The sequence below is a fragment of the Lacerta agilis genome, chromosome 13, assembly GCF_009819535.1.
Source record: "Lacerta agilis isolate rLacAgi1 chromosome 13, rLacAgi1.pri, whole genome shotgun sequence".
Lineage (NCBI taxonomy): Eukaryota > Metazoa > Chordata > Lepidosauria > Squamata > Lacertidae > Lacerta > Lacerta agilis.
In genome coordinates this window covers 39,003,438-39,059,931 of record NC_046324.1, presented here as the reverse complement: position 1 = coordinate 39,059,931, position 56,494 = coordinate 39,003,438, and the positions used below count along the sequence as shown (strand labels likewise).

The 56,494-nt window shown below is 46.0% G+C and overlaps 1 protein-coding gene across 2 annotated transcripts; it reads left to right on the top strand.

Annotated features, from left to right (window-relative positions):
- Window positions 1–28,020: 28,020 nt before the first annotated feature.
- GPRC5B (G protein-coupled receptor class C group 5 member B) lies at window positions 28,021–51,313 on the top strand. 2 transcript variants are annotated; one of them, XM_033167246.1, is made up of 4 exons: window positions 28,021–28,373; window positions 38,994–40,011; window positions 48,678–48,790; window positions 51,070–51,313. In XM_033167246.1, the coding sequence occupies exons 2-4, from the start codon at window positions 39,003–39,005 to the stop codon at window positions 51,112–51,114; spliced, it is 1,167 nt and encodes a 388-aa protein (XP_033023137.1). In that variant the 5' UTR covers window positions 28,021–28,373; window positions 38,994–39,002; the 3' UTR covers window positions 51,115–51,313. The 2 variants fall into 2 exon arrangements, with proteins under 2 accessions (XP_033023137.1, XP_033023136.1); XM_033167245.1 differs by having other exon boundaries at window positions 28,367–28,398.
- The last annotated feature ends 5,181 nt before the right edge of the window (window positions 51,314–56,494 follow it).

Genomic DNA, 56,494 nt, shown 5'->3' with positions numbered 1-56,494 from the left:
CAACAAATACCATTCGACACAAGAATAATAGCAGAATAATAGCAGTAATTAAAACTTGCAAAAGGCGGCAGCAGCAAATTAAACATTCCACTAGACAAGGGTTGCCATATTTCAAAAAGTAAAAACCAGGACACCCCAAAAATTGTTGAGCTTTCTTTAGGAAGACCCCCCCCCCCCAAAAAAAATTGTTCAGCTTTTTTTTTTAAGGAAACCTCAAAGTTTTGGGTCATTTTTATAAAAAGTGATTTATCAATTGACTCGCCTAACATCCAGGACAAAGTGCTGCCTCCCCCCCCCCATGTCAATTATGCCTTTGAAATCCTGATAATGTATAGCAGCCCTAAACTAGAGAGCTGATCAAATATTGAGGAAGGGCTGTGGTCCTGAACTACATGGGCTAGTGGTCTGATTGAATGCAGTGCAACTTCCTATATTCCTATTAAAAGTTGGCTTGAATTTATATAAATGGTCCTTTGTTGTTGTTCAGTCGTTTAGTTGTGTCCGACTCTTCGTGATCCCATTGACCAGAGCATGCCAGGCACTCCTGTCTTCCACTGCCTCCCGGAGTTTCGTCAAATTCATGTTGGTTGCTTCTATAACACTGTCCAACCATCTTGTCCTCTGTCGTCCCCTTCTCCTTGTGCCCTCCATCTTTCCCAACACCAGGGTCTTTTCCAGAGAGTCTTTTCTTCTCATGAGGTAGCCAAAGTATTGGAGCCTCAGCTTCAGGATCTGTCCTTCCAGTGAGCACTCAGAGTTCATTTCCTTCAGAATGGAAATGTTTGATCTTTTTGCAGTCTCCTCCAGCACCATAATTCAAAAGCATCAATTCTTCAGCGATCAGCCTTCTTTATGGTCCAGCTCTCACTTCCATACATCACTATTGGGAAAACTATAGCTTTAATTATATGGATCTTTGTCGACAAGGTGATGTCTCTGCTTTTTAAGATGCTGTCTAGGTTTATTATTACTTTTCTCCCAAGAAGCAGGCATCTTTTAATTTCGTGACTGCTGTCACCATCTGCCATGATCATGGAGCTCAAGAAGGTAAAATCTGTCACTGCCTCCATTTCTTCCCCTTCTGTTTGCCAGGAGGTGATGGGACCAGTGGCCATGATTTTAGTTTAGTTTTTGTTTTTATGTTGAGCAGACCATATTTTGCGCTCTCCTCTTTCACCCTCATTAAGAGGTTCTTCAATTCCTCCTCACTTTCTGCCATCAAGGTTGTGTCATCAGCATATCTGAGGGTGTTGGTATTTCTTCCGGCAATCTTAATACCGGTTTGGGATTCATCCAGTCCAGCCTTTCGCATGATGTATTCTGCATATAAGTTGAATAAGCAGGGAGACAATATACAGCCTTGCCGTACTCCTTTCCCAATTTTGAACCAATCAGTTGTTCCATACCCAGTTCTAACTGTTGCTTAGCAATGGTCCTTAGCAATCAATTAAAGCAGGAGTGAGGAATCTGTGGCCCTCACGATGCTGTCCCAAAGAAGATGACTAAGCTATTAATGTACATGGCCACAGCAGCTAGAATACTATATGCATAGAAATGGAAAGAAAAGCAGGTTCCGAGTAATGGACTACACAGGTTTTGAAAGTAATGGACTATGCAGAAATGACAAAAATCAAGAGATCAAAATTATGAACTTTTCATGGAAGAATGGAGGCGTTTCACAGACCATTAAAAAAAAAATACTAAAGTCGAATGAAATTGCGGGCAAGATTTGAGATAAAAGCAGCAGAAGAAAAACGATAAAATAATTGTAGTAGAGAAACTTTTTGTAATGTAATGCAGTAGACAAGGTTTGAGTAAAAACACTGAAGAAATGGGGGTGGGAAGTCAATTTATGAAGCAATGTACCTGTTTGATATGGAAATTATTGTGAACATGTTTGATTTTAAAAAAAAAAATTACAAAAAAATTGCTGTTGGACTACAATTCCCATCATCCCTGGCTGGCTTGGCCAATGCTGGTGAGAGCTGGCTTTCAACAACATCTGAAGGGAGATGTTCAAGGAGAAGAGCCCAGCAAGTGGGGATTCCACCATCTTGGCACCAATACCAAAGAAGACCCTCATTCCCACAACTGCCCACCTGTTCTCATGTTATGGGTAGAACAGAGAACAGGGCATCCGAGGTCAACTTTGAAGGCCTGGAAGGTTCATATGGGAGCAGCTGGTTTCTAAGGAAACCCAGCACTCAGCTGCTTCAGTCTTTCAAGATTGAGCCTGGAAATAAATGAGTGACTGATGTCGATGGAATAGGATTTGCAGCCTCTGGAACAAAAACTGCTGCTTTCTCATCGCTACAACTACACCACCCATCACTTAGAGCACAAAACCCAGATCAGACCCAAAGTGGGGAGCAGGGTTGAGTGGCACTGAGGGGGGAGCTCAGTGGGTACAGACTCTTAAATCTCAGGATCGTGGGTTCATGTCCCACGCTGGACAAAAGGTTCCTGCATTGCAGGGAGTTGTACAAGATGAGCCTCATGGTCACTTCCAACACTATGATTCTATGAAACGATGTATTTTGTGATCTGTCCTGAATCGATTTCAGGGGGCGACCCCCCCTGTGTTCTGCTATTAGGGAAGAAAAATCTCTATTCCTACGTTGTGCGTTATTTTATGAAACTTCATCTATATCCCTCCAGCTGGGTTAAAAAAAAAAGAAAAAAAGAATTGAACCCAAAAGGCCCAGACATGCTAGCCTTTCCTCTCTCTGAATCATCTTCCAGGCCATAAGGATGACAAAACAACTGGGCGCAGGGTTAATTATCCAGCCTCCTTTTGGCTGCTGCGCTTCTTTGCCTGGCTTCCAAACAGCAGCAGGATAACTTGATCCCTTTCAGAAGATGGGCTCTCGCTGTGCCAATGAGGATCTGCAATTAGCTGCATTTATTGGTTTCATCTGTCTCCAAAGCCCGGGGGGGGGAGGGCAGGGCGGGGAGCTGGCTGTCAAAACAGCTCCAGCTGTTTTAATAAAGCTTCAACTCCCCGTCTAAAGGTTAGGCCCCTTCGTAACCTGCACTCGGAAGGTTCAGGTGGCTTGGCTTTGAGAGCTCTTCTCTCGGCAGCCTCTTTGCGATGCCATCTCTGTGAAGTTGAATGCCAGAAGGGGGGAGCGAGGCTGTCGGAAGAGCTGGCTTCTGTGCGAAGAGGGCTTTCTCGCCAATTTGCACTCGGAATTTCTGGAGCTCACTTGAAAGGCACAAGCTGTTTCCAGAGGTCAGCCAGAATGCCACATAATCATCACTCTGCCATCTATCTATCTATCTGCCTGCCTGCCTGTCTCGGAATACTAGAATCTAGGTCCATTTATTTATTTACTTACTTATTGTGTTTATACTCTACCTTTTTCTCCAGTGTGGTGCAGTGGTTAAGAGCGGTAGACTTGTAATCTGGTGAACCGGGTTCGCTTCCCCGCTCCTCCACATGCAGCTGCTGGGTGACCTTGGGCTAGTCACACTTCTTTGAAGTCTCTCAGCCCCACTCACCTCACAGAGTGTTTGTTGTGGGGGAGGAAGGGAAAGGAGAATGTTAGCCGCTTTGAAACTCCTTCGGGTAGCGATAAAGCGGGATATCAATTCCAAACTCTTCTTCTTCTTCAAGGAGCTCAAGATGGTGTCCATGGTGCTCCCCCTCCTCATTTAATCCTCACAACAACCCTGTGAGGTAGGTAAGGCTGAGAGGCAGTGATTGGCCCAGCAAGCTTTGTGACTGGGTGGGTATTTGAACTCAAGTCTTCTGTTGGAGGATTTGGGGGAAGACAAAAGAAAGTACTTCTACATGCAGTACATCGTTAAGCTTTGGAATTCGCTCCCAGAGGTGGCAGTGATGGCCGCCAACTCTCACGCTCTTAATAGAGGATTGGACAAATCAGTGCTTTTTTTTTCTTTAAAAAATGTTTAGGGGTACTTTCATTTTGACTCAAGAAAATCACCATTTCATAGTTCAAATCAGGAAAAATAAAATACAGTAAATGGACAAAAGTACAACGAACATGCATTACCTCATATTAAACAGCTGGCAGTAACTTCCACATTGGTGTCCGTCGCCAGATGTCGCTAGTAATCTTCCTACTCATATTGAAATAGTGCCCCTTAATGAGACCAAACTTTCATCAGTAAAATACCAAACATCCACATTCCACACTGCTTCACACATTAAACGCTCGCTTCAGTCTGAGATTCAGGAAACACCGGGAAATGAAATGAGGCCGCCATCAGGGTAGCAACAGAACTGAAGATTCACCGTGCTAGAGAAGAAACTTTTTTTTAAAAAAAGTTTCTTCTCCCATTAGAGTCACAAAATGTTTAGGGGTATGCATACTCCTGCATCCCTCAAGGAAAAAAGCACTGGGACAAATTCATGGAAGATCAGGTTATTAGTGGCTACTAGCCAGGATGGTTATGCTCTGCCTTCATTGTCAGAGGGACTATGTCTCTGAATACCAACTTCTGGGCATCACAAGTGGGGAGACCATTGTTGCATTCAGGTCCTGCTGGTAAGGTTTTCACATAGGGCTCTCAAATTAGTTTGTTTGAAATTAATTTCATCCGCTAAGTGTGTACCAAAATCATTAAATTAGCATTTATTTTTAAACGCTGAGAAACATGGTTAGTATTTCCCCTGACTTCTCCTACATGTGAAGACAGGCTCCAGCCGATTGAGCTGACGAGACGAATAGTAGGCCCAGCGGACAACAAGATGGCAGTTTCTTCACATGCTGCAGAGGGAAGCGAGGAGCAGATGGGGCTCGTCCACCTGGGAAGGTTGCCCATCTAGGAGAAGGAAAACTCTCCACTGCCTTGTGGGATATCTTCAGGAGAAGAAAAGGCCAAGGAGTTAAACCCTACAAAAATCTGGAGTGGAGTCCCTAAGCTGGTTGGATGGTGCCTTGTATGACTTCTTCTGCCAACTTCTGTTGCCCAGCTAGTGCCAAACGTATTGCTCTGCTATCCTTTGGACCACATTAGAGAGGCCAAGAGAGTGGGGGTCTTGCCTTCTGGGCAGCCCAGGACCTCCATGCACTCTGCCCTGGCTTGTGTCCCAGAGAGGTCCCTTTGGTGCTTCTAACATGGTGGTTTGACTTCACCAGTGTGGTGTAGTGGTTAAGAGCGGTAGACTCGTAATCTGGGGAACCGGGTTCGCGTCTCCACTCCTCCACATGCAGCTGCTGGATGACCTTGGGCTAGTCACACTTCTTTGAAGTCTCTCAGCCCCACTCACCTCACAGAGTGTTTGTTGTGGGGGAGGAAGGGAAAGGAGAATGTTAGCCGCTTTGAGACTCCTTCGGGTAGTGATAAAGCGGGATATCAAATCCAAACTCTTCTTCTTCTTCTTCTTCACCACTGGAGGCACGCTCCATTGTCTCTCGAGTCAGACGGATACCAACATTATAGTTAATAACTCATAACACATATTTAAAAGGAAAAAAATTACACATTTTAAAACTATATTAAGAAATATTAGAAATCATGTTAGCAAATTAGCCACATCAAAAATATATAATTGTTAAGAGAAGGGTTGGGGGAAACGGTACTGAAATATGAAATTACGATGGGCATGCAAAGCTCACGTGTCGATTCTCCTGCGTATTCGCGTTGCTGGGTCTGAGCTGGCAATTCAAATTCAAGTCCAATATTTAGAGTTTGTGCCACCTCTTCCTCCTGACGAGTTTCCTCCATGTCTCCATCTTCATCAGATGATCTGACTTGTCTTTCATCCCGAGCATTGGGGAACAAGAGCTATCCAATAGGGAGCTCCAGCATTGCAGCTCAGAGCTGGGAGAACTGAGGGCTGGTGCTTCATAAAAGATTCGTCAGGCCTGCCAGCGACTTCAAAAAGGTGCCTTTGAGCTCTTTCGCTGGCTGCATCAAACACACAGCTTAAGTGACAGATGAATGGATATTTCTTCTCCCCTAGCCTTGAAGGACCATTACCTCTGCCTTCGTACTGCTGGAAATATTGGAGTCTGCTCACTCCAGCGTCCTGATGAGGTTATTTTGCCCAGCAATTAGTGAGTCAGATGCCCTTCTTTTAGCCTGATCAATGTGTTGTGATCTCGGATCCATTCAACGCCAGCCTGTCAGACACTCTTGATATGTTTGCTAACAAAAAGGACATGGCAGTTAATGAAGCTTGTAATGATGCACACGAACCATCTTGCATTTAAAAAAAATATAAAAAACTTGGAGGGCATTTTAACTTGGGAACGTGGACGGGGAACCTGTGGCCCTCCGGATGTTGTCGGACTACGACTCCCATCACCTGCCACAGGTTCCCCATTCATACCCTAGGAGTTCTTTCCCCTCCTTTTTAGCATTTATTTATTTTATTTTTAAAATAAATCTCACACGTGGACAGAGGCAGGCAACATAAATTAAAAGAATGACTCACTACCGCAGCATAACCATTAATGATTCCTTAGCTGCAGGGGGTTGGACTTGATGACCCTTTGAGTCCCTTCCAACTCTACAATTCTATGATTTCTTGCCCTGGTCTCCATGAGATTATTCAAGATCTTTCTGGCAGCAAAAGCTGTTTGACAGTGGACCAGACTCCCTCACTGGAGGTTTTTAAGCAGAGGCTGGAGGGCCATCTGTCATGGATGCTTTAGCTCAGATTCCTGCATTGCAGGGGCTTGGACTAGATGACTCTGGGGGTCCCTTTGAACACTACAATTCTTTGATTCTACTCTGGAGGTAATGCAGCCTTCAAAATGTGGGGGGGGGGGGAATGCTTGCTGTTGCCTCATTGAATCAGAGGAACAGGGTGCCTATACGGTGGTTATATGACAATAAGCACTCATCCTGATTTACTGGCAGGGTGTTCATAGGTCTCATCATTAATCATTTGTCTATCGCGCTCTTTTCATTTCCCTGACATTTTCCTAACCACAAAAAGTCACTGGCTTTGTGTGTGTGTGTGTGTGTGTGTGTGTGTGTGTGTGTGTGTGTTTAAGTGGATTGTTGCCCTAGAGCAGGAGAGGGAGACCTCAGGCCCAGGGACCAAATGTGGCCCTCAAGGCCTCTTTGTCTGGTCCTCAGGTCACACACCCTCCCCAGTTCCAACCCCTGTTGACCTCGCTTTGTCCCTTCCTTGCATGTTTCCACCTGGCTTGGGATGGGCCCTTGAAATACATGGCCTCTTGCTTGCCGGCATGAGGGACAGAGTGGGCTGTGCATCTGGGCAGGAACCAGCCTGCTGTTCAAAGGTCAGATTTGTTGCTCCACCCACTTTTGCCCCAGGCCCCGCCCACTGCAGGTATCTGGTCCCAGAAGGGAATGAGGCCTTGGGACTGAAAAGGGTTCCACACCCTTGTACTGGGGTGGCAGAGCCCTTGAATCCACTCTGTTTGCAGGAACATAAATTTCCGGGATGCACTTGACTCCCCCCCCCCCATGAGACAGTGGTGTTTGTGGAGGTGCCCTTAGCATTGCGGGGGGTTGAGCTAGTTGACCCTTGGGGTCCCTTCCAACTCTACAATTCTATGCAGTAACCAGGTGCCCTCAAGGCAGGGGGTAGGGGTAGCAGTTTTTCGGCATCATTCAACCTGCGCATTTTCCTCTCTCTGTTTGCAACCAGCTAAGCCACCTCCTTTGAGAGTTCCAATCATGTCTCTTTTGCCTCCTGGCACATCCTCTTCTATATTCGCAACCACCTGTAGGAAGGATTCTACAATCTCGGGAATGGATGGGCCAAGTGCAAAGAGACCCAGGAGGGAATCTGAAGCACCTGCTGTCATTCATGTCTCCTCCGCCCCTCATTAGCACAACAAACCAGCATGATGATTCCTCATGTTCAGGGCTCTGTCACTCAGCCTGCTTGCAAAATTACCGGCATTGTGAGAAGCAGTGATTTAAAGGCAGCCTACTGTCAATTTAACTTTGTTTGTCCTCCTTGTTAGGGGGGGGGGCTAAACCAGCAGATGCACACGTCATTTCATTGTCAACAAGGGTAGAAATCCTCCGTTTGTGTGACACAGCGTTCTTCAACCAGATGTCGCCGGACTACGACTTACATCATCCCCAGCCTCCTTAGTCAATGGTAATGGGCGATGGGAGTTGTAGTCCAACGACATCAGGAGATCTGATGGTGTTGCAGTTGAGGATGATGATCACAACAATCGGTGCTATTTTCTAGGGGGAAAAAGAGGTGCCAGAACTCACCATGAACACCTACTGTATTCCCTCGTTCTTCTAGAATGGAAACGTCGCCCACCTGAGAGGGGCTGGAACTGAGTTCCCCCTGAAGAAAAGCCCTAACAACAATTATATTTGATACCTGCTCCTTCCAGAAGATCCTAGGGCAAAATACAGTGATATGAAACTCAGCATTAAAAACAGTTTGAAACAAATTACAGTCATAGCTAGAGTGGGGCCTAAAAATAAATAACTCATGTGTAAGAGATGTATCTTCAGCATACAATGAAAGCTGTAAAATGAACACACCCTGAACTCCTGAGGGAGATGGAACTACTACTACTATTACTACTACTACTACTATTAACACTACTACCATTATACCACCCTTCATTTGTAGATTAAAGCCCTAAACGGCCTCGGTCCTGTATACCTGAAGGAGCATCTCCACCCCCATCGTTCACCCCAGACACTGAGATCCAGCGCTGAGGGCCTTCTGGCGGTTCCCTCACTGCAAGAAGCAAAGCTACAGGGAACCAGGCAGAGGGCCTTCTCGGTAGTGGCGCCCGCCCTGTGGAACACCCTCCCATCAGAGGTCAAAGAGATAAATAACTATCTGACATTCAGAAAATACCTGAAGGCAGGTATTTGTTGTTGTTGTTGTTGTTATAGATCTCAGGACAGTTCACAACAATAGAATACAAGATTAAAAAAAAAAAAACCACAAAGTACATAATAAAATTAAAACCAACCAATAACCCCTTCACCGCCCCCCGTCGAATCATACTTCAACATTCATCTCTCACTGCAGTTACCTTGGAGGGAAGCCATAACCCTGTCCTCACTGTCACCGTGTGCCCACCAGGTTGACTTTTTCAGATGGTAAGTTCAGTTCTCCACATTTCCACATTGACTTTTTTTTTTAAGTCCCCATGAAAATTTGTCAGCGTTTTAGTGTGAGTTGCTCCTAACTGTATGCATGTTTTTTTACAAAGCAATTTCTCCTAACAGAGTGCATTTTTGTATGTTTTTCACTGCTGTATGCATGCATGTTTGTTTGTTTGTTACAATTACAGTGGTACCTTGCGTTAAGAACTTAATTTGTTCTGGAGGTCCGTTCCTAACCTGAAACTGTTCTTAACCTGAGATACTACTTTAGCTAATGGGGCCTCCCATTGCTGCCGCGTGATTTCTGTTCTTATCCTGAAGCAAAGTTCTTAACCCGAGGTACTATTTCTGGGTTAGCGGAGTCTGTAACCTGAAGCGTCTGTAACCCAACGTACCACTGTATATATCACTTTTATCTTCCAATGAGTGATGTAGATGGTTCTCCTCCTCCCCATTTCACTCTCACAAGTGAGGTAGGTTAAGCTAAGAGATGACAGCGGACCCCAGGTCATGCTGTTTTGTTGCTGAGTGTGGATTCGAATCCTGACACTCTAACCATTACGCCACACTTCCCTCTAGGATATGCATTGTTGTACACATCGCTTGGCTGAAGAATTTTGTTGTGAAATTTGGAGAAGCTTGAACGTCGAGGGATGGCTGTGACCCAGTTCGCATATTGCTTCGGAGTGTGTGTGCCTTAGGTAGGTTCTCCTTCAAGTGTGAGCTGGATCAAACTTCTCCCTCATCGCTTCCCCACAGCAGATAAATTGAACAGGTGGAAGCTGCCAAACTGGCATGCCGTGCCCACGGATGGATGGAATGGTGGAGAACAGAGGGCACCTGCGCAGAACCAACAACGAGGGTCTCCAACAAGTTTCGCTTCTCAGAAGGATGAGCTAGAACTTCTCTCCTACAGGGAGCCAGCTTCACAGCCCATTTTAGGTCCGTAGCGCCATCTAGTGTTTCCTATCCTCCAGCAAGACCCCAGAAAAAGCCAGCCATGCTTTCCAGATGTGGTGCCCACGTTGGTCTGCTGCAAAAAAAATAAAAAAAAATAGCGAGGAGTCTTGTGGCAGCCTTTAACGGCCAACGTCTTTATAGTGAAATAAGCTTTCATCAGACCCACATGAAGGAGTTCCAAAGAATATGTGCTGCCACACTTACGGTCCACAAACAATAATACTTTGGAGGTCCCGGGCCTCAAGGAGGTTAGACTGGCCTTGACCAGGGGCAGAGCCTTTTCAGCCCTGGCCCCAGTCTGGTGGAACGCTCTGTCGTGATAGACCAGGGCCCTGTGGGATTTGTACATCTTTCCACAGGGCCTGCAAGATGGAGCTGTTCCGCCAGGCCTTTGGTCTGGGCCCAGTCTGACCCCCTTCTTTCTATGGGACCCTGTATGTAAGTGGCCTCTTTGGCTATTTCTATTGGCCCATATGGGACCAGCATAAGTGGCAGGGCCTGGGGAACTTTTAATTCCTTACCCCTACGGTTATGATTCATGGGTTGCCACTTAATTTTATTTTGATTTTAAATGTGATTCGAATTGTATTTTAAACTAATCTTTTGATTTTGTGTTTTTAATGTATTATTTATTTGGTCAAAACAAAATAAAATAAAAAATTCCTTCCAGTAGCACCTTAGAGACCAACTAAGTTTGTTCTTGGTATGAGCTTTCGTGTGCATGCACACTTCTTCAGATATGATATATATATTCTTCAGATATATATTTGGTGTTAGCCTCCCTGAGCCCGGTCTCAGCCAGGGTATAAATAAAATTTATTATTATTATTATTATTATTATTATTATTATTATTATTATTATTAAAAGATCAATTCCTTGCAAGCATGAAACAAACATTTTTTAAAATGTTTTAAATAATCATTATTATTTTATTAATATTAATATTATTTTATTAATATAACATATGAATAGCACAGCTTTCTTACTGGAATTTTAAACAGGTGTTGAGAACAAGGAGATTTCACTGATGCATTTTATACTGTACACAATGTTACATTCAAAGTACTTCAAAATACAGTGAAGCAAAAAAAAAAATTGTTCCCAGCATGTTCTTTCTAGCTCTATAGCACTGAATAAATTTTATCCATTTTGTTATAAATGTATCTTGCCCCTGTTCACTACTTTTACGCCATAAAGAAACGGTTAGTTCTGCCATTGTTGAAAATTCAGCTTCTTCTGCAACCTCTCCCATATCCCAAGGGAGGTCTTTGTTATCCTTCCACTGGCAAGCTAAAAAGATCTTCCTGTTCAGACAGGCCTTTGGAAATGAATGCGCAGACAATGCTGATGACTGGGCTGCTGTCGGGGCAAACTGCATTTTAATTCATAGACTCATAGAACTATAGAGTTGGAAGGGATCCCAGGGGTCATCTCATCCAACCCCCTGCAATGTAGGAATCTCTTTTTTAAAAATAATAATAATTTTTATTGTTTTAATACATAACTACTACAAAATAAAAAGATTAATTCACATATAATCATTCATATTTTCCGCCTTTCTGGCTTTCATAGCCATGACTTCCACATGGCTTTCAAATTTCTATCTTTTTAATCTATACATCTTTAATCTATCATTGCATAAACTATCATATACATAATGATCACTGTAAAATCCAAAATTACAATAATATTTCTTCATTTATCTACAAAGCTTCTTGAAGCAATGTAGGAATCACGTCGCGCGGTCCCCCATCCATTCTGAAACCATACCAGAAGCTGCTTAGTTTTGCAATGTGCTGGCAGGTTTTTTTTAAAAAAATAATAATTAATAATAATTTAAGGTATAGGAGGTTCTCAGTTGTTCATTTTAGATACGTCGCGGTGTGTTTTCATTATGGCTCTTAACTAGTTTGCTTTTATTGTTCTGTATTTTACCACTGATGTTTTTAAATGTTGTCCTGGGAAGTGTGAGTTTACCTTTCGCAGAGCTACAGTTCCCAGCACCCTCTGCAAACGACAGTTCTCAGGATCCTCAAGTGGAAGCCATGTGATGTGAATTTGACCTAAAAAACACACACACACACATTCTGATGCTTGAGTGTCTCGTTAACACCAGATGGCGCTATGGAAGCACAAAACAGAAGGTGAATCCAGTTCGCTGCAAAACACACATATACACACACCCCAGCTCTGCTTGGAATCTGGGGCAGGTCAGATCTGAGCAGTGGAGAGAGAGAATTTGAACCCCTGCCGCCATGCCTGAGTGCCACACTTTAAGAAGAACGTAGATAAATTAAAATGGGTTCAGGAGAGGCCAGTGAGGACAGTCAGGGGGATGGAAAACAAGTCCTGTCATGGGGCAAGAAACTCTGTCTCTGGGGTGAGGGCTAACGTGGCCCCCCCAGTCCTCTCTCTCTGGCCCTCAGGACTCACCCCAGGCCACATCCCTCACTCACATTGTTTTGCACTCTCCTTTGATGTCCCCCCACCCCGCCTGGAATATGCCCATCAACTCTTTTTATTTATTTTTCTCTTGCATTTTTATCCCATCTTTTTCTCCAAAGAGCTCAAGGTGGCTCCCCCTCTCATTTAATCCCCACAAGAACCCTGTGAGGTAGATTGGGCTGAGAGGCAGTGACTGGCCCGAGGTCACCCAGTGAACGTCATGGCTAAGTGGGGGGATTTGAACCCCGGTCTCCCAGGTCCGAGTCTAACCACTACGCCATGTTGGCTCTCAGCTAACTCTTGACAATGCATCTTACTGGTCTGGGTGGATGCCAAAGAAGGATGTGTTCATGGTGTGTAGAAGCTATCCTGCCACACAAAGGTAAGTTTTGCATTGTTGCTCAGTAAACTTTAACCTCCGGCCCCTCCCAGCTCGGTCATGTGGCCCTCAGAAGGTTGCTTGAAAGAGAATGTGGCCTTCAGGCTGAGAAAGCCCCACCCACCCCTGTTCTAGGACAAGGGTGAGAAACCAATAGCCTTCCAGATGTTTGTTGAACTACAATGCCCATCGTCCCTGATCATCGGTGATGCTCGCTGGGGCTGATGGGAGTTGTAGTCCAGCAACATCTGAAGGGCCGCAGATTCCCCATCTCTGCAAGGAACATCTTCCCACCCAGGAGAGCAATGTACAACCAGTATCCGAAACACAACATGTTCAGTAGTGATGGTTGAGTTATTTCTGTAGCACTCTGTTTGTAGCGCTCCCTTGAGAGCCAGTGTGGTGTGGTGGTTAAGAGTGGTAGACTCGTAATCTGGGGAACCGGGTTCGTGTCTCCACTCCTCCACATGCAGCTGCTGGGTGACCTTGGGCTAGTCACACTTCTCTGAAGTCTCTCAGCCCCACTCACCTCACAGAGTGTTTGTTGTTGGGGAGGAAGGCAAAGGAGAATGTTAGCCACTTTGAGACTCCTTCGGGTAGTGAAAAGCGGGATATCAAATCCAAACTCTTCTTCTTCTTCTTCTTCTTCTTCTTCTTCTTCTTCTTCTTCCCTTCCCCCTCTCTTTAAGCTGAACTATACTTTGCTTCCTCCCCGCTCCCAAACTTCGTCATCTGTATCACATTTGACTTAAGCATTATTATTATTTGATGCAATGGGCCGTGCCAAGGAAGCCCTTACATAACTGCAGTCACCTCGGGCACATGTCTCAGAACACATGGCTGCCTCAGCTCTCTGTCAGTTGCAATATTTCACGCAAGGCTGCTCTCCATCCCTCTCTTGAAATATTAGAACAAACAAATATGGAGCTCAGATGGGTCACAGAATCACAGAATTGTAGAGTTGGAAGGGACCCCCAAGGGTCATCTAGCCCTACCCCCTTGCAATGCAGGAGTCACAGCGAAAGAATCCCTGGCCATCCAACCTCCATTTAAAAACCTCTGGTAAAAGGGAGTCCACCATCTTCTGAGGGAGTCCGTCTCTCTGTCGAACAGCTCTTAGTGTCGGAAAATTCTTCCTAATGTTTAGTCGGAATCGCCTGCCTTGTAATTTGAATCCATTGGTTCGGGTCCTGCCCTTTGGAGCAGCGGGGGGGGGGGGACTTGCTCCATCTCCCATGGGATAGCCCTTCGGATATTTGAAGGTGGCTATCGGATCTCCTCTCTTCTCCAGCCTGAATATACTGAGCTCCCTCAAACGTTCCTCATAAGGCTTGGTTTCCAGACCCTTGATCCTCTTGGTCACCATCCTCTGCACATTTTCCAACTTGTCAATATCCTTCTTAAACTCTGGTGCCCAGAACTGGACACAGTATTCCAGGTATGGTCTGGCCAAGACAGAATAGAGTGGTACTATTACTTCCCTTGATTAGGACACTATACGGTCATACCTTGGATCCTGAACACCTTGCGACTTGAACGTTTTGGCTCCTGAACACCACAGACGCGGAAGTGAGTGTTCCGGTTTGTGAACGTTCTTTGGAAGCCCAACATGGCTTCTGTGGCTTCCGATTGAGTGTGGGGAGCTCCTGCAGACAACTGGAAGCCATGCCTTAGTTGTCAAATGTTTTTGAAAACTGAACGGACTTCCAGAATGGATTCCGTTCAACAACCAAGGTATGACTGTACTTCTGTTGATGCAGACTAGAGTGACATTAGCTTTCACACCACTGCATCAAACTTTTGACTCATGTTGAGCTTGTGGTCTGCTAAGAACCCATGGATCCCTTTCACATATATTCAACTACCCCTCATTCTTTATTTGTGCATCTGGTTATTCCTTCCTCAGTACAAAACCTTGCATTTGGAAATTGATTTTGTTAGGTCAATAAGGGTAAGTAAGGGTGGCAGAGATCTCAGCTGATTTGCACGAGAGGTGAGGGGCCATTTTCTTTTGTTTCTTTTTATTGGATTTTTCTAAGCTAAAATTGTAAACAATAAGACATGATAACAAAGAAAGAAAGAAACACACCATTTTCCCTGCCCTCCCACCTCCCTAGTCCTCAGTGGTACAGTCAGATTACAACAAATCAGCTAAGAATTCTTGTACTTACTGGTTTCATTTCTTTGTGCATTGAGTCTCGGTGGAGCTTCATTACCCTGTCGCAGTGATGCTATTGGATGGGGCCATTTTCAGCTTGAGGGCCACACCCCCTTCTGGGAAACCCCACCCTTGAGGCCACATGCCAGCAGTGGGCGGGGCCTGAGGCAAAAGTGGGTGGGGCAACGAATGTGATTTATTATTATTATTATTATTATTATTTTAAAAAACTTTGTACAGTAACTTTATGGATTAAATTAATGTCCCTTGCCCTCCCCACATGAAAGGTAGTCATGTTAATTCAGGAAAAAAAACCACATTGATCATGGGATAAACTGTTGTGGGCCACTTGATCAGACGCACATATTTTGTTAGTCTACAGGTATGCAAGACTTCCTGTTGATTTCTCTCTTTGACGATGTATTAATTCACAACTCAGTATAGGAACATTGCTGAAGTTCAACAACACTGCATGACAAAGCTAGAATTTCTGTGTGGGAGCCAAAGACTAACTGAACTGCTCTGGTGTCTGAAAAGCAATATACCTTTAGTTTAGAAAAGCGTTTGTAATTCGCTTATTACATTATGCCATACACTTACAGCTGCTGAAACAAGGTAGCTTCCCAGTGAAAACAGTAGAGTGTTAAATAATAAATGATAATAAAACATTGAATATTAAAACAAAACATCCATTCAAAGTATAAGAATATATTATGTATTTTGTGTTTTTATACTGAATTTTTATGTTGTGAACAGCACTGAGATCTACGGGTGAACAGTGGTATATAAATTTAATAAATATAACAACAACAAAGTTTTTATTCACATACTCCTCTGTGTCTTTCATTCAGACAAGCAAGAGGCGTCATCGGAGTTCAAGAACGCATTCCCAGCCAGATAGAAACATCCAAAGGGGGTATGAAGCAGGGCTGGTGTGGGTCATGGTCTGGGGAGAAGGGCTGTGGCAAGGGGGAGGGGGTGTAGGTGTAGGGAGAGGCCTGAGGGCTGGACAGAGAGGCTGCAGGGATACATCTCGATTCCCGGGCCTGCAGCTCCCCAGCCCTTCTCTACCCAATAAGCTGATGGGAAATAAATCCTTTTTGAGGCTTGCTGACCCAAAATGGGTTAGAGACAGCAAAGCTGGAAGATTAGACAACTGCTGCTTCGCCCCCACTTTGCCCAAGGTCAAATCCTTCCTGCGTTCGCTGTTCAGGGAAGGGGGGAGGGAAATCCCAGCGACCAAATTGACACCACTCAAAGAAATTAACGACGACTTTTTAAAGGCAGGGGGCTGAAGGAGGATTACTAACCATCCTTATCTGCTTATATTGAAACGCACGCCGTTTTTGAAATAATAATTGCCAGTCTTTAAAGCTGAGTGTGTGTCCCATGCCAGCAAACGGTCTAGCTTGCATTCCTATGTCTCGTTGTCATTTAGTCGCTTTACTCGTGGTTAACAAGCAGAATCAAAGAAGCTGCTGGAGGCAAGAAGGCTATCTTAAAAAAAAACCTGCCCAAATAAAAAGAACCTCAGGTAGACCCTAGTGCTCAAACGAGGGTTGGCTGGAAGAGGAAGTCCTTATATATACACCTTCCTGCCCAGCAGGAGACAATGGCCAGGCTAGGTAGGTGGAGCCAGCTTAGATCTGGAAGGTTCTTCTCCCAACGGTTACAGTTACACAGGTCACCATGTGAGACAGTGGCCACAGAATCATAGAATCATAGAGTTGGAAGAGACCCCAAGGGCCATCCAGTCCAACCCCCTGCCAAGCAGGAAACACCATCAAAGCATTCCTGACAGATGGCTGTCGCGCCTCTGCTTAAAGACCTCCAAAGAAGGAGACTCCACCACACTCCTTGGTAGCAAATTCCACTGCCGAACAGCTCCCACTGTCAGGAAGTTCTTCCTAATGTTTAGGTTGAATCTTCTTTCTTGTAGTTTGAATCCATTGCCCCGTGTCCGCGTCTCTGGAGCAGCAGAAAACAACCTTTCACCCTCACCTTTCAGCCAGCAGTTTCTAACAGCGGCAGAGCTCACCAGATCACACACACACACACACACACACACACACACACACACCGCAAGCAAGCTGCAGGCTAGACATTTCCTTGCTGCTGAAGCAACGTTTGAGCCTGGTGGTGTGTGAGTCTCTGTGCCCTGAATTCCTGTTGGAGCTGTCCATGGTTCTGCTTGGAACCAGAATTGTGGCTCTGGCCTCGAGTCTGGCTTTGCCCCTCCTGCTTAGCCTTGGACTGCCATCTGGATGCAACCACCGCTGGAAGAGAGCAACAAGATCCATCAAAAGATCCTCAGAGAGAAAAATGCCATCCAGTGCCAAAGCTAGCAAGCCCGTTTCTCATTTTAACAACCAGCCTTTAAAAAAAAAAAAAAAACCAGGCCAGCGTGCCAGCCATTTTTAATACCTGCACAGACAATTTAAAGTGTCTCCCTGGCTTCGAAAGCCTCTTAAATTTACAAGCAGGCTGTAAAATCCTTCCAGCTGAAAGCATTTGCTCACACCGATGGACGCACAAGCAATAGCTTTATTTCTGCCTCTGCCCATTCTCCCGGAGTGCGTTAGGTTTATGGATGGCGCCAACATAGACTTCCAGGGGAAAGGCCGATCAAGACATAGACAATTAAATGAGATGTATAAGGAAGACAACAAGAAAGGGTTTAGCTATACAGTTTCTAGATTTCAAAAAGAGGTTGTAGAAGAAGATGTGAAGTTATTGAAGAAAGCTTACAGTATTCTGTTAGAATGGGAAACGAAAGATGAAGAGGTTAAATCGGCAATGATTAAATGGGCACAAGATATAGGACATAATATACAGTTTGAGGATTGGGGAAAGATATGGAAAGTAAATTTGAAATTTACAGATTGTTCTGTGTTGAAGGAAAATTATATGAAGATGATGCATAGATGGTACATTACACCAGTAAAAATGTATAAAACTGGGTCAAATATATGTTGGAAATGTAAAGAAAAAGAAGGGACTTTTTATCATATGTGGCGGGAATGCAGAGAAGTCAAAAATATTGGGAAATGATATATAATGAATTGGAAAAAATGTTTAAAATGACATTTGTTAAAAAGCCGGAAGCATTTCTATTAGGGGTTTTAGGTCAAGATTTGCCAAAGAAAATAAAGAATTTATTCATGTATGGAAGAAGGAGGAAATTCCAACGAAGGAACAATGGCAAGAAAAGCTGATGAACTATGCGGAACTGGCAAAACTAACATACAAACTACGCGAGAAGGACAACCGTGACTTTAAGGAAGAATGGGAATTTTTTTACAAATTATCTAAAAAGACAACAAAGAGATTTGGATTCATTGGCCGGCTTTGAATAAACATACACAATTTTTATTAGTAGAATATGAATGGACATGGAAATGATATGTACAATTTTATAACATGCAGAAACAATATGAATTGGGTGGGAGAGGGAGGGGAGGAGGGAAAGGGGGTAAAATGTAATTGGTTGTAGTACAGTATTGATTTAAATTTTTCTCAATAAAAATATTTGGGGAGGGGCGACATAAGCAGGGCATTAAAATCAGGAGGAGACAATGTTGTACCCTCCAGATGCTCTCCCATCAGGCCCAGCCAGCATGGTGAAAGGTCACAGATGATGGGGATTCTAATCCATCAATAGCAGGAGGGGGCCCGGTTGACTACTCCTAAATTAAAGGATGCTAAAGACCCCTTACATCAGATCTGCAGTGAAAACCCAGTAACACCTATATGTAAATGGAGTTCCCTTCTTAGATGGCCGCTGCAGCCAGAATTTTAGAGGCAAAAGACTGGAGTCAGAAAGCAAACTTTCAGCTATGCAAGAAGAGTTTTCGAAAATGGGGAGTGCTCAACACTTTACAGCAGAATCCCATGCAGAACTGAGCCCCAAGAGGCCGGCTGCAATCCTTTACTCCAGGGGTGCAGCCCTGTGACTCTCCTGATGGATTGCAACTAGCCACAATGGCTGTGTTCTGCCTCAAGTTGGAGGCAGTAATGCTTCTGAATGAGTGCTCTTGTGCTCAGGACAGGTCCTGCTTGTGGGTTTCCTGCAGGCATCTGGTTGGCCACTGTGAGAACAGGATGCTGCACTTGGTGGGCCATTGGGCCTAATCCAGCAGGCTCTTCTTATGTTCTTCAACAAGAATCCTAGGACCGGAGGTGACATCCTCTCTCTGTCAACAAACTATGTTTGGGTCAAAGAAAGGAGGAAAGACTTGGGCAAACACAGCAACAGCTGGACTTATTTTATAATTATAAAATCACAGGGCAGTGATAGCAAAGAGGTGGAGCAGTAGGGTTGGGAGACCCGAGGAGTAGGTAGAGGGTCCTTCGCTGGGCTCTGGGTGATGTTCATCAGTGCTGCCTCCTTTTATTTATTAAAGACCACACAGCCTTATGATTTTACACCCACCCCACCACCAAAATCTACAGATTAAATGCGCTCTCATCTTAACATCCCCCTCCAGTGTGGTGTAGAGCCAGTGTGGTGTAGTGGTTAAGAGCAGTAGACTCATAATCTGGTGAACCGGGTTCGCGTCTCCGCTCCTCCACATGCAGCTGCTGGGTGACCTTGGGCTAGTCACACTTCTCTGAAGTCTCTTAGCCCCACTCACCTCACAGAGTGTTTGTTGTGGGGGAGGAAGGGAAAGGAGAATGTTAGCCGCTTTGAGACTCCTTTGGGTAGTGAAAAACGGGATATCAAATCCAAACTCTTCTTCTTCTTCTTCTTCTTCTTCTTCTTCTTCTTCTTCTTCTTCTTCTTCTCCTCCATCTCAACCCTAAGTACTGTCTGATTCCTGATGCTCCACTTCAATCAGCAGGATCCTTGGATGAGGTAATTCTGGCTGTTCATGCCCCTGAGATTCATTTCACCTTCACAAGTATGGCAGACCTCACCCTGTGAAACTCCCTGCTCATAAACATTTGGCAGGGACCATCCCTCCCTCCCTTCAGACATTTTCTGAAAACTACATTGATTAAGCAGGTATTTGCACTGTGAAGTTTCTCTTTTTAATCAAATGGTATTTAATGTTTTATTGATGTTTATAAGGATGTTTAATGGATTTTTTTCCTGACTTTATTCTTGCATGTTGTATACCGCACTGAAATATATTTTTACTGAAAGCGTGGAGTATAAATACCTAAATATAGAAATAAACTGATGTTGCAGAAAATATCAGATTACTACTACTACTACTACTACTACTACTACTACTACACCTTGGAACAGTTTGCAATGCCTGTTGGCTTTGAATTCACTCATCCTCTTCCTACATCAGCCAAGGAAAACTCATTTAGCCCTGTCACTATTCATTCTTCAGAACCATCAGATGCTCCATTGCTATGGAAACGGGATGCCACGTGGAAGAAGAAAACAAATGTGGCAGTCTCTCTATCTCTCTCTCTCAAGGAAGTTTCTCTGAACGCAACTTCAAAACTAGCAGAAGTTAAGAGAAGTTATTTTTTTGGATGGAGATTTTACAGGTGCTAGGGTTGCTGCAAATATTGGGAGTGATCTGCCAGGAAATGAGTGAATCTATTGAAATAGAGTTTCTCAAGACCCACCCCCACCCCTGCTTTTCCAGGATTCCTGGTCCTTTCCACAGTGCTTTTTACTGGAGAATGTCCCTGGGGTTAGGACTTCACCTTATGGCCTAGCAACCATTCCAATGTAACGTTTTGAACCTGCAAAGTTGATTTTTGTTAAGGTTCCTTAGGAGGCGTGGGGAAGCTGTTTCAGACTGAGGACCACATTCCCTCAAGGACAACAACGGGGGGGGGGGACATATGCCACTGTGGAGCAGATCTAGAGGCAAAAAGTGGGTGTGGCCAGCGGCAAAAGTAGGAGCAATGGATGTAAGTCTTACCTTTGTACAATAGGTTGCATTCCATCCAGGGATGGGGAACAGGTGGTCCTCCAGATGTTGCTGGACTACAGCTCCCATATTCTCTGATCACTGTCCATGTGGACTGGGACTGAGAGTCCAACAACAGCTGGAGGTTAGATATATGGCATCAGGTGTAGGGCAAGTGTATAGGCCAAATGGGGAGGTCTAATGGGCTTCATACGGCCAGCACACCAGAGGTTCCCCTACATCAGGGGACAGTACTACACCAGGCCATTGGCCATGCTTGCTAGGGCTGATGGGAGCTGTACCTGCAGTTCAGCAACATCTGGAGGACCAAAGGGTTTCCATCTCTGAGTGGAATGTAGCCTACACCTGGTGTTTTGCTTGCGTAGATCCATAACAACCTTTCTGCCTCAGCCTTCCTTCTACAGTTCCTCACCACCACCTCTATTCAATACCAAGAGCTGAAAACATTTTATCAACTTTGAGATTTCACTGTTTGATGAAGGGCGGGTTATTTTTGAGATCATCCTCCGCAACTTTTTTCCAGTGCAGAAAATTTCTGTATGTCCCTCCCCGCCCTCTCTCTCTCTGTGTCTGTCTTTCTGGGGAAAGACAGCTGAAAAGCTATATACCTACTTTCCCCATTTCAAGCCCCCACCCCAATGCCATTGCACCACAACTCCCATCACCAACTGATCTTTGGCCATGATGGCTGGGACTGATGAGAGTTGGGACTCCAACAAGTTCTGGAGGGCACCAGGTTGCAGAAGAATGTTATATACCTTATATAGCTTAAGAGCTTCCTCTAGATCTCTGCTCAAAGACCCTTTGATACAGGGGTAGCCAATATGGTGTTCTCTCCAGATGTAGCAGAACCACGTCTCCCATCAACCCCCATCAGCAGGGCCAACAGCAAAGGCTGAGAGGAGCTGTAGTATGACAAGATATGGAGGTCACCATGTTGCCTATCTCTGCTTTGACACTAGAAATTTGGTGGACAATGACCTGGAACAGGGCCTTTGAGGGGAGGTCCATTCTGTTCCTGCCCCGATAGGTTTTAGGCCAGGGATGGGGAACTTTCAAGATGTTGTTTCACTCCAGCTCCCCCCGGCCCCAGCCAATGAGACCAATGGTCAGGGATAATGGTTCACAAAAATACAGTGGTACCTCGAGTTACAGACGCTTCATGTTACAGACTCTGCTAGCCCAGAAATAGTACCTCGGGTTAAGAACTTTGCTTCAGGATGAGAACAGAAATTGTGCAGGCAGCGGCAACGGGAGGCCCCATTAGCTAAAGTGCTACCTCAGGTTAAGAACAGTTTCAGGTTAAGAACAGACCTCCAGAATGAATTAAGCTCTTAACCTGAGGTACCACCGTATAAGCAAAGGATTCCATCTTCTTTCTAACTCCCAGTGGACACAAACTCTTCACACAGAATGCACTTACATGCCATCAGCTTATGAGGAGAGCTATTTCTAATACAAATGTCTCTCTTACAACAGGAGCGGTTCAAGCTCTTATGGAAAGCAACAGGCTGCTAATGAATGGAAAGCCCTGAGTGAGGCCCAGGCCTCTTTCAGGCTACAGTCTGTCTCTCTCGCTTAGGCATTTCAGAGACAAAAGAGGAAGACGCCACTGGAGCCTTGCTTACCAGCAGTGGCGGAGCTTCATGCTCCGGCACCGGGGGGGCGGGAAGCAGGTGGGGGCAGGGCATGCCGAGATGGAACCCTATTGGGATCCCGCTGCACCCCGTCCCCCCTTCCTACGCCAGTGCTTACCAGGGTCACATGGTAGTAGTACCTTCAGGCAAGATCTCAACAGAAGCTGCCATCATTGCTTCTCCTCACTTCTCCAGCAGCAGGGGGCAGGCAGGGCGTTCTTGGGGATGCCACCCGGCAGGATTCTGCCGCCCATGGATGGGCCAGGTCTGATTGGATTAGACGCCCTATTTCAAGAGGTAGCCAACATGGCTCCTTAAAGAAGCTGTGGAGGCCAACTCCCATCAGCCCAGCCAGTCTGGCCAATAGTCAAGGACTTTGGGAGTTGTAGTCCACAACACCGGAGGCAGACCCCAGCTGGACTCGATTCCCAGAATTATCAATGAGCTTTTAATCAACAGTGGAACGGACTCCCTAGGGGGTGGCAGGCTCTCCTTCCTTGTAGGTTTTTAAACAGAGGTTGGATGGCCATCTGTCATGGATGCTTGAGTTGAGATTTCTGCATTGCAGGGGGTTGGACTAGATGGCCCTCGGGGTCCCTGCCAACTCTACAATTCTATAGATAACTTGGGTCTTCCTCTAAACTGCAGCCAGCCTGGATTATAATCTCAGCCATTATTTTATTTTTTTTAAGCCAATGCAGGGAAATAAAAGGGATAGGAAATTCTGAGCAACTGTAACCTCGTCAATGTCAAGAGCTGCCCCAAAATTCTCTTTTAAAGGCTAGAGAGAGAGAGAGAGAGAGAGAGAGAGAGAAGAATGCATGCCAGGCGTATTTTGAAAGAAATCAGAACTAACGATCCTCCATGGAAAGAACCCTCTCAAGGGAATAGAGATGGTTAGTCTTCAAAGATCTCTGCTCACAATACAGCAGGAAGCTTGAAGGTAATATTTATTTTAAAAGTGGTTTTGGGCATCAAATACCCTTGTGCAACGCAGAGTAAAGCAATGACATTCTTCCTGAAACCATCCTTTGGTGCAACTATTTCCCCTTCTTTCCTCTGACAGTGTAGAAGATCAAGCAGAGGAGTGACAAAAAAAAATCTGTGTTTTCTATATTAAAAAAAAACCTTTAAAGAAAAGAAAAATCAATTTTCCAAGATTAAAGTGGGTAGAGGAGAGCAAGTTGTCTGGCTGGCAATTCATCCACACAGCCGTGGAACAGCTCAACGCTCCCAATTTTTAGTAACCTGGAATAGCTTAGGTCACAACCTTGTATTTTCTTTTAAATTGTTTTCATTGAAGATTTTCTTGGGTTACAAAAGTACATGCAGCGCCTATGCTTTCAGTTCATAGAGTCTTTTCTACAGATCAGTTACGGTATATTCAATGTGACGCACTCATGTTATAGCCAGTATAAGTTTGGGGAAGAGAAGAGGTGGGGAGAAGGGGGGGAAGAGAAGGGGGGATGCTAAACTTTTGTTCTTTTACATAGTGTATGTGCGAGGTTTTTGTGTCACGAGGGTAGGTTCTATTTCTATTCATTTATATTTTATCGTATGTGGTGGTCTTGTAGTAAAGTTAAGTTGTAGTAAAGTTAAGGCTTACTGGGAAATGATATACAATGAAATGAAAAGGATGTTTAAAATAACATATATCTATCTATCTATCTATCTATCTATCTATCTAAACAGAAGGCTTTCTCTTGGGAATTATAGAGATAGAACTACCTAAATTGTATAGAAATTTATTCATGTATGCGACTACAGCAGCAAGAATGTTACTTGCCCCAAAATGGAAAGAAGTCCCAGAAAAGGAAGAATGGACACAAAAACTTATAGGATATGCAAAATAGCGGAAAAATAAGAAATCAAGATAGCAAACTTTTTATAAAAGAATGGAAGTGGTTTATTGAATATTTACAGATAAATTGTAAACAGATAAAAACACTTGCAGGGTTATTGTGATGTGTGTGTGTGTGTGTGTGTGTGTAAGTTAAGTTGGATATGCAGAAGATATTAAAAATAAATTTAAGGAACCGCAGAAAGAGGGGGAAGGAAGTCAAGTTTTAAAATGTCAAAAATGATTGTAAAATCAGTGAAATGTATATCTCTGAACAGTATAAATAAAATTTAAAAAATATGTTTCTATTCATTTGTAAGTTTTTGTTGGTGGCAAAAGGGATTGGGGGCCCCAACGCATGGTGGGTTGCCTTCAGTTTCCTGCTCTGAGTTGTCATTGTTGGCATCTGCCTGTCTCAGGAGACAGTGGAGGAGTGTGCCTTTGGGTGTGAGGTCAAACTGTTGAAGGGTTGCAGCGCCTGCTGTGGCTGTAGAGACTGAAATGGGAGAGACATGTTTTCCTGCAGCTGGGGCAGATGAAGGCATCCGGTTGTGCTGCTGCAGATGCACCATGGCGTTTCTTCTTCAGTCTGTGCTCCTCCCAGTGGTCATTCCTCCTGTGGTCACTACTGTCTCCAGACGGTCATCTGCAAGGGATTCCCACACAGCGGGGATGATGTTGCCAGCCTTCACGTCACATCGCAGACATCTTTGTAATGCACTGTACATTTAGAGCACGTGACTTACCCCCCGCAAGAATCCTGGGAACGGTAGTTTACCCCTCACAGAGCTACAGTTCTTGGCACTTTTTAATAAACTACACTTCCCATGATTCTATGGGGGAAGCCATGGACTTTAAATGCCTGGTGTGGAGGTGACTATATCTACTAATATCGATCCAAGGTTTGCCTTGTTTCTGCTAAGATAGTCCAAACTTCACTATCCACACTCAGGTAAGAAGCATCATCAAGACCATGGGTAGCAGTGGCAGAACTTCATGCTCCAGCACCAGGGGCAGGAAGCAGGTGGGGGCGGGGCTGGCATGCGTTCTGGGGGCGGGGGCGTGCCGTGTGTTCTGGGGGCGTGGCGTGCTGCCCGCAGGGTGTGTGTGCATTCTGGGGGTGGGGCGTGCATTCTGGGGGCGGGGCGTTCCGCCCGCAGGGGTGGGGCGTGCGTTCTGGGGCGGGGCGCGCCGAGATGGAACCCTATCGGGATCCTGCTACCCGGGGCACCCCGTCCCCTACGCCCCGCCCTTCTACGCCAGTGATGGGTAGGCAAACTAAGGCCCAGTGGCCAGATCCAGCCCAATCGCCTTCTAAATCCAGCCTGCGAATGGTCCAGGAATCAGCGTGTTTTTACATGAGTAGAATGTGTCCTTTTATTTAAAACGCATATCTGGGTTATTTGTGGGGCATAGGAATTTGTTCATTTCCCCCCCCCCCCTTTTAAATATATAGTCCGGCCCCCCACAAGGTTTGAGGGACAGTGGACCAGCCCCCTGCTGAAAACGTTTGCTGACCCCTGATCAAGACTCTGAAAACTGGGTACCTTTTATCATATGTGGTGGATGTGTAAATAATTTTTTTAAAGGGGGAAAGGATATATAATGAAATTTAAAAAAATGTTTAAAATAACTTCAGTTAAAAAACCAGAAGCTTTCTTATTAGGAATTATAAGTACCGAGATCCCAAAGGACCAGAAAAGACTGTGCGACAACAACCGCACGGATACTACTAGCCCAGAGATGGAAGAAAGAGACAACCTCGACCAGAGAAGAAAGGCAAATCAAGTTGACGAACTATGCCAAAATGGCAAAATTAACTGGGAAGCTCAGGAATCAAGAAGACAAGAACTTTAAAAAAAGATTGGGAAAAGTTTATAATTTACTTACGAGACCACTGCAAGCAGGTTAAAACATTAGCAGGATTTTAACCACACTTGTAAAGTAACGGAAAGTATGGATAATTTAGAAGGATAAAGGTTTGGATAAATATTGATATGCAGTTGTAAATATTAATATCAGGACCCATGAAAGGGATGGGGGGAAGTCAGGAGATTCAGAGCAATCTCCATATTTGGATTTGAAACTCTTCTTTGTAATATGTTTAGATAGATAGATTGACTCTGAAAACTGTTCTACCTAAGGACCGCCATACGCACCTGTCCAGAACCTGAGACGGCCACCTGAGTCTTTTCTCAACCTGCCACCTCCAAAGGATCATGTTTGGCATATACGTACAGTACTGTACATGAAAGTTAAGTCAGGCACACACAAACACACTTCCATCCTCCAGGATGTAACCAATTTGAGTTTTGGTGTTGCTACAGTTTTCTTCTCTTTTCAACAGTTCTACTTTGGGTTCTGTTGCTTTCAAATAACGTTTTCCTACAGCCTTTGTCTATAATAATGATTTTAAAACATGGTAGCAACTTTCAAGGTTTGCTAAGGCACAATAGTAACAGATCAAGGTTTCCAAATACAACAAACTGGTGTAAAGAACCCAGATTCACATGATGAAAAGCCATCCCAACGATCATTTGTTTTGCATTTATTGATCACCACCATCACTTTGCTATTTACTAGGATTGAATGTCCATGGGGTCACGAAGAGTCGGACACGACTGAACGACTGAACAACAACAAGGATTGAATGATTACACTGGTTTCTCATTTTCATCTCCATCAAAACTTTTATAATTCTTTATTGATTCATCTCTTTAGTATATAATGACTCCAGAGCTACATGCCATGACTTCTCTTTTACCTTTTTTGTTGCTACTGTTTTCATTGCAACAACAGAGTTGAGAGGGCCTCAAAGGCCACCTGCCCTGTTGCTGCTGAAAAATGCTGTGCCCTGTATTGATACAGTTTTGTCCCGTATTCCAGGTCTTCTCTCTCTCTTTCTCTCTCTTTGCCAAGTTAGGGATCATCTCCAAATGCATGTGTTTGAAAGGATGCGTGAAAAGTCACGGGTCAGGGTAGCCAAGCACAGAAAGATTTACAAATTCACGTGTATGTGTGTGCACATGTGCACGTGTGACAAATTCCAGAGGGGCCATCCTGTTAGGCTGCAATAGATTATAATGGATTGCTCTGTCTGAAGTCACTTCAGATGGGCGGGGGAATGCCCCCCAACGGCTCCACCCCCCCCCCCCGTCCTGTATTTTGCCAGAACAAAGGTGGCAACCGTAGATCCTATCGGAAAAGTCAGTTAAAGGAAAGTCTCGTCCCCATGGGAATCATCTCAATGAGTGGAGAGTTCCCAATGTAAAAGGCAAAGGCGCATCACATAAAAGTCGGCGGGGGGTGGTTGGGACAGAGGGCTGCAGTTCCTAACTATACTTACCTGGGAGTGAGGACCATTAAGTCCAACAACAGGCCTTCCTTCGGATGGCACGCGGCTCTGAAGGCGCATCTTTCCGGCGGGAAATACAAACCAGCCAACCAGCCAAGGCCCCTCCCCGTCCAACCCTCCTGCTCCGGAGTAGCCGTTCCATGAATCTGGCGCGGTGCCCGTTCCGTTTCCCACCCGCGCGCGGCTCGGGGGGCGCTGTGGGCCGCGAGAGGCTTCACAGGAGCAAGGCGAGAGGAGGCGGCGTCGGAGGCGGCGCTTGGCCGGGGCGGGGAAGCTTGGACGGCGCGCCCGGCGGGGCGCAGGCAGCTCAGACGCGGAGCAGGCGGCGAGCGAGGCGCGGTGGCAAGGGCGCGTGGTAGGGGATACCGAGGGTGTCCTGCGCGCGGCGGCAGCCCGGAGGGCGCCCCCCTGGCGCCTTCGCTGCTCCTCCTTCTCTCTTCCCCATGAGCCGGGCCGGGGGGCTGGCCGTGCATGTTGCTGCAGCTGCTGGCGGCGGGGAGGCGGCGGCGGCGCGGACGGGTCTTCTGAGCGCTCCGCTCCCCGCGCCCGAGCTGCGAATGTGACCCTGCGCTCGGCTTGTGCGCCTCGGCTCCTGCGCCTCGCCATCCGGCTACTCCGAAGAAAGGAAGGAAGGAAGGAGGCAGCCGGCCGGCCGGCCAAGGGTGAGAGATGCACCGCGGTGGGGAGGTGGTTGAACTGGATGACACGGGACCCTGCGTGTCGTGAGAAGAGGCGACGTGATAGAAAACGCGGGGGGGGGGGAGGCGGGAGAGAAGGGGAATCTCTCCTCCGGACACGTGCAGGGGCGCTTTGCAAGTTGCTCTTGAAGCCAGCCCTCGGAGGAAAAGTGTGTGGGGGGGGAAGGGGAAAGGTGGGGCCGGTGCACGGGCAGTTCACACGTTTACAGCGGGCACAGCTGTCTCTGCACCGGTACTGGCGTGCGCTTGCCCGGCTCCTCGACAGTGGACGCGGACTGTACACTCCCGCAACCTTCCGCATGAAATAGGAAGGTCCAGCTCCAACGTTTGCGGGCACGGATCTGTGCGCTCGTTGGATGTAACGCGGGAACATCTCCGGAGAATTAAAAAGGTGGCGTACACGTGCGTATGGGGAATGGTGGGTTTTCTCCCCCCCCGCCCCCTAACATATATTTTTTAGTTATATATTTTTTAAAACTGGATGAAGAAGACTTGCATAACCTTGTGGAGTTTTGGAGATCATGGAAGTGATGTGGGTACCCGCCCCCGCCCCCCATGGTATCGTGTGTAGACCACAACCGAGACGCTAGAGATACGCGGGGGGAGGGGCGGTGCCATAAAAGACCCGGCCGTCTGCAGGCAATTTATTGGGACTTCAGTTCCAGGGAGTATAGAGAAACGTAACTTCCAAGTAAACTGCGGGTGGTAGGATTGCACGCCTTTCTGTTACAGTCTGGTGCAATGTGTGTGTGTGTGTCTATTTAAAGTTGCAAATGCACATCCCAAACCCCTCAAAATATTTTACGAGGTTGTTATGCGTTACCGCATTGCATTGTTTTGGCTAAACAAAACGGGGGAGTAAGTAAGGGAGATTCTTTGGAGCTGTTGTTTAGGGGAGTTCAGAACTTACTGGAGAGTTGGGAGTCATTCTTGAGGTTATTACTCAGAGCATAAGAGAGTAGTATGTGTATATATATATATATATGCTCACATTTGCTGAGCTCAAGAGAGAACTTTGGCTAGCTTGTTTGGAAGGGGGAGATTGTGCTGTTTGTTTGTTTGTTTGTTTGATATGGGAGAATTGTTAAACCTTACTCCTAAGGGGAGCCAAATGGGGAAAGAAGTCTTGGGAGAGGAACAGGGTTGAGTTCAAGGTGCTTAAGAAAGCTACCTTTTGCCAGACCATCTAGCACAGTTACTTGCCAGGATTTCAGACATGGGATCTCTCTCTCTCTCTCCCCAGCCCTATCTGGAGATGCCCCTGGACTTTCTGCCTGTAAAACAGATGCTGTGCCGCTGAGCTGAACCTTTCCCCAATAAGCTGTGGGTGGAGGGGATGCCTAGCCCAGCCAGAGAGGCAGAAAACTCTCTCTGCAAAATGTGGTGCATTGACCTCCCTTTCTAGGAGGGGGAGGAGGCAGCTAGGTTTGTTCTCCATGCCTCCTTACTTTCTGTTAGTGCTTTAGTGGAGGATAGAGAATATTCTTTGCATCCATAAGCAAACAAGAACTAATCAGGTGCTGCATTTGGGGCTGGACTTGAGGGTAGAGGCCTGATGCCCCACACTGCAGAACAAGCAGGAAGCACACCCCCCCCCCTTCCATGCTTGGGGTTTGTTTGTTTTTTGAAGTATTGCATCTTGCCATGGAAAGGGTGGGAAATTTTCTAGAGCCTAAAACTGCAACACTGGAATTAAAGGTCAAATAGAAAGAGGGAAAGTATCAGTTGGGCTTTTTTGTTCTGCTCCTCTTGAGGCTGGGGTGGAGGAGACCTGGGAGGGGGTATGTGTGCCCTCCCTCCACCAGCACGTGGGTGCCTTTGTGAGATTAGTGGGACTAAGCTGTGTGTATGTGTTAGCTGGCTTTGAGCCCAGGTCTTAAGTTTCTCTCTAACCACTATGCTGCACTACCTCTCTTGCTTTGTACTCGCTATTATACGACATCAGCATAGTCCTATGCTTGCCTGCTCCGAAGTACTCCAAGGAGAGTGAGTTTAGGACTGCAGCCTGTATCTTGCTGAAGAACCGAAGTCATGGGCATGGGATGGAGAGGGAGCCAAAATATGGGTTTTGATTGGGCAGGTCGTTAAGGAAACCTCGAAGGGTGCTGCTGCATCTCGCCCAGCATCCTGTTCTCACATTGGCCACCCAGATTTCCATAGAAAGCCCCCAAGCAAGAGCTGAGCACAACTCTCCCTGCTTGCTATTCCAAGCAAATTGCATTCGGAGGCAGATTGTGTTGGCCGGTGGAGGTAGGACATAGAATCAGGGCTGGTAGCCAGGAACTTGCAGGTGGATTTTCCTTTCCTTTATTTCTCATCCCTTAGACACAAGGAAGGGGTCAAGATGAAAGAGTGTCAATCAACTCTCCCCCCCCCCCACTTCACACAGTTTTTTGGGGGGTGCATTAGTGGCTAGCATGTTCTTGCTCTTTGCTAGCTGGGAAATAAGGCAACCCCTGGCTGGTGCAGCTGATCTGAATGCAAGCTTAAAAGGCAGACTCCGGCCCTCCAGATGTTTGGGACTACAATTCCCATCACCCCTGGCCACTGGTCCTGATAGCTAGGGATGATGGGAATTGTAGTCCCAAACATCTGGAGGGCTGGAGTTTGCCTATGCCTGTGAGCTGGCAATACTCCCCCCTCTGCTCCGCATGGACCAGGGTCCTAAACAGAGGTGAGGAACCTCCAGCCCAGAAGCCAGATGTAGCCCTCCAGACCTCTCTACCTGGCCCTTGAAGCTCTGCTCAGGCCACACACACACCCCCAGGCCATGCTTTCCCTCCCTGGAATGTAGAATCATAGAATTGTAGCATCGGAAATGACCCCAGGGGTCATCTAGTCCAACCCTCTGCAATGAGTCCTTTGCAGTTTGATCATGCTTCCTGACTGCTTGGATGGAGGACAGAGGAGGGCGAGTTTGAAATGGGCTGCTGTGCAAAGGTAAATTGTGTTGCTCCCCACCAACTTTAGCCTCTGATCCTGCCCACCACAGATGTGTGGCCCCCAGAAGGGAATGCAGAAAGGTTGGGTCTGGATCTTCAATCAATATGCTCTGACATCCAGGTCTCGAAGAGCATTTGAGATGCACCTTTTGGACTCGTTTATATCCCCTGTGCCAACGTGCAAGCTTTATGGTTGTGCAGAACTCTTTCTTTGCCCCAGGAGGATTACTCATATTCCAAGATAATCAAAATCTCGTGCTGAGCTGAAGAATGGGTGTGAAGAGCGAGGGGCCTGGAGAACTGGGGCGGCTGCTTTTGACAAGTCATGCTTGTCCGGTTGTTGCTGCACAGTTATTGGCTTGCATTTATACCCTGCCTTCTTCCAAGGAGCACGAGTTGATGTACATAGTTCCCTTCACCCCAATTTTATCCTCACAACAACCCTGTGAAGTAGACTAGACTGAGAGACAGCAACTGGCTTCAGGGCCAGGTGAGGATTACATAGAATTTTAGAGCTGGAAGAGACTCTGAGGATCATCTAGTCCTGGGTTTCCCAAAACTGGGTCTTCAGCTGTTGTTGGACTACAATTCCCATCATCCCTAGCTTGGTCAGGGACAGACCTTCCCCCCCCTTTTTTGCATTGGGAAACAGCCACAGCTGTCAACTTTCCCTTTTTTGCAATGGGAAACGGCGCTGGAATAAGGGAATTTCCCACAAAAAGGGAAAGTTGACAGCTATGGTCAGGGATGATTGGAACTTTATTCCGAAAACAGCTGGAGACCTGGGTTTGGGAAACCCTGATGTAGTCCAACTCCCTCCAACACTGGAATATGCAGCTGTCCCATATGGGGATCGAACCTGCAACCTTTGCGTTATCAGCACCATGCTCTATTCAACTGAGCTATCCAGGCTCTGGAACCCTGGTGTCCCCCTGGTCCTGGTTTGACACGCTGCACGTGCCCGCTCTTGATGCAGTGTGTTTATATGCAAAGAACTCAGCAAAGCTCACTTGGTCCACAGCTGCGGCAGATTGACAGCTCTGATCCCACCCCCTTAGCCCAGATGGAACTGACATGCTATTGATCTTTGCAGCGGTGGGGGGCTTAAATGCAAAGCTTCATTATTAGGACCACAGTGCCACGGCTGCTTCTCTAGAGAGAGATAGAGAATTAGCTCCATAGCAGACGGGCAGTCTGGAGCTGAGACTCTGGGTGGGGGATTAGGCTGGATATAGGGCACTCAGGGAAGAGAGGGGGGAGGGGCAGGGGCAGGGGGCTGCATCCAGCATTAGGGGTGATTGATAGGAGGTTGGATGATGGGGGGAGATCTGCTGGGGGTGTCTGCATGCCAGCCGCTGGAGAAAGATGGCAGATGAGACTGAGATGATGGGATGAAGGGAGTTGGAGGGGGGTAGGTGTCACCCAGAGGGGATTAACAGTGGGGCGGGGGGGGGGCGGATGTTGATGCAACACACACTGTTTTATGTGCGGTGGTGGGGAGAGTGAGATCATTGCTCATTTGCCTATCCCAGTTTCGGCACTGATCCGAGCAGCCACTTACAGAGAGGGCTGCTTAAGATAAATCTCACATTGTTTACATACCGTGGGTTGTCTCAACCAGCTTTCTGCTCAAGAGTAGACCCGCCGAAATGAATGGGCCCATGTTAGCCACAGCCATTGATTTTGAGCAGAAGTTGACTACGACCTCATACATTCAAAGTCCCTCCCCCTGCCCCAGAATTCCAGGAGCTGCAGTTTGCTTAGGGTGCTGAGAGTTGTATCTCTCTGTGAGAGGTGAACTACAGTTCCCAGAATTACTTGGGAGGCATGTGTTTTAAATCTGTGTTATGTATACAGGAGGAGATATCCTTCTTCCAGCCTCTTCCCTCCCTCTGGGCTCTGTTTAGCCTTGGAGCTGTGTGTGTGTGTGTGTGTGTGTGTGTGTGTGTGTGTGTAAGGGGTGCATAGGAGCCCCCAGGGTCCGATGCTGAAGTGAATGGTGGGTCTGGCATATTCCATTTGCAGACCTTGAACTGGAGGTGGGAAGTTGGGCTGGGAGAGAGCAGAGCTTTTTGGCAGGCGAGGACCCCATCGCAGCTGGATCTGTTTATGATTGCTTAGTAAATGGGTGGCGATTGCCTCCTCCCCACCCTTAAAAAACAAGCCGTGACTTCTCCGCACAAGCTCTCTTATTTACACTTGTTTATCCGGAGGATAACAGGATTTCCTCTGTGTTGAGCCCATGCACTTATTACACTGCCAGTCTTGTCAAGCAGCGATGAAGGGCCGGACCCATGAAAATCCGGGTGGTGGCGTAGGGTGCCCTTGCCATGCCCATCTGTGTCTGCAGTGATTTATTTTCCTGATGAAGCCTGGAGGGATGCTTCTTTTGAAAACAAATAAATAAAATCCACAAAGTCAGGGAAGGATGCGGCTTCAAATACATCCTTACGTTCTTGGGTTAATGGAAGAGATCCAATGCAGAGTTTACCTTCCTACAAAATCTAGTAATCCCCTCAGTGATGGGTTTTTTTTTTGTAAACCATTCTTTATTAAATCTATTTTCTTCCCTGAAGTAGACAGGGGTGGCCAATGAAATGTCTTTAAAACAATTCCAAATACAGCCACAGGCTTTTAAAGGGCCAGGGGTCCACTCTTGAGCCCCCCCCCCCGGCCTGAGGTCTTCCCACTCCTGTTGTAAATGCAGCAAAGCCTGAAATCAAAGAGCAATCAGACCGCTAGCACATTTGCAAAGCTAAGCAGACTGGACCTCATGACCTCTGACTCAGGAATCCATTTCCTAATATCAAAGGCAAAAGATTGCTTGCTTGCTGGTGAGAGCTACATGGTCAGAGGCACTGTGAAATGAGCCCTGGCTTTCAAAGCAGGTTTCCATGATGAGGTTTGGCTGAAATAAAAGCATTGCTCTACATCTGTGCTCCTATGCAATGATGGAGATGTTGGCAGGACACATGACTGTTCATGCAGAAGGTCCCAGTTTCAATCCTCAGCATCTCCAGTTTAAAAAGGACCAGGTAGCCAGTGATAGGAAAGACCTGTGCTCAAGACCCTGGAGAGTTGATTCTACTGGGCTAGGTGGACCAATAGTCTGACCTGATAGTCTAATCTGATAAAGCAAGGCACTACGACCCAGAGCAGGAATAAGGGAACCCGGTGCCTTCTGGGTGCTTTTGGACTTCCAATTCCTATCAGCCTCAGCCAGCATGGCCAAAGGCAGGACGAGTTGTAGTCCAGCAACATCTGGAGGCCTGCAAGTTTCTCCATCCCTGATGGGGACCAAGTATCGTGTCTTGTTATTGTTGGGAGTAAAGCAACAACCCTTGCAATAGGTTACCTGAACCAGTGGGGTAGGGTAAGACAGAAGGGCAACCTGTTCTTCCTCCTCTCTCTTAGTAACTGCTTGTTGATAAAGTAGATCACTTCCTTTCAGGCTTTGCCTTCCTCCTGCTTCTTCTCCAAGCTCAGCCAGTAGCAGCATGTGCTAGTCTTAACTTCTTGGCTGCATCTTGGTCATATTGTCAAACTTAGAATGGCTTTGTTCTCCATACGTAGTAAACTTTTAAGTTGTGTTGGTTCTTCTGACAAGCGGTCTTACCAGACTATTTCTCTCTGCACACCCCTGCAATATATTTACCAAACTTCCAACACTTATGAACCACCAATTGGACTGCAGCACACCCTCCTATCTTTGGTGCTTGCCAGAGTGCTCCTCCATTTTTTTGGAGTCCAGGACAATCGGGGAATATTGTTCAGCTGACAGGTAGGTTGCTAGAAGGTACCAAAGCTGCAGGGCAGGGGTGGAATTTGATGCAGACAGACCCTTGGTTTTTGTTAAGCTCCTCCCCCCCCCCATTTGCTTTGTGGATCAGATGTGACATGCTAGTCCTTATGATTGCAGAGATAGATTTGAATATGCAGTAGCTGAAAATAAAGAGAAAGCCTTCAATGGTTACCTATCCTTGGCCGCAGAACCATCTATCCAACTAGGATTCAGATCAAGCCCTTCTGTCTTCTAAAAATACATATATATTTTTTACTCCACCTCTCCATGTCTTTGAAGAGGGTCATAATTCCTCTTAACAGCCGAAGTGTAGAGCTTTCTCTCTCTCTTGTGCAGCATTGTGCAGACTAAGAGGAAACCCATCATGGCAGTTCTGCATGCAAAGCACATTGCCATTATTAATTATTGCTCTGCAACCACGTATCTTCGGCCGCCTGATCGCCGCTCAGCTGTCATTTGTTCCGTTATCAGTCAATGCAGCTTATTCCTTGGATCTGGCGGGGAAAGATTGGGCAGAAATCCGACTCGGCAGCAACTCTGTGGCACGTGGCTGGGTCTGCTTTTGCTTCTGGAGCTGCAGCAGGGAAGAGAAATCTGCTTCAAGAGGCAGAGCTAGGTTTTTGCAGTAGCTCTGCAGTGGTGATTCCAGGCCTTTGAGTCCCTGGGTGGCTAGTATATTGATGGTGCTACGAGGAACTATAGAAAAGAACTGAATTTGCCCCAGTCAATCTGGAAGATTTGAGCAACCTGACCTGGCACCTGAAACACAGAAGAGTGTCACCCAGGGCTTGGGAACTTATTTCAGCTGGAGGGCCAACTTAAACTTTCCAGGGGCCACATTCTGTTGGCCCATCTAGTCCAGCATCCTGGCTGGGTACCTAATGCAGTCCTCCATGCCATCATAAAACATCAGACATTAAAAAACTTCCTGATACAGGGCTGCTTTCAGATGTCTTCTAAAACTTGTGTCTAAAACTCATCTCCTTGACATCTGATGGGAGGGCGTTCCGTCGGCGCCACCACTGATAAGGTCATGTGCTTGGTTCCCTGTAGCTTCACTTCTCGCAGCGAGGGAACCCCCAGAAGGCCCTCGGAGCTGGACCTCAGTGTCCAGGCTGAACGATGGGGGTGGAGACGCTCCTTCAGGTATACTGGGCCAAGGCCATTTAGGGCTTTAAAAGTCAGCACAAACACTTAGAATTGTGCTTGGAAACCTACTGGGAGCCAATGTAGGTCTTTTAGGAGGGCCAACTTAAACTTCTTTGAAGTCTCTCAGCCCCACTCACCTCACAGAGTGTTTGTTGTGGGGGAGGAAGGGAAAGGAGAATGTTAGCCGCTTTGAGACTCCTTCGGGTAGTGAAAAGCGGGATATCAAATCCAAACTCTTCTTCTTCTTCTTCTTCTTCTTCTTCTTCTTCTTCTTCTGTGTTATATGGTCCCGGCAGCCGCTCCCAGTCTAGCTGTTGCATTCTGGATTAGTTGTAGTTTCCAAGTCACCTTCAAAGGTAGCCCCAAGATGCCATTTGATTGCCTGGCATGGGAAATGGAGGAGGAGGAGAAGAAGAAGAAGAAGAGTTTGGATTTGGTATCCCGCTTTTATCACTACCCAAAGGAGTCTCAAAGTGGCTAACATTCTCCTTTCCCTTCCTCCCCCACAACAAACACTCTGTGAGGTGAGTGGGGCTGAGAAGTGTGACTAGCCGTAGGTCACCCAGCAGCTGCATGTGGAGGAGCGGAGCCACGAACCCGGTTCACCAGATTATGTGTCTACCGCTCTTAACCACTACACCACACTGGCAAATGCACAAATTTTTGGCTTCTGCTTGGCCCAAATGTAGCCAATTGCACAAAATCACTTCTGTTACTCTGCCTCCTCCTGCCTTTGGGTGTGCAGCCCTCAGAAAGTTACACACAATAGGATGCAACCCTCGAGCTGAAATTGCCTCTGAACCAGCCCAGTCTAGTCTATTCTCATGGGGCAAAGCTGTACAGAGTCTTGGGCAGAGGAGGTGTTTCCTGTCAGCTGCTACTACCCGACCTTTTCAATGGGGGGGCAGTTTCACACCAGGTTGGCCTGCCAGTTGTCTCCTTTATGGCATAAAGGGGATTTTTCTACCCTGCCCAGCCCTATCTCAGTGGAAAGAGGAAATGAAATACAACTTGAGGCTGACTCTGAGTGGTTATCCATGCGGTGTGATCTCTCGGGAAACAGACTTGTCCTAGAATAGCTCAATCACATGGAGGGTACATGACATGAATAAAATATCCAGAAAAAATGAAGGAGAAGGAGGAACCTCTTGGAAAGAGTGAGCTGCCTTGAAACCCTCTCTCATTACTTGTTTGGGCAACACTGAAGCAAAACAACTAGCGCAGAATAATTGCACACCCAGGCAGTGAAAAAAAAAATGCAATTCCTGATCATCTGACGTTTGCTCTAAAAGGCTGTTTGTCACATCTCTTTCAAACATCCGTGCCGATTGGAATTGCTTCTCCGCACGGCTTTCCATGAATCAATGCATTGTTGGATGCGCTGAGTACTGTAGAAATTTTCTCCTTTATTTGAAAGTTAAATATACCTGCTTGGGTCATTGGTACGGCTTGCTGGGTAAAGATTAGGCTGAGAACATTAAAGAGAGTGAGAAGAACGCAGAGGCCTGTCTTGTGGGGGGGGGGGAAGTGAGACTTTAGGCTTCAGGGACCAAATGCAGCACCCAAACACCGCCCCCCCCCCAGCTCTTGGGATTTCCCCCCCCCCATGCCATGCCCCTGACCAGCCTCGCTTCACACCCTCCTTGGGTGTTTTTGTGTGTGGCTGGAACTGAACTCTCATAATGCCCATCTGCTTGTCTGGATGGAGACTAGAGAGAGATGCGTGCAGAAACTAGCCTACTGTACAAACTAACATTTACATGTGTTATGCTGCCCAGTTCTATCTCTGGCATCACCCACCACTGGCAAGTTCCCCATCCACCCCAGACGACAGTGAAGCTCTACCCACATTATACCTTCAAAGCACATTCTTTCCCTCAAAGAATTCTGGGAATTGTAGTTTATCTCAAAAGAGCAGGTGGCCCAGCTGTGTGCCTCAGTCTGGACACTTTAGTTCTTTTGGCCGCATATTGGTTGCTCACTTTTCTGAAAGCTGCTTGGTTCAGTAATAGCAACAATAATCATTATCATTGCTTAGTAGTAGTAGTAGTAATTTTATTGCTTATACGGTGCCTATCCAACTGGGTTGCCCCAGCCACTCTGGGCGACTTCCAACATAATATAAACATGGAGCAAAACATCAAAGATTAAGAACTTCCCTATACAGGACTTTCTTCATCTGTCTTCTAAAAGTCAGATAGTTGTTTATTTCCTTGACATTTGACAGGAGGGTGTTCCACAGGACAGGCACCACTACCGAGAAGGCCCTCTGCCTGTAACTTCACTTCTCACCCTGAGGGAACTGCCAGAAGGCCCATGGAACAGTTAATAACAAATTATTATTATTATTATTATTATTATTATTATTATTATTATTATTATTAAAGTATTAATAACAATAATGTATTGTTTCTAGTTTCATTTGTGAACTGCTTCCTGCGAACCCTCTCAAAGCGATTTCAACATTCAGAAAAATCATGCATAAAACAACTGGATATCTATTTAAAAAACGATTTCAAACCCAGTGCCAATACTGTGATCTATACAAAACAAGCAAAGCAGGTCAAAGTTCTAGCCTGCTCAGGAATTATTATTTGGCATGAGGGAAGCATTCTATCATGTAAGCCCCACCTAGAAATGGAACATAACGTAACGTTCTTCTTTGTATCTCCTTGCCTTTTTTGGTTTCAGGCAGGAAAAATGACCCCCTTCCCAACTGTGGCCCTCCTCCTCCTCCTCTTTGTGGTGGGCTACGGATCGTCGGAGAATTCCAGTACCTCCAGAGGGTGCGGCCTGGACCTTTTCCCTCAGTATGTCTACCTGTGTGACCTGGATGCCATCTGGGGGATCGTCGTGGAGGCGGTGGCCGGAGCTGGAGTCTTGACGACGCTGCTCCTCATGCTGATCTTGCTGGCAAGGTTGCCGTTCATCAAGGAAAAAGAGAAGAAGAGCCCCCTGGGGGTCCACTTCCTCTTCCTCTTCGGGACCCTGGGACTCTTCGGGTTGGCCTTCGCCTTCATCATTCAGGAGGATGAGACCATCTGCTCGGTCCGCCGTTTCGCCTGGGGGGTCCTCTTTGCGCTCTGCTTCTCGTGTTTGCTTGTCCAAGCCTGGAGGCTACGGAAGCTCGTCCGGCACGGCAAGAGCCCGTCCGGGTGGCAGCTGGCCGGCGTCGCCGTCTGCTTCGCGCTGGTCCAAGTCATTATCGCAGCGGAGTGGCTGATACTGACGGTCGTGCGGGACGGGAAACAGGCCTGCCGTTACGAGCCGATGGATTTCGCGATGGCTTCCATCTACGTCATGTTTCTGATGGTGCTGGCCCTGGGCTTTTCTTTCTTCACAGTGTGCGGGAAGTTTAAGAAATGGAAGAAGAACGGAGTGTGCCTCATTCTAACCAGCTTTTTCTCAATCCTCCTTTGGGTTGCTTGGCTGACTATGTACCTCTATGGTAATAATGAACTGAGGAGAAGAGACCAATGGAGTGACCCCACTCTGGCAATAGCACTGGTGTCTAGTGGTTGGGTCTTCGTGATCTTCCACGCTATCCCGGAGGTTCACTGCTCCATCCTCCCATCCCAGCAGGAAAACACACCTAATTATTTTGATACTTCACAACCGCGGATGCGGGAGACTGCTTTTGAGGACGACCTGCAGCTTCCGCGGAGCTACATGGAAAACAAAGCCTTTTCAATGGATGAGCATAATGCAGGTAAGATGCTTAAACCACAATGGGTTCTTTGCAGGGCAGGGATGGTATCTCCCGCAGCCTTCGAAATTGTTGTAGGGACTACAATTCCCATCATCCCTGCCCATCAGCTGTGCTGTTTAGGACTGAGGGAGAGTTGGAGTCCAGCAACATTTGGATGGCTACAGGTTACCCATCCCATATTTAGGGCATTATAATAAAGATGTACCGTATTTTTCGCTCCATGAGACACACTTTTTTCCTCCTAAAAAGTAAGGGGAAATGTCTGTGTGTCTTATGGAGCAAATGCATGGTCCCTGGAGCTGAATTGCCTAGGGGCCAAAAGCAGATTGTTCTCTTTTTTTTTTTTACAAAGAAAGAAGGGGGTGTTGAAAGGAAGCCGCTGAACAGCTGTTCAGCAAGTGATCGGGGGAGAGATAAGGCTCCCTTTCCAGCCCCGCCCCCTTACCCAGGCCTCCATTGTTGAATGCAGAGGGAGGCTGTTTGTTTCCCCAGAGACATGTGACTGGCTGATTAGATTATCTGTCTGGAAACTGTAGAAATGGCTGTAGGACTAGAAGCTGCAGAACTGTGAGTTGAACCCCATAAAAACGGGGCTTTTCCTCTTTGAAAAAGAAGCTGCACCACTTTCAGCTGATCCTCAAAAAAGGGCTTTTCCCCATTCCTCCTCTAAAAACTAGGTGTGTCTTATGTTCAGGTGCGTCTTATGGAGCGAAAAATACGGTGTTGGGCAGGCGGGAACGCGTTCTGTAGAAAGGAAATTGTGGTGGCAAGTTTTGAGGTGGTGAGAGGGCCTGTTTGACCACATGCTCCAAATGCCTCCATAGTTGCCTTGGGAGGAGATCTAAGGGATGTTGCAGATCCACTAGAACTTATATTTTTGTAGTTAAACAGGTGGTGGGTGCATAATATGTATAGTTCACATGTAGTGATCACTGAGACAGCATCTAGTTGGGTGAAACAATTCTGCTGGTTGCCACTGGCGTGGCTGGTCTTGGTGTGTCAGAATGACAGGCAATGTTGGAAACTCTATATAAGCTAGGCGGCAAATGGCTCTGTAAACCAAGGTTGCCATTGGCAAAATGGATTATCTAGTTGCCATTTGGGGGCAAGATGGCTCTAAAGTCTTTATTTTCCAAATGATGGACTGACTGTGATTGATTAAACATCTGACTAGTTCAGATGACAACCTTGAGCTAGGTTAAGAGCTTTGAGAACTCAGAGAAGAAAAGCCACTTGATCCAGGGACAGTCCACATATATATTGGCCTATTCTGACCTCCTTGTCTTAATGGGGACTGCTCCTGCTCAGGCTGTACAGAAAAAGCAATTTGGTTCCAGAAACACTTTCCGATTGTACAGGTGAAATATAACTGACAGAATTATACAGGATGGGGTAGGAGTGTGTGAAAACAGTCCAGATCCAATGATCCCCAGATGGTGGAGATGTCAGGTGCCATCCTGGCACCCAGGTATCTTCACTTTGTCACAAGTGGTTGAAAGCCAGACTCAAAATGCGCCTGGCACCTGGCCAATTTCGAACACGGCTTTTGAGGTGAGGTGACCAGAATTGTGCAACATATTCCAAATGCAGTCACATCGTAGCATATTTTGTGGGTTTTTATGTTTCCTTATAGTATAACACTTTCCGCCCCCCCTCCTCAAATTCTGTGATCAAGTTATATGCTACAGCTAGGATAGCTTGCCTTGTGCTCTGGGCTGCTGACTTTTGAGAGGCTAAATGTTTCCGAATGCTGTTTCTGAGCTGTAAGGTGGCAAGAGCAACCAGCTCTGGTGCGGGTTTCAATATTCTAACATGGTAGGCAAAGAAAAGGAAACATTTGTGATTGGTTACGAGCACACCCTTGCATCAGAGAAGATAGTGCGGGTCAGGTTATTACAGAATAAATGGATTCCTGCTGTACATACAGCAGGAAGAGAAGTTTTGAAGGTTGTGTAATGGGCATTGTTCAGGCTGTAATAAGAACACAAGCAGGGCCTTTCTGGATCAAGCCAAGAGTCCACCTAGTCCAGCATCCTGGGGCCCTTCTAGAAGTACTGTTAGCAGCACTATAACTCCTTGGGATTCCCCCCCCCCCCCGGCACTGCATCGTTATATCACCATTCTGGAATACTGCAGTCATCAAACGAGTTTTTCTTCTATCACAGAAAAATGCGACATTTGTGAAAGACCTGGAATATGTTCTGCAATATGTCCATTGTGAGGAAGGTGCCTTGTGCGATTTCCCACATTTTGTCCGGCATTTGGGGGTGTGCTTTAAGCAGCTTCTGTTTCGTGCCTTTTCTAAGAGGATTGGACAAATTCATGGAGGATAAGCCTATCAATGGCTACTATCCATGATGACTATACTCCATGGTTGAAGGCAGTAACGCTATTGAATACCAGTCGCTGCGAACCGCAGGAAGGGCGACTCCTCTCATCCTCACGTCCTGCTTGTGGGTTTCCCAGACGCATCTGGGCAACAGGGTAAAAAGGATGCTGGACCAGATGAGTAATTGGCCTGATCCAGAAGGCTCTTCTTACGTTTCCCCCTCATGCTTTTTTGACAAGAGGTTACCCATAGCTAGGACCCAAACAGTGAGCTCAAGAAGTTCCTGCCGTCTAACCTCAGGAATCCTGTGAATGCGCTATTGATACCCTGTATTGCCAACTTGAAACTCCCAACATTTGCTGGTTGAATGAACAAGAGAATGGAAGTGATATGGCTGCAGCCACAAAACGTTTCTCAGTGTTGGAAACTCTTAATAAATAAGCTAGGGGGCAAATGGGTCCATAAACCAAGGTTGCAGTCGCCAAAATGAAATGTCCAGTTGCCATTTCTGGGCAAGACAGCTCTAGGGTCTTATTTTTTTCACTGACCGCGATTGATTATCAGTTAAACACCTGGCTAGTTCAGATGACACCCTTGAGCTAGGTTAAGAACTTGGGGAACTTAAAGAAGAAAAGTCGCTTGATCCAGGGACACAGTCCACATGTATAATTGGCCTGTTTCTACAGGATGTGGTATTAGTGTGTGAGGACAGATCCAATGACACCCACGCACACATGCACCACCAGATGATGGAGATGTCAGGCGCCATCCTGGCACCCGGGCATCTTCACTTGGTCACAAGTGGCTGATAAGGTAAAGGTAAAGGGACCCCTGACCATCAGGTCCAGTCGTGTCCGACTCTGGGGTTGCAGCGCTCATCTCGCTCTATAGGCCGAGGGAGCCGGCGTTTGTCCGCAGACAGCTTCCGGGTCATGTGGCCAGCATGACAAAGCCGCTTCTGGTGAACCAGAGCAGCGCACGGAAACGCCGTTTACCTTCCCGCCGGAGCGGTCCCTATTTATCTACTTGCACTTTTGACGTGCTTTTGAACTGCTAGGTGGGCAGGAGCTGGGACCGAGCAACGGGAGCTCACCCCGTGGCAGGGATTCGAACTGCCGACCTTCTGATCAGCTAGCCCTAGACTCTGTGGTTTAACCCACAGCACCACCTGGGTCCCTTACAAGTGGCTGATAGCCAGGTACAAAATTTGCCTGGCCCCTGGCTAATTTCAAACACTGTTTCCAGTCTGAACACATCCTGTCAATGGTGTGTATAAGGAAAAAATGCACCGTCAATCTCCCCAAAAAAACCAGTGGTGTGTATCTGTTGGTGTGGACAACATGCTACAAATTTTCTCCCATAAACACTGGAGTGGCCAGCAGCCATATTGTTTTAAACAAAGCATCTGCAGGGGCCACCCAGATGATTCTGAGAAGCTCACAAGTGGATGTGATCCTCACTTATGAGGAGTACTGTAAGAGACTCCTTCTTTACAGTTGTGAAATGTTGGCAGGCTTGTGTCCAAGGGATAGAAATGATCTGTACATCTTGTGCAGCCCCCAGCACTCAGTTTGGATGCTGATGTAATAGTCATAAAACATGGGGCCATTTGCTTGCAGAGCATTGTGCTGTACCATTGAGCTGTGTCTCGCTCCTCGTATCACCTTTCCGACACTTGGGTTGGGGACGGAGTCTGCAATAGAGCAGTCTTTTTGAGAGCTGAGCGCCACTCAGGCCTGCAGTGACCGACCCAGATTGCCAAGGATGACAGCCATGTAATTCAGCTTAAAGGGACGAGGCTAATCAACCAGGAGCCTGTTCCCGCTGTGAAAAGATTATCCTATCAGGCGCAGGAGAGAGACACACATGCAGTAATCCAGGCATACCCTCCATCCCATCTGCTCGGACATGAAGGATGTAGCAGGAGCAACGGAGCAACAGTTTTGTCCAAACAGAGAAGCTTGGAAGCTTCCTAGAGCATTCTCTCCAATCATCCCTGTTGCTCACCCCAGAAATTTCAGGGTTACAGTGCTCGTCCTGGGTTCGGTTTCCCTTAGAATTACCGTATTTTTCGCTCCATAAGATGCACTTTTTTCTCCTAAAAAGTAAGGGGAAATATCTGTGCATCTTATGGAGCAAATGGTGGTCCCTGGAGCTGAATTGCCCAGGGGCCAAAAGAGGATCATGCTTTTTATTTTACAAAGAGAAAGGGGGGTGTTGAAAGGACCCTGATCAGCAAGAGATCGGGAGAGAGATAAAAAAGCTGCAAAACTTTTATCTGATCCTAAAAAAAACAGGGTTTTTCCCTTTGCAAAAAAAAGTTGCTAAACTTTTAGCTGATCCTCAAAAAAACAGGGCTTTTAGAGGAGGAAAACCAGAAAAAAAAATCTGGGTTTCCGCCTCTAAAAACTAGGTATGCCCTATGGTCCGGTGCGCCCTATGGAGCGAAAAATACGGTAGGTAACTGGAGCCTTGTTATTTTTGTGATTGTTTTGGTTGTGATGCCTAACCTGAGTTTCTCCCTGTGAGAATGGACTTCAACTCCTCTTAGTCGCACACAGCATGGCCAGTACTTAGGGATGATGTGAGTTGTAGTACAACAACCCCTGGAAGGCCACATCAACTATCTAAAAACAAAGTGTGTCTTTTCTTTTCCTAGGAATGATTGGTGACATAAAAAACGGCATTATAAGTTGCTTTAAGCTGTGTTTAATGTGTTTTCATGTGGTAACCTATCTTGGGATCCATCTAGTTCAGTATTGTCTACACAGTCTGTCAGCAGCTCAGTGGTTTGAGGCAAGGGCATTCTTCAGCTGCTTAGTATGCGAGTAACCAGCCACCACCAATTTAAATCTTTGTTTCCTCAGCACAACTCTGAATTTGGAGTGTTCCATGTCAAAATGTTTGTAGTGAGATAACAGGCGAGTTTTGAAAGCTTTTGAAGATGCTGGCTTGTTGGGGGTGGTTTTCCCGCACCCCAGATCCCACGAGAGACTGCTGATTTTGTCATATGGCTGAGTTCTGGTTCATTTGGAAGTTGATTTCTAAAGCCTTGGCTTTACTTTTATTTCATCGCCTTTGAATTCTTACTACGTACAAACAAATGAGAACTTAGCACTCCTCCTTAACATATTGGATTGTAGAGATACGTATAGCACTTTGGGAAGGGCTGCAGCTCAGTGGTAGAACATCTGCATTGTATACAGAAGGTGCCAGGTTGAGTCTCAACCTGGCAGCTCCACGTAGGGCTTGGAGATGGACCTAGAGATTCCTCAGTGCCGACAATACAGACCTAGATGGACCAGTGGTCTGACTCAGTATAATGAAGGCCCATAGCTGAATGGTAGAGCATTTGCTTTGCATTTGGAAGGTCCCAGGTTCGATCCCTGGCTTCTCCAGTTTGAGAAGTACCGTGTCTGAAACCCTGGAGAACCACTGCTAGTCAGTGATGCTCTGGGATGTGGAACCTCAGGTCCTGGGGTCAGGTGTGGCCTTCCAGGCCTCTCTATCTGGACCTCAGGACCAGCGTTCAAAATTAGTCAGGCGCATTTTGAACCTGGCTATTGGCCACTGGCGACCAAGTGAAGTTGCCTGAGTGCAAGGATGGCACCTGGCATCTCCACCATCTGGAGGTGCATGCCCGGGGATCATTGGATCTGGACTGTTTTCGCACACTAATACCACATTCTCTTAATATGATGAAGCTATCTGAACAAACTCTAAAAACAAGCAAAAGCAACGTTTCATCAAATATTAAATTGATCTTCCGTAAATGACTGTGTTACACCTCAGGGACTATCCATAACAGGTTTAAGAGGGCAGTGAAGGAGGAGAGGTTGTTGCCACATGCAGAAATGAAATAGGGTGGTGACCAAATAAAAACCAGAAGTTTAGGGTGTCTGTGGTGTCTCAAATAAGAGCCATCCTCTTTATTCAATAGCACCTAAATGGTCCAGCAAAAGAGGATTTTCATTTCTAGTGTAAGAGGCTGCTGGGATTTCTTCTGGGGTGTAATTTTTGCCCAGATGCAGAAGGTGTGAACCATGGGCTTGCTGTGCAGCGCCTTCTGATGTGCCTAGCAGTGAAGTACGCAGTCCTGGGCTGTCCAGTATTTTAATGTCTTTTGGCTGTCCAGTTGTCCTTTGATACAGAAGTAACACAAAATTCTAGCTCATCAGGAACAACTGAAAATTGGTCACACTGCTGGAACCAACCACATTACAGGTCACTGCCATCGAGTAGCCAATCAGATTACAAATGGGCACCCACTGGCAGAATTCCATGGAAGATTAATCGCTGTTCACCTGCACTGAACCCATCAGTGGGTAGATTTAAATGAACACTCCTGCTGTCTGGAAAGTGTCTGTCCTCTGCCCCCTTTGTTGTTTTTGCCTCTGATTAACATAGAAACGAAAGCCTCCCCAACATCTGCCTAAGTCTGAATATTTGTGATTCTTTCATGTCAGTCAATATTTCCACCATCTGCATTAAAATTTCCAGATTGCAGCAAGCTTGCTAGATGTTATTTCACAAAGGCGATATAATAATTACGTATATAGAATATATTGGAAGCTTCCCAGTGGAATGGGATATGAGAAACCAAATATTGCCTGACCCTCCCATCTTTTTTGCTATGACCAACATTGAGAGCTCCAACTTTTCTAAAACATCTGTAATACTATATACATTCGTCTAGGCATGACAGCACAGTGGGGCTTCCTTCTGAGTCAACAAGCAGGATTGTCATGCACTTCTGTCAGCAAAGTGGGAAAATATTTGCTCTCTGCTGTCCCAGAAGCAGTGGAGGCTGGTTTATTAGAGTGAATGGAGCTCTGCTCCACCAGCCTCAATCTCTCTCCAGCCATCCTTCAACTGCGTGCCTCCTTGGTGTTGCCTTGTAGAGTTCAGCAGGGAGGAGGATGGGACAAAAGTAGGTTCTAGCCCTGCCTGCCATTGGTTCTGGCTCCCCCTACTGTTGGTCTTCCAGCAGTCCACCCTACCAGTCCCAATGGGCGCCAGCCATCACTATTAGTCAGAAGACAAGAGTCTATCTAATGGGCTTAAGTAGATTTACGGTAAGTGGGTAGATTTCAGTGAAACCTTAGGAAGAACTTATCTTGACCAGATATAAAAAAGGTGTAGATTGGGAGAAATGCACAATAAAATGCTGGTGAATTTTTATTAGGATTTTTTCTTTAAAAAAGAAAAGAAAAGAAAGAAACTGTAGATACTTTCACAATGTTTTGAATTGCTTTGACTCTTGCTTTTTTGTAGGGTTAACTTCACTGGCTTTTCATTGTGGTGTTACTTTATCAGTTTTGTATCTTTCTGAACTGGTACTTTATAAGAGGGATAAATCAATATTAAAAAAAAACCCATGAAATGAAAAGTAAACAATTGTTTTTTGGGGACGGATGGACAGCATACTGATGTAGAAATGTGAATAACTAAATTTAAGACTGGAAAAATGAGAAACCGAGACAAAATGAAATCACTAGATTTTCCCATCTCTTGTTGCCATCTATGAAGTTTAGAAATAAGGTTTTCCTCCTAGTCTTTGTACTTCCGTGTGATGAAATATTTGGGCAGATCCACATTATACATTTGAAGTGCATTCAGTGCATCTTTAAAGCACACATCTTTCCCCAAAGAATCATGGGAACTGTAGTTTACCCCTCACAGACCCCAGTACACCAAGCAAACTACAGATCCCATTATTCTTTGGGGGACATCTTGTGCTTTAAATGTACTTTGGATGCGCTTTAAATATATGGCAAGGATAGGATATGCTCTCTGTTTCAATACTCAAAGGTAGTAGGATTATTCCCTTCATTTCCGAGGTTTAGGATGTGAGTCCTTAGGTAATCAAAACAGTAGTAAAGAGAGAAGGTATCAGCAGGTTTCAGGGAGGGAGCAGAGATCCCAAAGGTTTGCAGAGGTACACAAAATCTTTAGAGTTGGGGGAAATAAAGCAAGGGTGTGGAGCCCAGAAATGGCTCAATGAAGACTGGGGATGGTCAGTGATCATAGAACATTGACTGGTTGCTGGAAGGTGGCATGTGTGGAAAACCTGGCAAGGATTGAAATAGAATGGAGTTGGCTGGAATCCTCAATGGGGAGCACTTTGTGCTGCAACACTCGGTTGCGCCTACCACTTGCACCCGCAGCGGCCATTAGGGTGTCACCCTGCTCACAGACGTCCCAGAGGCATCTGGTGGGCCAGTAAGGGAAGCAGGATACAGTTCTTTTTTATATTTTCAGAATGCAAAAAAAATCTTTCTTTTACCTGTCTTTTCTTTCTCCCCACCGCGCACACCCCAAAATATACCACACACAGCTTTGCGGACTGCAGGATTTCGCAACGGCAGCCTGGGTAGCCGTCCCGGCGCCCCCTTTAGAAGCAACGTCTACCAGCCCACTGAGATGGCAGTTGTCCTGAATGGTGGGACTGTAAGTATCAAAATGTGACGCTAGAAGATGCTGCCTTTTAGGGTGAATGCCCAACCTCTGGTTTCAACTCAGAACTTTATTCAATTGGATGCTTACGGATATTTGGGGGGGGGCAGGGTAGACTGGGGACAGGAAAGGTTCAGATAATAAGTATTGCATGCAGTCCTTCAGAAGATGACTTAAATTCCAAATTTTCCTGACATTGTTGGGCCGTTTAGCTTTTGCTGCCAGGATTGTTCCAAATAATGCCATTCCCCCGCCCCCTTAAATGAGCCGTATCTCAATGTCCACCATTAACAGCAATTCAGGTGTCTGGTTTTTTGTTTTTTTTTAAAGATTGCAACACACTTCTGGGTTTTGTTTCCTTTTTGAAAAGCCAGCACTTTCCCTACAAAGGCCCTCTTTCGCTGAGGACATGACCACCTTTCCTTATGATAGTTCCCCCCCCCCCGCCGTGCCTGTGTTGAGCTCCTGATAGAGAAACACACTGCTTCAAACAGAAGCCCGCACAAGAGAGTTCGCTCAAACGGGTCGGCGTGGCCTTGGGACGCGAGCTGCTCTCTTAATCCACAGCCAGGTCACTGCGAGAGTGGCTTACGGAGAGATCTGGAGCCAAACAGCCTCCTTACATCTCATTTGCATTGTGTGTGTTTAAGTACACCCAAGAAACTCCATAGGCCGCTTTTGTGTGTGCTCACTCTCTCCGCCTTGCTGGTGAAAGGAAAACGCTCATTCCCCCGCCACACACTTAAAAAAAATATTTTTTATTTTCCATGCCTACATACATGCTGCTTAAAAGGCTGTTCATGAGCCAGCTTCCGCTCCATGCAAGTTATTTTATTATCATTGGTTTTTTTTTGCTGATACCATAATGCAGATTTACACACAATCTTTTTTTTTTTTTTTTTTTTTTTTAATGCACAAATATTACCATCAGTTTGTAAGGTCTGTTCCCCAGCCTGCTGCCAGCCCTGTTCACTAGGCGGGGTGGTGGGGGTGTGGAGAGACACTGTTGGACAGAGCTGCTGGGAGCCAGATCGCCACTGTGAGGATGTAACCAGTTGGAGGGGAGAGAGCTCAAGAGTGACTCTCTGCAGCTAATACTGCTCCAAGCTAATGCCACTCCGAGCTGCAATAAGCTGCCCTCTCCCTCCCCCCCCCCCTCGCCCAGCCACAATTTAGTTGATTATACTGGCTGTAACCTGGCCTTTGATCGCCAGGTCTGAAAGAGGCAGTTTGATTTTGTGGCCTTTCCCTAGGAGTCAACGTTAGATTTAGAAATATCTGCTAAGTGCCATGATTGAGGCTTAGATTTGCACACACCACAAGACTAAAATCTAGTGGGGGGCGGGTTCAGTCTGTTCACTCAATATTCATCACCCACAAGAAATATTTTTTTAAAGTTGAGTTTCTTCCCCTGCTCGCTTGTAGGTGCCTGTGCTTTGGGCAATGGAAGCTGGTCCAATACGATGGATGGGGGTCTGCCACACTGACCTCAGTCAGCTCCCATCTGTCTGCCTTCTTACATACAACCCATTCAGCTGCCACCTTCCTCCTCTCTCAGATTTGCCCATGTAGGAAGATGGGGACCAAGCTAGGATGAGTCTGCTATTAGCTCTAGCACCACCTACTGTTGGCTTCTCTGCCTTCTGGCCTACCAGTCCCAGTGGGTACCAGGCAATACAAGCTTTGGCCCAGCTCACTGAAGTAGTCAGCTGGAGTCTGGACTGTACCAATTCCAGGCTGCATGACTGAAAGCTATCATGTCTGAGGGGGAGGCTAGTCTAGAACCCTTCTTCATGGGAGACATCATAATATGGTGGTCCCAGATTCATTCCCTGAAATATTCTCCAGAAGGGATGGGAAAGGGCTGGAGATCCAAGAAGCCACGATCCTCTGCTAGAATGTGGTGGTTTTGTCCTGCAGTAGTAGAATGCTGCTTCATAATGTTCATAAAGAAAAGGATGAAGGACCTGGGTGTGCAACCCAGAGGTTGTCCACCTCGCTGACAGCTTGGTCTTTGCAGAGGATGTTACAAAAACCCCTTGGGTTTTCTCTTCAGCAGGCCTGCTGAAAGTCGTGGACCAGCAGTGATCATGCCCATTAATTCCAACTCTCGAGTAGGACTTAACATTGGCTACAGCCCTTAGCAAACTGACTGACCATGGTGTTAATTTGGGATGGCTCTGTATGCTTTTGTGTATATAATGTAGCCTGTCTTAAGTGATTTCTTAATGGTCTAAAATGCTTAGTTATGGCTTTATTATCCTTATTTCCAGATTCCAACTGCTCCACCAAGTTACACTGGAAGACACCTTTGGTGAAAAAGCTTATAGGCTGTAGAGGATGAGAAAGAGAGAGACAGTTTTATTTCCTGGCAGTGTGCATTGTTTTATTTTTTTCTGAGGGAAGAGTGAATAATCCTAGCACAGGACATCAGCAGTGCGGGAGGGGGGGGGACCCATCCAAGGAGCATGGGAGATCCTAGACCTGATAGCTTGTTGTTGTTTTAAAAATAAAAATGTGAGCGTCGTTTGAATTGATAAGCTAACCACAAAAGCAAAACCTCTGCAGTGAAATATAAGCTAAAACTAAGTTTAAAAATAGATGTAGGCGCACTCTTCCAAAAATAAAAACGGGAGAAAAGGGGACACAGTGTTCAGAAATGGCAAGGCAACTCTCTGCTGCAACCAGAACGCAAGGCAAATATGGCCTTCGTTCGGCCATCCAAGTTTTGAGATGAAGAGGATAGAACCAAAAAAAGTCCTTAATTCAGATTACCGCTGCGCTCAGCCCGGCAGGCTTTCTTACAACTTAACTGGCCATCTTGGAAAAAAGAGAGTGGTCATAGGATCAATAAAATAAAATAAAATAAAATAAAATAATATCCATCTAGAATAGTGTTTCCTGACCACACCAGGCCCTTTTTTTAAGGTCATTTCTCACTCCAAAATGAAGGAAAGTACCACTATGTATATACTGGGTTTCTAAGGTGAGCTGTACAAGGGTGAGGAACCAACTTTGTTAGTTTAGAAAGTGCAGGCTGGTCCATGGCTGCTGGCCTGCCACTCTTCCCCGCTGAAGCACCCATATCGAAGGCGGCGCTTGCTATGAAATCGTGTTGTGTAGAAGGGGTGGGGAGAGAGAGAGCAGGCCAAGGCGATTGTAGCTCATAAGTGTGTCCAAGAAGTGGAACCAGACACACAGGAAATCTAGGAAAGTTGAGGTGCCCCTTGGGGGCAGGGTTCACTGAAAAAATGTTGTATTCCCCCGTCACTCTCCTCCCAACCCTAGTTTAGCACTGGAGTCTCATTGACTGCAATGGGTTGTTCATTTCCTTGTGTGCTTTTTTTTTTTTTAAACGGAGGATTTTATTCCTTTGTGTGTTTTCTAATGGGATTATTTTCATGTGGGGGTTGGGAACGAAGTGTGTTGTTGTTTTCCCACCCCCTTTCACCAGAGGGTCCCATGTGCCTGCCTGCCTTTTCACATTTTTATGGTTTTAATGATGTTCGCCAGAGCATCCCTTCATCTGTTTAGCATCGAACGCATATCGGGCATGTGAACCCGCCATCACATCCTCCAGTCAAGCCAGCATTGTGCCCTTTCCTACAGAAAAAAAGCAATTGAGGTTTGCTTGTGTTGGTTTTTTTTTAACACACACACACACACACACACACACACACATTACATGAAGTTGCAAAGTATGCTGAAGGATGGAATTCTTTTGCATCTGTTCTCATAAATATATTTCTATTTTCAAATGGTGAATATAAATGACAATGTAACAAAACAAAGACCACATAACAGAGTAGCTTTGCAAAGCTGTATCCTGCAAAGGAAAGAAGACAGGTTTTTGTGTTTTGTTTTGTTTTTACTTTGGGGAATGTCCCTGGTTTCTTTTACTGTACTATAAACCTGATCTTGTTAATTTCAGCCTAGTTCTCATCGAGGTCACCAACTCGTTGTTTGGGAAGTAGTACCACTTCAGACTTAACAACAGGTTTTTAACAATGAGTTTTCAGGCAGAGGGTGGGTGGCCACAAATCAGGGATGTTGGAAGTGTTTGGATTAGATCGGGTGGTTTGGATTCAATGACGTCTGGAGCACCCTTCCAATGCTTGTAAGTAGCTGGAGGCTCGTTTGATTGAAAACTCTTCTATGCAATGGACATTTCTTGCCCGCAGAAAGCCAGCAAGTTGGGGGAGAACTGTCTAAGCAAAACCCTGCCATGCTACGTTTCTATATGCAGGGGTTTCTATTCATTTGTCATTAGGAGAATTCCACCCTAGATCTGGTACTGCTCTTAGATTCCCAGGTGGTGGTGTCAAGCAGAAGGAATTTTCCTCTGCTCTGCCTGGTGTATTATTACTTAAGTATTAAGTATTTTTCCCTGTGTTAGAATCTGGGCACAATCCATTATGCTGCTTATTACTTCTAAAGTCCAATTAGGGTGAGGGCAAGGTGGGCGACTTCCATGGCTGCAGGGGGCCAGACTTTTATGTCCCCACTCCTGTGAGTCAACCCACCTATCAGTCACCAGACTTGGATTGGCTGGAGGGTTTATCCCACTCATCAAAAAAATCTCCATTGACACCACTGCTAAAATGAAGCTTTCCCTCTGCTCCGTTTTAGCAGAAATTTCAATAGAAGCTACTTGGTACTATTGGAGCAAGGTTCATTCCCCTCGCCTGTCAACTCATGGGCTGTGGGAGCGTAGCTTGCTCCACAAAGGGAGCAATCAGGAGCTCATTTCAAGCTCCCGGTTGTTCCTGTGTAGCAGTCCGGCAAGCAGCCATGATTCACGAGGAACAGTCTCACAGGCAAAATTGGGAACACTGCCAGGCCAAATCTGACCTGTGGGCCAGAGGTTCCCAGTCTCTGGCTTAGGACCAAGACATCTTAAGGCAAGGGTAGCTAAACATCAGGGATGATGGTATTGTTATGGTCCAACATCATCCGCAGGGCCCCACGTTCATTACCCCTTTCTTAGGAAGAGAAGGCCCTTAAACCTTACCTGAGCTCATTTGTCCAAGGTTTGGAAGATGGGACCAGAGGAAAGGGCCTTCTCCATGGTAGCACCCAAACGACTGAGTCTTTTTCTCAAGTTTCGCCTCATCCATTCACTCAAGCTCTCCTGCTATCAGGTGGAGAGACTTTTTTTTTTATTTAGAAAAGCATTGGACTTTAATGTTTTGATTTCTCTCAATCTTCCTGCTATGTTTTTTTTGTGGGAAGTGGAAAATTGATGCTGTTCTTGCTGTTGTATTCATGATTTGATTGTATTATTTTAATGCCTCTTTTCTGTATCGTCATTGTTGTTTAAGATCATGTCAGCCACCTCAAGCTGCTCCCGTTGGAAGCGAAGGGCGAGGCATAAAGTCCCAAAATAAAGACATGAATTAAGATTTTTCACCTGCAGTCTGAAATAGTACCTTCACCTCAATGAGAACTAGGCCTTTAATGTCCATGAGTAGCCTCATCGACCCTGGCTGGTCTATTTAGTAGCAAAAGGGGTACAAGATCAGGATTTATGTGACACACACTTGTATATTCTAAAAAGAAAGTATACATTGCCATTCTTGCCATGATTATCTTAGCAAGTCCCCCACCTCCTCGGACTAGGTAATAGCAATAACTTTTTTGTTGTGCACAAACAGTTGCTTTATGTGCTCTCAACAGAAAGGAACCACACACGGTGAATGCATTCAGAAAATGTATAAATATTAGTGTTGCATTTTATTGAGATTTGAACAGGTTGGGTCTCATTTTATCACTATATAAAATCTTAGCTGGTGTTTTCATGTGTGGGTTTTATTTTAAGGAAAACGGAAAAAGTGCAGTTTGAAAAATGGACTTTTCTTAAACTTCTATTATTAAAAACACACACACACACACAAAAGATGCACATGGCATAAATGGCAAAACAATTTTCTTTTTCCCAGCTGAGTGTTGATATATTTTTGGAAGCGATTGGGTTGGTCGTGTTTCTTTTTTTAATTATATGGGGGGGGGGTGGCTGACTTTAAAGGAAAAAAATTACTTTCAAGGAGTGTAATTTAAGATGTTCAATGTTTGTTTGTTTGTTTGTTTTTTAGACAAGAAGGGATTTAGCAATCCTGCTTCCCCTTAAGTCAATGGCAGTTTGGGATCTTAAAGACAGGGCTGGATCCTGCAAACACAGGACTTCCCTTAACCACTCATGTCAACCCGAGCCTTGCTTCATAGTGGTGGGAGGTGTGCAGATTAAACCTTAATAAAATGAAATTAAATAAATAAAATTAAATAAAATGAGGGATTGATTCAATTTCCCAGCAAGTTAGTTTTGGAATGAATTTATATTTTTGTCAGTCTGTAACTTGTGATGGCAGATTCTGCCAACCCCCCCCAAAAAAAAAAACACCCCACTTGTTGATTTTTTTTTTTAAAGGGGAACTTTTGTGTTAAGTTATATTTTTGTTAATGTAACGAAGTTGTTTATACTTTTGCCTTTTGAGGAAAGTGATTACGAATGTAAAGCATCTGTAACTCCACAACAGTAAGCACAACTACTTGGGGGGGGGGGGATTTGGTTTCACTGTAACTCACTCTAGGAAGCGTAAAAGCTACTTATGTTCTCCATTGTTGCCAATCAATAATGCCACTCAAATGGGGTGGGAGGAATATATATGTATATATATTTTAGGATGCAACCCTATGCACACTTTCCTGAGAGTAAACCCCATTGAATACCATGAAACTTACGTTTGAGTAGTTATGGCAGAATTGTGTTCCATAAGGCACCTTAGACTGCTGTCGACATGCAGGTTTTTGAGATGAGCTAGGTGGCACCCCCATAAGCTGGAAGAAAAGTGCAACCCATTAAGCAAATACACCAGGGGCCACTATCCTTTTTTGGACCAGGGGTCACATTTTGCATTTTGTGTGAGATTGCTGGGGAGTGCCTTTCACAAATGGACTGCCAACAGGGTGTGTGTGACATAACACAACGTGGTTGTCGTGGAAGGCATGGCATCACACAAGAGGGTACATTCAGGGCAAAGCTTTTCCCCGTGGCTGTATTTCCATGGGAGAAGAGGATTGATCTGTTGAATTTCTTCCTGGAAAATAAGGTAGAAGCAGGGAAAGTGCATTAAAGAGGAGAGGGAAGCAGCAGCAGCTCTTTAGGACCGCAGGGATTCCTATTGCCTGGTGTCCAAGCCCATTGGCTTAGAACACTGACAGGTGAGAGGAGCCAGGCTGGCTCATTTCACAGAAATGAATGAGAGTTGGTGAACCTTGCACTGCACTGTGCAAAGGATTGCATCCGCCAGTTGCAAACAGCTTGCACCTATTTGAAGACTAGCAAAACTGTACCCATTGGCTTCGGTTGAGCAGCTCTGGTGGGTGCATACATGGAATTTTGGGGAAGTGCCCCATCCAGAGCCCCATGATGAAATTTTGGGACTGAAGACATTGACTTGGAGTGGCTCTGGTGAGGGCACACGTTAGCCCTGAGCTGTAGATGAATGCTGGTGACCAACCTGAGTGCACCACCCGGATTAAGGGCTCTTCTGCTATGCAACAGCCCTTTTTACACCCCGCGCAAGGAAGATCCAGAAATTGGGAGGTAGTTTCCACTCCAGCATCTCTTTTCAAGATGGTGGAGAAGGTTTCAAGGGGCAAAAATGCCCTTGTCAAAGGATCCTGTGTCTTCAGTCTTGC

Bases quoted from the DNA above. Each gene is read 5' to 3' on its own strand.
- GPRC5B (XM_033167245.1), top strand. The intron at 40,012-48,677 runs GTAAGATGCTTA...TACCACACACAG, and splicing joins AATGGATGAGCATAATGCAG to CTTTGCGGACTGCAGGATTT. The intron at 48,791-51,069 runs GTAAGTATCAAA...CCTTATTTCCAG, and splicing joins TTGTCCTGAATGGTGGGACT to ATTCCAACTGCTCCACCAAG.